Consider the following 71,096-nt stretch of genomic DNA (forward strand, 5'->3'; position numbering starts at 1 on the left):
ATCATTATTGTTCTACAGTGCGGCCAGAGAAAAGTTTCATGAATAGTGTAATATTTTTTGGTGCATTTTGGTCATGTTTTTTTGCATTACAACTGTATTCCATAGCTAATTTAATGTTTGCAGAAGTTGTATACGTTTTGGTTAAATTTTTAAGTACATTTTCTGCATTGTTCATTAACATTAGTCAGTTATTATTATGCATTAATGGTAATTGTGTACTTATTCTGTTTTGCAGCTTCCAAACATCCAAGGTTGGATATAGATCAGGCTGTGGATGATGTACTACCTTTATCAATAGCACAAAAGTTTAGGGAGAGACTTAAGTAACAACAGAGGGCAGAGGCTAGTACCTCAACTGACTCAACTGAAGAAGCGGATAAGAGGAAGACTCGAGGGAAAAAGGTTGACCATTTACACCAGGAGCACCACAAAATTTGTAAATTGTTTGAAAGGTCTGACCCCACGACAAAAGGAAGCAGTGGAAGAACTTGGATTTGGGGCCATGCTACACTACAACATCAGCGAGATCCCCGGGTACATCGCCTACTGGGTTCTCAACTCATTGGATCTTGCACGCTGCCAGATACCTTTGTGTGGGGGTGGAGGCTTGACGATCGATGAGGACGATGTCCATCTGACGCTAGGTTTTCCAAAAGGGCCAACACCAATCTCAAGGCCAGTTGATAAGCAAATCGAATTCCAGTTCAACGACTACGTTGCATAACGTTGTGGAAAGAGTCGTTACAAAATGACAGCGGGTGATGTTGCGAAAGTGATTAAGCAGGAGGTGAACGGTGGTCCTGATTTCAGACGGATGTTCATGTTCATGCTCGAAAATGCAGTAATTGAGACGCCGGCAGACGGTAATTTGAAGCCGAAGATTCTATATTTCATCGACGACGTTGATGAGATTAGGAATCTCAACTGGTGCGGCTACGTCTTATCAGTATTGGAGGCCACCTATCCTACATGGAAGAGAGGTGAAATTGTATATTTCACCGGGCCTATGCACTTTTTATTGGTAAGTGAAACTCTTTCTGCATTAAAAGTGAATTTTGGTCATATTGAAGCATATTTCATATTTTGTTTTACTTATGCATTACTGTCCCTCATTTCTTGCATTAAAAATAATGTATTCATGCATTAAGCGTACAAAAAAATGGATTATTGACCTTCAGTAACTCTGTGTTTATCAGTTGGCGTATGTGGACCACGTGGTTCACACCCGGAGGCGAGTCAGCCGGGCCTTGCCAACAGTAAAAGGCTGGACGATGGAAAACTTAAAACAAAGAGAGGAGGCTGAGCGCGACCAGTTCGGTACTGGGAGATTGGAGGACCGGATAGACAAAGATAAGTATTTGGTGGAAGAGGAAGCAAGTAGATTGGAAGATGTGAACAGAGGAGGTGGTGCAGGACCCAGCAGGAATAGAGCTAACCGTATAAGAGATAAGTTTATCAAGTCAAGCACTCTCTTGGGCTACGCGATTTCGACGTGGGTAGATGATTTCAAAATGATTCCTATTGAAATGATGGAGGATGACTGAGTAAGAGTCGGCAGTCAAATTGGGAAGATGTTGTTGGGGTTGGAGGATGAACATGTGGTTGAGCAAGAAGAGATCGTTACACGTTTGACTCAAGCGAGGGAGGATGAAGAGGATTACAGTCATTTCAAACTAAATAATGTAAGCCAAGTGGCCTTTAATGTACATGTATAATACTAAATGATGTACTGATAAGGCTAATTTCATGCATCGGTTATATGGTGAAAAGCGTTACATTTTGCTGGGTCTAACACGGTTTCTAAGCCAGGTGTGTGACAAAATCGCTAGATCAAGGAGATGCTGAAGGAAACAGTCTAGCGAAGGAATGAAGTAAAAATGAGCAGAATCTAAGGGAAAAGAAGGCTTGAAGAAGGGAGTCAGTAGCTGAGGGCAACAAAGTCCATCTATACCTCGCTGGGCCCCACTCCAACGCCTATAAATAGAAGAGCATGCAACACACAAGGGGACTCTTTTTTTCGCTCACTCTTAGCTCACACACAACACACACTTGGGAATGGAAGATCTGGGGTAGTTTCGGTTCCGAAGGGGTTTTATTCTTCAGAAATTTCAGTCGTAACACCGTCCACGTGAGGGCAAAGATACAATCTCTTTATTTTCAGTTTGTTTTTGCACTTTTACGGTCGAACTTCACTTTTGGGAGTCGATTTAGTTGTTGATGTTACTGATTGTCTATTCACTTCTGTTAGTTTGCGATTATCTGTGATATTTCAAGTTGATTCACGTAGCTCCTGCTGTTGAGAGTTTATTCTAACGAGTTATATGTCGATCTCTGTTTTTGCTGCTATGGTGCTCGATCTGGGAATTTTGTGATAGATCTGTGGTTTGTTGATTGATTGGAGGTTGTTGTTTAAATCTGAAGTTATGAAATGTTTCTTTTGGCTGGAGTTTGTGTCGGATGCTTGGATCCGGAGTGGATTTAGCGTCTGAGGTTGGATCTGAAGGGAGGAGGTCGAGTTGTGCATGGATTTTGAGTTTTCCGCTTGCTTTCTGTTTTACTTCGTCTAGCATCTGTAGATCTGTTTAGTTCTTTATTGTTACTCATCAAAATGGTTTAGATTCAGTCTGCTCTGTTCCGATTTCGCTCATGCTGTTTTTCTTCTGAGTTTTTACGCAAATTGGTAGAAGAAGACGATGTCACTGTTAGTTAGTACCAGAGTTAGTTGTTTTTCCAGCTTTTCGTCCGTACTCTGCCTTTTCAGTTATGGTCCCCATAGTCAGTTTGTTACCCAGATCTAGGTGATTAGAGTAGTTTCTTAGATCTAGTGATTGTTCGGTTTAATTTTCGTGAATGCTTTTGCTGTTTTGCCTAGGTCTAGCTGTTAGCGTAGCATTTTAAATTCCCAAGTTAAGTTTATTTTCCTCAACCCGAAAAATGCGTGGCAGCAGCCAACCCCAAAAACAAGTCCAAATCCTTGAACATGATTGTTACGCATCCATCTCCGTGGGATCGATCCATACTTCCCTATGCTAGGTTTAGTAAAGTGGTTGAGGGTTTTTGAAAGAGTGCTCTGTGTGTCCGACGACTAGGATTTTATCGACGACCAACGAGTTCCTAGACCGCGTGATCTAGTGGATTTGCTGGACCAAGGAACCCTGTTATATTCTTTCTGTGCACACAGCGTGTTAACCAACATACCGGTCATTTCAATGAACATGTGGTTGAGCAAGAAGAGATCGTTACACGTTTGACTCAAGCGAGGGAGGATGAAGAGGAGTACAGTCAAGAGTGGATTGATGAGATGGAAAAAATGATGGCGGCATACGACAAGAAGAAGACGATTGCAAGAGGCTTCGATAGGCCATCTTTTGTGCTGGACGGATTTGAATGTCCTGACCCGTTTGCTACACAGCAAACCCAGACGACAGACGGGGCTGGTGGTTCAGGGACAAAAACCACTGATGATACTGCACAAGATGAGCCGGGTGGCGCTGCTGACCAGGGTGGGGACACAGCAGGAAAAGATGGTGGTGGCCAGCATGAGAAAACTTCTAGTGTAGCAGCGACTGAGGTATGTTCTAAGAAACTAAATGATTAAGTGTTATTAATTAGTACAATATTACAGCTTTCCATTTGTGTTCGTTTGTTTGTAGGTGCCTAGAAGTAGTGGTGACAATGATGTGAAGGATAGGGTGGATGCAGCGGCAAAGAGTAAAGCCGAGAAAAATAAAGACAAAACAAAGAGTGCAGCCGTAGGGGACACCGTCAAGGTAAAAATAATCATAACTTGCATTGTGTAATAATATAATCTCAAGCATAACTTGCATTATTTACAGTACTTCTGTACATTATATGTATATATGTATGCATTATTCAGTGCATTTTGATTAATTATTTTTGAAAAAAACCCAGACAACTAAAGGGAAACGCGCTGAGGTTCCGGCAGCAAAGAGAAAACAGCCAGCTAGGGATGGACCTTCAAAGGCAGCAATGGGCAAACAGATGGACATTCGGCAGGAGGTTGAGTATATAAAGGAAGCCTTCATTTTCTGCATTATTAGTTTGATGGCATGCATTATTGAATTGTTATATTATTTCTTGTTTAACGATACAGGCTGCTGCACCCCGTAAGGGCGTAGTGATTGGTGTTGTGCGAACAAGTGAGCCACCGCAACTTGTAGATCCAAAACATGGAGGTGGAAAGGTTGGTGATCAAAAAAAAGGCAAGAGTGAAACAGATCACACAGGAGTCGGATGCGGATGAGGTATCGAATAGTGAAGTTAATACAAGGACTAAAGTAATAGATCTACTAAATGATTGTTATGTGTCTTTAATTTTTTGCAGAAAGCAACCGGACGAATGAAGAAGCCAAGTCTGGCTACCCGGTCTCCATTCCACAAGAGAGCAGTTAGACTGACCGCAAAGCCACACACAGTGGACAAGCAGCTCTATTACTGGGTTCTATGCACGGCGGAAAAGAACAGGTAAAATTTATACTTTAGATATTCTTACTTTTGGGACAACTGGAAGAGTACTGTGCAGATCGAGATGCAGTCATTAGCGCCATTCAAGCCTGTGAGCCCCGATGTTATCGACACATGGAGCTCTTACCTGAATACAATGGAAAAGAACAAGGCGCCGGAGACAGTTTCCAGACTTTTCTTCTCAACAAGACCATGCGTGAGTGAACACCATTCTCTCCATGTTTCTGTCTCGTTACTATAATTATCTAAAGTTTGTAACGGCTAACACAAACAAACTACAGATTCAGTCAATGGTGGACGCACAACCCAAATGGACGGAAGAATTCCAGTTCGATACATTCTGGACCAGGGTGTTGGAGGAAACAATTGGAACGGGCAGCTATCAGTGGGACAAGTATGAAATGGTGAGTTGTAGTTAAATAATGTACTCCCTCCGTCCGCGAATAGAAGTCCCGGTTGGCCATTTTCAACCGTCCGCCATTAGGAGTCCCGGTTAGACATTTTATCTTGGGAGTATAAAAAATGACCTCATTGTTCCCTTAATTTAGAAGCTGCAATAATTTTAATCCACTTTGATTGCATTTCTCACTCTCTCTCTTAATGTTAGATTTCATTATTCCAAAGAATAAAGCAAATAATAATATAAATGGGTCTCACATTCCACTATCACACACTTTAATTATTACACTCAAACTTTTCTTAAAACCCGCACCCAACTCAACTGGGACTCCTATTCGCGGACGGAGGGAGTAGTCGTTTCTTAGATGTACTGGAGAGAATAGTGTGTGGTAATGCTGCTTCCGTTGTGCAGTTTTTCTTCCCAGTTTGGGGGACGTCCCATCAGTATGTGGTCTGTTTTGATCTTGGTGATTCCAAGATGAACATCATTGATCACACATTGGCTGAGACACACGGGACATTTGGAGAGAAAACTGGGGACACGCCCTCTGTTCTGGTAATATACATTACACTACATATTTTGTGCATTATACATCACAAATTGTACATTATGTTCAATTGGTTTTGGTGTGTAGAAAAAATTCTTTGCAGCAGCACTTACGAAGTCCAAGGTTTCAAAAATGGCGGCACAAGTAAAAAAATGTAGTGCGCATGTCGTGACAATGCTGTGGAGGAACAACAGTGGCACCGTGGACACGAGGGTGTATGTGATGAGGCATATGGAGACGTACTTTGGAGAGTAGGAGAAGGATTGAGACTGCGGTCTAACTGCAAAAGGAACGAAGAGCCTGGAATTGTTGCGCATGAAGTTTGCGACGGCGCTGCTAACTTCTCCACACCACTCGAAGACTGAGACCAACCAAACACAGGCCACGAAGCATTGGATGGATAGGCCGCCTAAATTCAACTTTGAAAAGTGGGTCGAGAATTATGGGCTCGAGTGAACTAGATGGTTTTTTATTTGGATATGAACTAGATGTTTTTTTTATGATGGGAAGGGTGAACATCGAATTTGTGGGTTCGAATGCTTTGGATATCTTGAAATGTTTTCGATTTCTTGGTACTAAATGTTTTGGATACTCCTGAACTAGGTGATTTAGAATGTTTTGGATATGTAGGTACTAAATGTTTGCTCCACAAAACTGGTAATTGCTTCAGATAACTTAATAATTACAAAATATTGCCTAATAATGTACAATATACAGGGAATAATGTATAACATAACTATCGAACATATTAATGTTATACATTGTGCAAACTACAATGCATATAACTATACAAATAATGTAAATAAATTGATTTATAATGCAATTTTCCGTGATGTTAATGAAGTGACATACCAGTGCATATAACAAATAATGTAACACTTATACATGCATAATGTATGTAAATATGCATGTAATGCAAGGTTATTCAAATTATAGAAAATACTGTTTCTCCAAACGACCGGCTCCTGTAATAATTCTGAAAACGAAACAAGTACTCAATTCAATTAATGTAACAAATAGATAACAATAATGCTCAAAAAAACTTTTATAATGAATAATCATTTAAACAATCTAGTTCAAAGTGGGAAGAAATAGACTTAAACACTGAGCATAAAACGCAAAACAAAGAACAATAATGTTGTTATAATGAAAATTAATCAAGATTTCCTCTTTCCCTTAGGCAGCTCATTCTCCGTTTCAAGCTCTTTAAGCATATGACAATTTCTAGAGTCGTGATGGCACAACTCATCGCACGCGTTACACCGTCTAAGGGGCCTAGTAGCATCCTTGATAGCCTTTTCTCTCTTCGAAATCAGACGACTAGCGGAGCTGCTCGCGTGCCCCTTCGTCTTTACCACATTCGGAGGGTGGACCTTGACGACTTCCGGCCTTTCCATTCCATAAAACTGTTCGATCATTCGCCTCTTCTCAGAAGCGGATGGCAAAGGAGTTCCAGCTTGAAGTGAATTACCAAGTTCCTCCAATCCACCTACGAAGAAAACCATAGAACAGTGAGATCCCTTGCTTTGAAACGTTTTTTCTTTCATCAACAACGGACTGTGTAGGTAAATTCTCATCAACATGTCCATGGACAGCCTTAACCAACGGAGTCTTCATCCATCTACTTGCACAGTAGTTATCCAGAATCTTTTTTACTTCATTGTTCTGGAACAAAAAGAAGACATGGTTGCACAGATAGCCCTGCCTACTGAATAGTTTGCAATCACAAGAATATGAGTCGTCAGTCCTATCATGTCTCACAAAGTAGGAATGGCGAAGGCTGTCTCCAAGTTTGTAGGTGTCAACAGAGTCTGCAGATGAGAACCCCAAAACGCGACACCTGTCATTTCCCTCAACAATCTCCTCTTGTATTTTCTTGAACATACTATCTGTGTACAGAGTAGAAGCATGTTTCTCGAAAGGCAGAGTAGTGGCCAATATAGGCAGGGCAGTCGCGTCTTGGTAGTCCAGCTTTGTTCCACTATTCCGCTGAAAATCCACAGCTTGATTGAAATTCAAGTAGAATTCGGCAATGTTGTTGCGTGGCTTGAGAAATTTTTTATAGAAGTTGTTCTCTGACTCATAAATAGAGGTGGTCCTAATCATCGAGCCCATCGGGAAATCTCTAAAGTATGCAGGTATCCATAATTGCCTGTAGTCGTACAATGTCTTCAACCAACCATGGTCTTCCAGGTCGTAACGTTCAAGTACTCCATTCCACTCTTCTTCGAACTTGTCGGGTTCAAGCAGATTCGACCAGACGCAGGCATTGAACTCTTTCTTGAAATCTTCGTCCCGCAACAACCGACCAGGAACTTTATTGGCCAACTTATGCATGATATGCCACATACACCATCTGTGGCGAGTCCCGACAAGAATCTCTTCAATAGCCGATCTCATCCCCAAATCTTGATCTGTAACAATCATCTTCGGAGCAACCCCCATACATTGGACAAAATGTCTAAACAGCCATGCAAAAGCGCCTGTCTTCTTGTTGCTTACCAAACCAGCAGCGAAAGTCACTGGTCGTCCATGATTGTCCTTTCCTGTGAATGGCGCGAAGATCATACAATACCTGCGTAACATAAGCCAACATAATTCAAGAAAAGTACATATGTAATGCATGCAAAATACATTGTAATGCATACAATAATATACATATTCAAATGTTATAATGCACGACAGGTATACCTATTGGTGTTGTAGGTGGTGTCAAAAGCCACAATATCACCGAACATGTGGTAATTCATCTTCATCAAACCATCACACCAGAACAAAGCAACAAGCTGGTTGCTAGCATTAACCTCGTACTCATATGTGAATGCTTCGTACATCTCCTTCTTCCTAGCCATATCATCCAAAACCATTTGTACGTCAAAACCATGAGCGTATACTTTGATGTCTCGTGAAGCATTCCTTATATCCCCAACATTGCAGCCAACGAGCTGAAAACCACCCAGAATTTCCTTCAGCACATTAAACGTGAGCGTGGGACCTATGTTAGCCTTTGAACAATCAAGGATAAATTGGTGATGTACGTCGTCCAACTTTCGATTGATTGACATAAACTACTGATGCTCTGTCCCAACCATGTAATGGTTATGAACTTCGTTAAACTCCTCGACAGTATAACCTGAAACTCCTCCATCGGAGAAGAACTTGAATGAGATACTGGCTTTACAACCACAACGCTTGGATAAACGTCGACGTTTTAACGAAAAACCAGACCGTACATTTGCTTGGTCATCCTCGCTCGACTTCTTGATGCCTTCCCTGTTGCATACCACGTTATACCAAGTAATTATACCATCAGTTTTCCTCATTTGTGATTTGTGAGTATCAAAACCAACAGCCCGGGCATACACATCGTAGAACGCGAAACAAAAATCCAGTGATTTGAACTTCTGGCCAACCACAGGCTTCAACTCTTTCGAACACTCGGGTACAACAACCACTGCACACAATCACAAAAAACAAAACTCAGCTAACATAAACATTATGAACCATAAAACTTGCATTATCTATCTAATAATTTACATTATCCAGAACTAAATCTACATTATATGTATCTAATAACACAACACCCTAGTTTAATTAACGTGTCTAAACCATAACAAAGGCAACATAAAACGTGCATTATCTATCTAATAATGTACATTATATAGTATTAAATCTACATTATTTGTAGCTAGTAACACAACACCCTAGATTAATCAACGTTTCTAAACCATAAACAAGACAAACTAATACTTGGATTATTTATTCACAATTTTACATTATCCAGTAATGAATGAACATTAAGATTAACAAATAATACAACATCCAAGCCGCCCGTCCCTAAACCCTAGCCCATGCAAACTCAATTCTAAACCCTAGGCGACCCCCTTAAGCAAACTCATGCTCCTTGTTAGCGTCAGTTATGGAACTAGATTTAATTAACAGATACAGAATGTCGAAGAAGTTTGCGTTAATATGTGTGATTTGGAAATTAATGAAACGTGGATACAAAAAAATATGACTTCTCGAAAAAAATCACCTTCGTCCATGTTTGAATCATAAGCTTCGTCCATTGTTGAAGAACCACCTTCTTCCATTGTATTAACGATAATGTTCCAGGAACACTCCCAAAAATAACGCATAAATGCACAAACTGCATACGATAATTACAACCAAGGCAAGTTTCGCACAAACGCATGATTTGATTTTTAACAAAGAACTAACGTTGAAAGATGAAAGAGAAGAAAGGTTAATTTCACGATGAAAGAGAAGAAAAAATTCTGGGAGAAGAAGAAAAAAACCGACGCAATATTCTGTGAGGAGAAAATCATGGACTTTCCATAACCACCAACACTGTCATTCCCTTAAAAGCCCTTTTCCATTTTTTTAATTAATAAAAAATGCATGATCAGGCCTTAATTTCGACCATTAGATGATAAGAATGAATGGTTGGGATTAAAAAGGAAAAAAGCATATAATATAGGGGTGCATTAGGGTGCCACCATGTTTAGAGTGACAACATACCACTAATACTAGCCCTTAGATCAATAAGACGGACGTCTAAGATTGAATATATATGAAATAGAGTTCGGATTGCAGTCTTATGTATTGGATATTGCAGTCGTGGGTATTTTAGTCATTTCATAATATTTTGAAATCAAAATTGGGGATATCCCCCAAAAATAGCATCACTCTCCAAATCCTTCTCTCTCTCTCTCTCTCCGACTCTTCTCTGTCTCTCTACCTGACTCTCCGATAGCGATTACTCTCATTCCGCCGCCTCTGTCTCTAAATCCCGCCGTCTCTGCCTCCGCCTCTGAATCCATCTCTCTCTCTTCCCCCCTCTCTCTACCGCCGATTTACTACGAGAAACCCTAAATTCACAAGTTCACGCCGCCTCCGCCGCCGCCTCTACACCGTGAGTCGGCGAGTAACCCTCACTTCGACGGTGATTAAGACTCGCTTCGACGGTGAACTGAAGCAACGTTTCCGGCGGCAAACTCGATTTCCGATGGCGGTATGGTTTTTTTATTTCTGGATATCGATTTTGAGAGATGCAGTGGTGATATGAAAGTTTTTTATAGTCGTGAGTTCAGTTTTAATCGGCGTTTTTGGTGATTTTCGCAATTATATAGCTATTTGCTCCATCTATTGGTGATTTTTGCAATTATATATTGTCACCGAAAGACCTCATCAGCTATCACCACTATACCGAGCCTCTTCACCACTATGTGATTCGGTATTCCTTTATTTCACCCAAGTGAACCTTGAGTGATCATCCACCAACACCATAACATAGCGATGACTGCTGCAGCTTGGTGTTCTAGTCGGTCCCATCAAATCTGTGTGAACTAACTCGAACAACGTGGATCTACAATTCAAAGACTTTTTAAAAGGGAGTCTATGTGATTTACCATATTGACAACCTTGACAAATCACATCTTCGCACACATTCACCAGAGTAGGCATACCAGCGACCAGCTTTTTAGACGACATTTGCTGCAGTAGCTGATGGCCTACATGCCCTAACCGAGCATGCCAGATCGATGTATTGTCGGTTTGACTAGTTTTCTTGACATAAGCTTCACCTGCTGACATAACAAACAAAGAACCATTCTTCTCTCCAATATACGTTACATCAGCAGAAATATTCTTCACATTATCAAGCACCTTCAAATCATTAGGACCAAACAATACATACTTTCCAGATTCTGTAATTTGAGTGACCGAAACTAGATTTCGTTTCAAACCTGGAACATGGTAAACATCATGCAGCTTGACACTTTTGGCTGATCGATTTCCGACAACATCAATGGTCACGTCACCTTCTTTGGCTACTGGATGAGTTGAGTTGTCTGCAATGACAACAACTTTCTCTCCATGGTGATCACGCATCTCCGAGAACAAAGTGTCATTTTCGGTTGCATGATGAGAGCAACCTGAATCGGTGATCTATTCCTCCATGTCGTTGATGTAGTTGACATGGACATCACCTGCCTTTCCTTTGCTTGCTTCAACAGTGAAGCACTGGTCCCATTCAATTTTATCATCTCCATCATTTGTGCAAGCAACGTTAGCTTTAGTAAGCTTAACACAACAATTCTTCTTAATATGCCCAAGTTTCCACACCTGAAACACGTGATAGGTTTCTTACTTGGAGATTTGCCTTTGTCTACACTCGTGTCTTCATCCTTGCCCTTGTTCGAAGTCAAAGCATTCTTCTTGTTTGATTTCCCCTTTGAGAAAAGAACAGCATCTGAATCAAGATTTTTCGCCATTTGTTTCGCCAAGGCTTCTTGATTACAAAGAAGATTCTCTAGCTCCTCTACTGAAGGCTGATTTGACCACCCTTGGATCGAGGTGACGAAGGGCCCATACTCCTTCCTCAGACCACGAATAAGATAGCGACGCAGACGTGCTTCACTGATCTTTTCGTTCGTGTCTATCTCTGATATTTCAGCACAACAACTTTTAATCCGTAAAAAGTATTCGGAAACTGACATACCTCCTTGAGTTAACATTGTTAACTCATTCTCCAAAAGTTGCAGCCTTGCGGTGTTTTTCTTGGTACAAACACTTTCAAGTGTTTGCCAAACTACTTTTGGAGAGCTCACGTCACAAACATGATCAATGAAATTCTTGCTGATTGATGTCCTCAACGCAAAGAGCGCTTTACCACACTTGATCTTCCACTTTCTTCGTGATTTGGCATTTTCAGGGACATCTCTAGGAACCTTCGTTTCAACACCAGCGATCAGCTCCCATAGATCCTGACCTTGAAGATATACCTCCATACATATCCTCCAGAACTTGTAGTTGTTATGGCCAACAAGTTTCTCCATCCCGAACTGATTATTTCCACCATTTGAGGCTTCCATTATAGTGACGACAAGAGCTTTCCCTAGAGTACAACTTGACTCTGGTACCATATAACAAATGAAAGGAAAGCAGAAAAAAAAGCTATACGATGACAGAAAATCAGTGTATTAAATTCCTCCAGATACAACTCATTTATAGGCAAGCTGCTCAACAAATTCCTAAAAACTCTCTAGCACTATCTGCCACTAACAAAACAGAATAACTTAATTAAATTGACTACTAAATCACTCTACATGATGAGTGAGTCCTAAAACAAACTAAATAGAATCAGCCACTTAACAAATCTATTAGTGGTTCCTAAAGTTTAGCACTAATTTTAACAATTTATCTGTAGTAATTTTCTGACTACCTATGTATTAGTGTTTCCTTAATGGAATTATGCAATGTAAATACATTCAAAACTCAATTAGGAGCCAAAATATCGTCCAATTAAAAGCAAAACTACTCATGTTGGATGATTGGCCCTAATCACCTTTTGACGAACTCCATCAAGAGTTAGTCTCTTAATCTAATTTTGATGGTGCATATTGACATATTCATCAAATTACAACATACTTTATGTAAGAGGCTAAATATGATGGGAACAAAAACATTCATTCATATTATTCAACGAAGGATCTCAGCCTCATAAAAAGAGCATCAAAATAAGGCAAATTCATGTTTATAAAGGAAAGAGGGGAAGGAAGAACTGCTCATCTTAACGTTCAATTTTTTGTTACTTCTTATGAGTTAATTTTTACCTTGTTTATGAATACTAGCAAAATATATGAAAATGTTATTTTATCAATAAATTTTGTGTACTGTAAGTTGTATTCTGCTCCATTTTATGTATATAGTATCATATTTCAGTATTTCAAGTAATGATAAAGTAGGTGTGTAAATTTAACCCGAAACTCGTGGATTGCCCCGAATAACCCAATACAATTAGTAGGTTAGAGCTCTAATTTTACAACCCGAATACAAAACATGTTAAACGGGTTAGCCCATTAGGTTTGGCGGGTTGCGGGTTGGTCCGGCAGGTTGTAATTTCCGATTAAAATACTAAAATTTTAGAGTATTTCTTATATTTTTGGATTTCATGTGCTACATTTCACTAGTCTTCTCAATCTTCACGCAACACCTTTCTAAATGGTTCCACACTACTGAAAACTCATCTCTCCTCACTGCTCAGTTCACAAGTAAATTCAAAATACGCAAGCACACAACCTGATCAAGTTAGACTGGGACCTGTTCAAGTTGGGCGACTACTACGATCGTTGTGTGTGAACAAAGACGAAGAGAATGTTTAAAACCTAAACTCCATTACACTATTAAGCTAGCACAGGGAAGTAAGGGTCGAATCCCTCAGAGATGGATGCGGTTGGAGTTGAGAATGAGACATTTGGAAGGGTGAACAGATCAACTAACTAGAGTGAACTGATCAACTAAATGGACTCGACTGGATCAGCTAAACTAAAAGCGGCAATAATAAAAAGTACGCGGGACCACTGACACATATGCGCGTACTCGAAAAAGTTGACAATAAAGAAAAAGGTGACGACGACGGTGGTTTCTAACTAACTACCTTCTACTTCTAATCTTAGGTACCAAAAGGAAAGTATAAACGTAGATTAAAACAGAGCATCAACATAAAACAAGAGAACAAAGCATAATGAAACAGATCCATGAAATTACACTTAAATGAAGGCGAATCTAAGCTAAAGAAAGTAAATTATGCAAGTTGAAGAACGGAAATGTAAATCTACCTACGGGAAAGCAGTAAGAGAGTAGATCCAAAGCAAACAAAAGCAATCCAACACTGAAAACACTAGATCGAACCAGCTTGCATCAAAAACTCCATTTCATTCAAGATCTTCGGTAAAAACAAAAGGAATATAATTCTTGCGCAATTTTAAAAGTGATATGAAATAAACTAAGTAGCGACTACGAGAAAAACATGTTTAAACTTTAGAACTAAGAAAGCGAAGAAAATAACATAAGGTAAATTGTTCAAAATCCTCAAAAGGCTACACAGATGATGAGCTACTAGGTGAGTGATGAGCTAAAACTAAGCTACTAAATTACTCCATAATTAAGCTAAAACTTGAGTTAGTGAAGTTGGTGAGTGATGAGCGATAATGGAATTCATGCAATCTCTCCATATTTATAGAGCGCATGTTGGGCTCAAATCCCTAGGTTAAGCCCATTTTGCTTTTGACATTTCTGCCCCTTCTAAAATGGTCTTTGCTATTTCTCTCTCTTGTGACTCATCATTGCAAATGCATGATTCCACTGGATCAGTTCAGCAACTTCAGTGGTTCAACTCGGCACTTCTTCATGTTGTTTTCACTCCTTTCTTGAGTTGATCCGGCTGACCATGCATTTTCTATTTCTTCATTTTCTGACATCTGCACACTCAAATTTACCACTCTTTTTTGCACATTATTAACCATGTTAGTACAATAAACCCAATAAAATCATGCATGTATTGAGCCGATCAACTACCTACTTCTAAGTTCCACCACTACCCATTCTTCTGTCATCCCGTCATTCGTCATCACTGGCTTACCATCTCCAAAGCCAATTAAGACAAAATTGAGAATTAACTCATCAAAATTCTAATATATTTATCGTTATAATTAATTATTATGAACAAAGCCAAATAATGACACGATTGCTCTAATTTTAATTTATCTTTGTTTATATCATCTCCAACTATTATTGATGAAAGTCATAAGAATTTGAAGGTATTATATGATTCTAAACCTAAGAATTGAAAAATATCAGAGGAAATTTTTGATTACATAAGTTTGTCTTTGAAAGCTTTTTGGCCCGAATAACTTGATGGGTTAGTCCGAAATCCGGTGGATTAGGGCTACGGTTTAAAATTTATAACCCGAATAGCCCACGCTCAAATAGCCTGACAACCGAGTGGGTTGGCCCGAATCCGAACGGGCTAGCCCGATTGACATTCTTATGACAAAGTAGGTTTAAATCGAATGTCTTTTAACTGAAATTTATTTTTATGTTAGGGGTAAATTTGAAATTCTACTTTTTTTTTTTTTTTTTTTTTCTTTCATGCATACAGATTATTTAACTAAACAGTAAACACACTATAGCCCACTTTCAATTGCCCAAGACTGTGACAAAAAAATGAAAAAAACTCTACCCATTATCTCTAAATTCATGAAACACCTATTATCATATAAACTAAGTTTTGGGCTACCAAAACAACCAAACACATCCTAGGGGTAAAATGTGCCTCTAAAATATGCGTTATATAGATTTTTTGTATTCAACTCTATATCCGTTATAGACAAATTTTAATTATATATTTGTGATTTGACATTTAGATAGAATCATATAAATTTGAAACCAAACTGTTGAAACGAAATAAACAATTTTTAGGCGTTTGAACGATTACAACTAAAATTAATAAGTTCAACATTGGCTCAATTTTTCATCTTAATTATTTAAATTGGAAATCGTGTATTGATAAATAAAAAATTTAAGAAAATCAATACCAATAACTAGGCCTGCTTATTCGGCTGGTTCCGGTTCTAACCGGACCGGTTGACCGGTTAACCGGTTTTAAATTTTCATAAATCCTAGAACCGGAACCGGAACCGGAACCGATCCGGCCGGTTAAGAACCGGTCGATTCCGGTTCCGAACCGGAACCGATGTGTAAGTTTAATTCGAATTTATTTATAATTTTAAATAGTTCAATACTAAAAAAATAATAAGCCAACATCTAGAAATATAACAAATAATACCTAAAAAATCAAGTAAATACACAAAAGTACAAACCAACAATACAATAATATTCATATATGGATAAGAGTGATGTCAAGTGTAGTAGGTCGGACTAGTTTATGTTAGCAATTTTTTAATAAAAAAATAGGAGTTCTAAACTTTAGCAATTTTTTAAAAAAATAAGTTTTAAAATTGAATTTCAATTCCCCTTTTTGGCTAAACAAATATTCAATGGAATTTCTAATATTACTAATTGATCTTGTTGTGACTTTTTGGTTTATAATGCAACTGTTAATAAATTATTCACAGACATGTTAAAAGTGTATGTTAAATGAATTGTTACATATATTTGTTATAAAGTTAAATTTCTATCATATGAAATGATATTGTAATTGACTAATTGTATAAGTTCTTTTGGAAATTAAAAACAAACTTATGATGTCCTACTCATTGTAGTTAGTTCATCAAAAATTGATTGGGGAAATAATTGTAGATTCAAAGTATCACGGTTTAAACATTTTAAATACTTCAGAAACAGAGCTCGCAAATCTAACACTTTTTAAATCTAAAAATCACTCGATGTTTCAAATTATTTTATTTTAATTCAAAATTAATTCAATTAAATTAGATTTATTAGTATATTAAATTATAAAAAAATAAAATTGAATTATAATCCGGTTCCCGGTTAGGAACCGGAACCGACCGGTTCCGAACCGAAACCGGTTTTATTTAAAAAGTTGGAACCGGTACCGGAACCGGAATCGGAAAATTCGGTTCCGGTTCCTTAATTAACCGGTCGGTTCCGGTTCCAATTCCGGTTAACCGAGAACTGGAGAACCGTTTAAGCACCCCTACCAATAACTAGAAATCATGTACCGATTACCAACAAAATGTAACACTAAAATTTGATTAAAATTTGACTCAGCAATGGTGCGCCATGTGCATCGCGAAGGGAATTTTGCGGCGGACTTCTTATCGCACCATGCCTATAGCTTTGCTCGTGGGGTGCATGTTTTGGATCAACCACCATCAGGTCTTAATATTTGGCTCCTTCATGATAGGTTAGACATTTCTTATTGTCGTTAGTTTCCTTTCTCCTCAAGCTTAGCCTGCTTTCTTTACCAAAAAAAAATTGATTAAAAATGATTTACTATTAAGTTCTCCTCCTCCTATCTTAAAATGTTAAGTTCCCTCACATAAGAGACGCCATTTGATTTGACCTAACTAGTCAAATATAGAAAGTTGACCATCCAGATTGATCTAACGGCAAAACCTGCACCCTTACCGTAGTCCCGGTCATAGCTGAATATTACCGTAAGAGAGCAAAAATAAGTGTGCTTCGGAATAATATCGCATTCTTCCACCACAGACAAATGAAATACGTATAAAACCCTAAAAAAAATTTACTTAAAATTAATTATAATCGTCGCCGGAAAAGTTCACCCGAGTCCTTCAAAACAGACTGTAATTTCAGGTTCACTCTGTCGCTTTTTAATTTTTTTGAATTTTGTATTTGACGATCCTAGGATTTTGAGTTGAATCTGAAAATTCCGATTCCATGACAGAATTCCAGTTTTGTTTTTATCATTTGATACATTATTGATACTTTGAATTCAATTTTTCCAGTTGCAGTGACTTAACGATTAGCCAAGTTGAAGCGATCAAATGGTAGGGTTTCCTTCTTTTTTGTTTAGGAGTTTTTGGTGATGATTGAACTTTCTAGATATATCTGACTAATGGGCGTTCTTTTTCATAGTATTAATTATTGTTTGTTGCTGAGAGTTTGGAGGTATTGGGAGTTGGATTGCTGCATAGTATGCTTACATGATACACACTTAAGTGAAAATGTTAAAACAATTAATACATTAAGATTAGCCATTAAAAAAAAAATGATCTTAACCCATTACTGAGTTCAACATTGTGAAGCTTTATTGTTGAGAGATGATATGGTGCCCTTCTTAGTGAACATGTCTGTTTTCAACTAGAAGGCATGTCCACCCTCCTACCAATTCAATAGTAGGTTTAATGTCATCAGATTCTCTATGGTTGTAAGTGCAAGCTTCAGTTGAAGTTTTAAAAATGGAAAACATTGAATGATTAGTTGATTACAACATTTCACCGTATTTACATGATGAGGATGTTTGCCTCCCTGAGCTTGATTCATGGTATCCTAGTGTGGTGTAATCGTCTGATGTGAATGTGATGATTAAGATGTACTTCTCAACAATGTTTGTTGTCTATCCAGGACAAAGGTTTTTGGATGCCCAAGGGGGGTGCTCATGTAACAAATGGAGATGCAGTTTTTGATAACTCGTCTAGACTGGAGTCTAAGCGTGCCCGCCAATGGTTCTTGGATTTTGCTGAGCCGGATTTATTTCCTAGTAAAAAGCAGGCTGTTGAAGGTTCAAGTGGCAAGTTGGAATCTTCAATTCCGAGCTCTCTTGCATGGGAAGGTTCATCTGGATTTCAGTCGGTGCCGTCAGTGCCAAGCCAATTTATGGATCGACTATTTGGATCTGAAACACCCACGCCCGAAAATCTTGGTGACAGAAACATGCCCATTTCTGGGATAGATGACTCAAATGTAAGGAAAAAGATCGATGGTGAACAGTTTGAGGATGATCCATCAGTTGGCTTATCGATGTCTTATGCTATGGAGGATCCAGAAACGGGAATAAGTTATGGTGGACTTAGAAAAGTCAAAGTTAATCAGGTTAAGGATCCTGATAATGGGTTGCATACGTCTATTGAACATGGCATAGGGATGATGGAGCAAACGTACCACAGTGGAAATGAAAACACCTTCATGTCCATGGGACAACCTTATGGTAAGGAGGGTGGAAGTGTCACATTGATGGGCCATTCGTATGATATTGGGGAAGCAAATGATAGATCTATGGAATTGGCTTTTGGGAAAGGTCTTGATAGTACTATTTCGATGACTCACACATACAATAAAGCAGAAAATAACAGTATATCCTTTGGCGGCTTTCAAGATGAACATGTCATGGAAGCTTCTACTAGGCCGCTCAGCAACTATAGCTTATTGTACGAACAATCTTCAGCTCAAATTCCTGAGCCTCCTAGCAAAAAGGAGGTGGATGTGCTAAATGGCAATGTCGATCTTAGAACCACTCAAACACCTAAAACCAAGGTTGATTCTGCACCTAAGAGTAAATCGGAGTCGAAACCTGCTAGGAAAGAGGCTCCAAACAGCTTCCCGTCCAATGTGAGGAGTTTGATAGCAACTGGCATGCTTGATGGGGTGCCAGTGAGATACGTTTCGGTCTCAAGAGAGGTACTTTCTTTCCAATTCACTAATACCCGTTGGCTCTTTTTAGTGGCTTATCAGAAGTATTCTGCATGTAAATAAGGAGCTTCGTGGAATCATCAAAGGCTCTGGCTATCTTTGTGGCTGTCAGTCCTGCAACTACTCTAAGGTGTGTGTGTGTGTGTGTGTGTGTGGTTCTGTCATTGCAATGTCAAAATGATTATTAATTTTAATCCTCACAAGGCACTTAATGCATATGAGTTTGAGCGGCACGCTGAATGCAAGACGAAGCACCCAAACAACCACATATACTTCGAGAATGGCAAGACCATCTATCAGATAGTTCAGGAGTTGAGAAGCACCCCTGAGAGTATGCTATTCGATGCAATCCAGACTGTGACTGGCTCTCCTATAAATCAGAAGGCCTTCCGCACTTGGAAAGGTATTGAACCTATCACATCTATTGAAAGTTTTGTGGCTGCTCATTGGCTTTGTGTTTTCATTGTAATAGAATCATTCCAAGCAGCAACCCGCGAGCTTCAGCGTATATATGGGAAAGAAGAGCTAAACCTCTGACTATGAGAGTACTTTTGAGAGGCAGCCTGGTCTTGAAAGTATCCTGGTATAGCGATTTATTTTATGTGGAGGAGGGCGAGTACTATATTCGGGTAAGCTGCAATATTGTATTTGTACATGCATTTCCAAAGTTGAGATTTATATATATTCAAGCCACAGATATTGGAGAGGCCCAGATTGCTGAATTTTAGTTCATACTCGATATGTTTTTGTTATCAAAACTCAATAATGCGCTCCCAAATTTGATATTGTATACAGGAAATAAAACAATGGTTCAAAGCACAACACATTTCGGGTGGATTCTGTACCACAATGATGCAACTTGAGCACCAACATAATATTCTTCAAAATGAAAATTGAAAATGTTTTGTAAGAACATTTTGTTCGGCTTGGAGACAGATTGAACTAAAATTGATGCAACTCTGGTTCATTTACTTGGCCTTTGAGTTGTAGAAATCATGCCAGCTTTATATGTTTGAACAAATCCTATTAGTAAAATTGTGAAGGATGTAAGAATATATTATTATGGAGATGCAAATAGGTGGATAAATTAAACGATTATTACCCGTTACAAGTCACAAACACCAAATTTTGAACAAGTACTTTCAGTAAAAAAAGTCTGCACATCGCACATAAAAATATGCATGGACATTTGAATGTAGAGTACGTGCATTAATCTTAGTGAGGAACACTCAAACTCCTATGTCTCAAATAAACAAGAACCTATATCATTACCACACTAGAGACCCATTTCTGGTGGCGAAAATTCCACAAGTATTCACCACAATAGCCTTTCATTTTTTCACCCTTTTTTATCTTCCCGGCGTGACACTTGTAAGTGCCCATTGCACTTGACTTTTCTGCTCATTCAAGAGCCACAGCACGCCGACTTCTGTGCAAGTTGCCCGCCTCCAGCAGATCCATCGGGTTGATTGATTTTGATGGTAGTAGGCTACAATCAATAAAATGATGTGAAAAAACACGACCCACTCAGGTTGACAAAGACACAGACGATGAGATGTGCTTACCTCTGCTTTTGTGTCAGTATCGGATAACCTTTGCTTTATATCCCTGGCTATTGAGAAGAAGACTTCTTCCACATTGAGATTCGTTTTTGCACTCTGCAGCAAATGGTATTTCCTTAAGATGAGATCGAAGTTTGTTTCTCTCTCCTTGTAGAAAATAGACAGGTACTTACGGTTTCGAAGAATTTGATTCCATACTCATCAGCAAGTGCTTGGCCCTTGGAGGTTGGAACAGCCTAATACATTGGACTGCAGAAAGTCAATTACTAGGAAATAAAAAAATCATATCTACAGTCACATAGAAAACAAACCAGTCGATTTAATAATGCATGAATTATTTTAAAATTCAAGTTCTAGAGTCAAATCTCTTCTCTACCAATCCACACTTCTCTTTTTCCAAATACTCCTAGGCTCGAATGGTCTAGCAGTAACACAAAAAATAATTTGCGTGAAGGAAAATTACCCTTTTGCTTTCATCCATATCAGCTTTGTTTCCTACCAATATCTTGTTGACATTGTCAGAAGCATGTTGTTCAATGTTTCTAATCCAGTTCCTAATATCTGTAAGACAAGCCAGATCTTAATAGCAGTACAGAAATTATGAAAAGGGAATGATGGAAAGAAAGAAACCTTACTGTTAAAAGAAGATTCATCTGTAACATCATAAACCAGCAATATTCCCATGGCACCACGATAATAAGCTGGGAAGTGGGGAGCAGAAAAAATCTGAGCATGATGATTATAAATATGCAAATACATATGTGATTGATGAAGAGATCACTATACAATTGTAGATCGAGAGGTCCCATACAAAAGTACACATCTTGTTTGGATCCTAAATATTACCCCAACCCAAACTCTCGTACATTATGCAAAGTACAAAGTATCCGTTCCCACTGGTTCATGTTAAAGTGTAAAAGAGGAATGCAAGCAAACAGAAGTACATCTGTTAGCTCAACTTGTCTTTCATATCTTAATATCAAGAATATTGAGATATAAATTGTGGAGCATACTCATAAAAGAAAACATGAAATTGACAATAAATTTAGATAGGGAGGCCAATCATTTTTCATAGCCTCCACAGTTTCTCATGATATCACCTCAAATACTAGACCACTGTAAACCCCTCCAATGTTATAAGGAAATATATAAATATATTAAACTGTTCTTTGAGGAGAATAAAAAAGAAATGAGCTAGCTTGAGGTGAATATAATCCGATTGCACCTGTGGTGATAGTGCGGAATCGCTCTTGTCCGGCTGTATCCCAAATTTGAAGCTTGATCCGCTTCCCATCAAGCTCAACAGTTCTTATCTTAAAATCAATTCTACAAAATATGGCCACGCATTTGGTCAAGAGGAAAATTCATTCATCCATACCTATGTTTCATTAAAAAATCTTACCCAATGGTGGTGATGAAACTAGTTGTGAAGGAACCATCAGAGAATCGCAAAAGTAGACAACTCTTACCCACACCTGCGGTTCAGCAAACAGAAAGGTAATTTGCAAAAAAACAAGGAAACAGAAGGTTAGAATGAAAACTAGTATAATTTCATTAGTAATATTATAACATGTTTCATATACTTTTCCTGTTTCAGAGTAAACAACACCAGAAGTATAATTTATTTCTGAAACAACTGAAGTTACAAGTTCTGTTTAGCAGTTATGAATAAGCCAATCAGGCAGAGAACCAACCATTTTACACCAAACTCAAACCTATTTTTCATTATATATCTCACCAAAAAGTAGTTATACTCCAACCATTGACACCAATTCAAATTTTACACCATTTTTGAGTATGTCCCACAAAATTTTTGCATTATCACCATATTTGGTGTTGTTCCATAGAAAAACCCAAAAATGGGTTTGGGTTTGGGTTTGGTGTATGGTTGGAGAATTTTTCTACACCAAAACTCATTTTTGGTGTATGGTTGGAGATGGCAACACATGCCTAGAGGAAACATGCAAGACCATCTCCAACCATACTCCAAAAATGAGTTTTGGTGTAGAAATCTTCTCCAATCATACACCAAACTCAAACTCATTTTTGGTGTTTTTGGTGAAACAACACCAAATATGGTGTTACTGCAAAAATTTTGTGAGACAAAAACTCAAAAATGGTGTAAATTTTGAATTTGGTGTAAATGGTTGGAGTAAAACTATTTTTTTGCGTGACGTATACTCAAAATGGGTTTGAGTTTAGTGTAAATGGTTGGAGATGGTCTACCATCTCCAACCATACACCAAAACTCATTTTTGGTGTAGACAAATTCTTCAACCATACACCAAAACTCATTTTTGGCGTTTTCAATGGAATATCACCAAATATGGTGTTTACTGCAAAATTTTGATAGACACATACTCAAAAATGGTGTAAACTTAAATATGGTGTAAATGGTTGGAGATAAACTACTTTTTGGTGTGACATATTCTCAAAAATGGGTTTGAGTTTGGTGTAAATGGTTGGAGATGGCCTAAAGTAAGATTAATTAGTACTCCTACTACATTTTTTAGGATGATTGAAAATAACAGAGCATGCAACCATCTAATACTAACTGCTTTAAAGAGAGCCACCGATCAAAATTCCACACTTTTTTCCGATTTCCATACAGTGGCATAGGCAGACTTCTTATGAAGTTGTACTGTACAAAGGCAACACACCTACATAGTACATACGGAACATTGCATCATATTTTACCTGTAAGAACGATCATACTACCTATCGGCTCACATGCATAGGATTGGGCAAAGAAATAATAGTGCCCCAAACAAAACTGGTTTACTTCTTAGACAAAATTTAGTGAATGAAAAATTCAAAGTTTCATTTAGCAACTTATCTCAACATTAGCCAGAACAAAGCTGTATTTAACACTCTGTTTAAACAGTTACTACTCTTTGAGAAGGCAAAAATGAAACAATGTCCCCACAAAAGCACCTTCAGTTAATTCCATCTAAACCAAATATGGTAGCACCAAAAACAGTTCGAAGGCCACCAGCATCGAATCACAGTGTTAAACTCAAAATGGCATGTACATATTTAACAATTATAGAAAGTTTTAAGGCCTCGGCATACAAACAATTTATTCAGGAAAATACTTATAAAACGAAAAAAACTTTCAACAGCGTAACTTAGAAATCAAGAGGCCAAAAGTCAAAATTCATTTCAAAGAAAAACATCATCCATCCCAGATCCGCACCAAAAGAGGACGAATTTTCCAAAACAAACATTTTAATCAAAGCACTAATACTCAAAAGTATAAAAAACTCCAAAAATCAAAGACGAGCAAACTCACCGCTGTCGCCGATGAGGAGAAGCTTGATGAGGTAATCATAATCCGCCCTTGCCCTCGCCGGTGGTGCGGCCATTGACTAATCGGTTGGAAAGCTCAGGAGTGGCGCAAAATCAGGTTCTCTGTGGTCCGTCTCAGGTCTGAAGTAGGTTGTGATCACAAATGAGTGGCAGATCTGGATGAAATTAGATCTTGAGACGGAGAGAGAGAGAAACGAAGGAGATAGAGAGGGGAAGAAGAATACTTGCGAATACGTATTGTATACAAAACCAAAATGAATACAATAGGTCAATATTGTAGAGACGGGACAGATCGACAGCTTTTGTGATTAATAATTCGCAGATGGGATACAGTAGTTGACAGCTTCACCATCCGATGGTTGCTAACTCTCCCTTCTATTTAGTTTTATTACTAAGTAAAATTAGTTAAGGAAATTTGAATTTATTATTCAAAATAATTAAACTAAAATAAATTAAATTTGAGAGCATTTCAAAATAGATAAATAAAACTCATTCGGGATGGAGTTAACAATATCTATATTAATTATAATTATATTTTCCATCTAAAATTTGGTACGAGATGTGATTAAATGAAAACTCTAAATATTGTACAAACTCAAAACTATGACCTGAACCATTGAAAAATGTCAACAGATCGCAAAAAACATCAACAAAAAAATGTCAACAGAATTTTAACGATAGTCAATGATTGATGTTGTGTTGATATTGTGTTGATACTGTATTGACATTAAATCTTGAAATTTCACAATGTGTTGATATTGTATTGAAACTGTGTTGAAGCTGTGTTGAGGAGTTTTGAGTTTGTACTATAAATTTGCATTTTATCACTACCCAATTTGGTACTCCATACATATAAATAAATACTTCCTTCGTCCCACAAAAGATGTTACATTTGTTGAATGACACGAGATTATGTCACACTAACACGAGATTTTATAAGATTTTGTTTTTTTTATTAACTGAAGAGAAAAAATATAATTTTTATATTCACGTGACAAATATTTTTTTTACTAAAATGAAACGTGATATTTTTAGATGATAAAGTAAAAAAAGAATGTGATAAATTTTATGTTGAACAGAAAGAATATCTTTAATTATTCTACCTCTTTATTTTATTAAGATGGAAAGATTAGAAATCAAATTTATATCAAAATTTTAATTACTCCGTCTATTAAGTAACAATAGAGATTTTAATGATTGACAAAAATTTTAATGTGAAAACAATAAAGTTTAACAAAGATAGAGAAAAAAAGTTAGTATTCTCTCCGTACGCGGCAGGAGTCCCGTTTTTTCATTTTATCCGTTGACAAATAGGGTCCCAGATCATTTTACTATAAATGATAATAGGGTCTCACATTCTACAAACTCATTTTACTCATATCTTATTTAAAATTAATATATCCAAGTGAGACCCATATTATACTAACTTTTTTCACTCACTTTTCTTAACATTTCTTAAAATCCATGCCGCCAAGAAATGTGACTTCTAATGCGGACGGATGGAGTATTAGATTTGTTAGTAGAAACATTGTACCAACTCCGTCCACAAAAAATAGACCAATTTTATTATTTTGGGCTGTTCGCCAAAATTAGGTCATCCGCATCCCTGTCTCTTATCCGTCTCTTAACCGTCCCATCTCTTCACTATTCATGGCTCTCACTGTACTTTTCACCCCATCTCTAAACTAAGAGACAACACCTGCATCCCTCCATCTCTTAACCATCTCATCTCTTAACTATTCATTCAATTTTATTTTTTATTTTTATTTCCAACAAATTCAATTAAGATTTCATTGAAATATTAAATTAATACTAATAATTCATTAAATCATTAAAAACCACAAAAATTACAACATCCGAAAATACGAAAAATACATAATTGAAATCCTATGGAGTATTTTTAATTTTAATTTTAATTTTTTTATTTTTGATTTTTATTACAATATTGAAAAATACAAAAATTAAAAATTATAATATTTTAATTTATTTTATTTTAGAATCTTCCTGATTTTTTATAAAAAAACAAAAAAAAACATTTTAAACGGATATAAACGATGCCCACTCGAGGGCCAGCGAGTGGACGTCATGCACGAACCGGAGCACGCCACGTCGTCAAGGCGCGTGTCTCGCCAGCTCGAGGCCGACCTCTTCGGGACGCGTCACTCATCGAGACGGCTCGTCTCTTCGGGACGAGATGCATGCCGCATCGCCGTCTCGATGTTGTCTCGTCTCGTCGAGACGAGATAGGGACCGCATCGAGACGCGGATGCCCTTAGACTAATTTCTTATGAAAAGTTTCAAACATTTAAATACTACGGAGTACTAGTAATGCAGACTCTAAAATCTATTAATACTATTTATCTTCAAAGTATTTTTTTCTTTCTTTTTTACTTTACTAATTGCACAATAAAACATGTGTGTTTATTTTTTATTAACATAGTAATACAGTAGTAATGTGTTGTAAAAGGCATTATACACGTCCCACAACCACCATATTATATACTAGTAATATTTTAATTGGATGATTTTAAAATTTAATGAATTTCATAGTTTAATTAATAAAAAATATTATTATTAAAAAAATAAAATAAAGTGATGGGTTGTTGTATTGGACTATTGGGATTTGGGGTCTGTTTTCCAATCAATATAAATAATCAATAATACTATAAAAAGTGCAATGAATAATTATGAATAGGGTCCATCCCATATTAATTTTATGAGGAACACATTAATAAATTTATGAGGAACACAATAAAAGAAAACTCCAGAAGCATACAGATTCCTTTACACCTCCCTCTCTCTTGCATTCAACAGAGAGAAACCTGTTTGATGATGGGTCGATGCGAGACTGAGACGTCCAGTGATGACGCTGTATCCATCGAGAAAGGGAAGAAACACGGTGATCCCTACATTATCACGGTTAACTGTCCCGACAAGACCGGCTTGAGCTGTGACATTTGCCATGCTATTCTCGAATTCGACCTCTTTATCACCAGAGGAGGTCACTTTCACATCTCCTTTCCTTTATTGCTTCTAAACTTCATCTCTTAATACTCACTTTGCGTTGCGCTCTCTAGATGTTTCCACTGATGGCATATGGTGCTACATAATATTATGGGTGACTCCTCATTCTAGATCACATGTTGTGAGGTGGGGCAATTTAAAGGAGCATCTTTTATCCATCTGTCCTCCCCTGCTACCATCACCCTACCTCTTCCACCCATTGCCACACACTTCCTCTTCTCCACTTTACTTGCTCAAGTTTTGCAGCCTTGACCGGAAGGGATTGCTTCATGGTAGTATAAACAATTTGTCTCATTCATAACTTAACTTTTTTATATTGGAGTAATTACTCTTGTGATATTTTTCTCAGATGTTACTCGTGTTCTCGATGAGCTCGACCATGCCATTCAGAAAGTGAAGGTTACTACAACTCCTGATGGATGCTCTCTTGACCTCTTCTTCATAAGAGATAACTTGTAAGGTTTCTGATTTTGTACAACGAAATGTATGGATTTATTAGATTGTAGCTTATAGAGTTATAGTCCGTCTTATCTCTTCTTGAATGCTCATCTAATGTTTCATTTATTTGTTGAACTACTATGCCACTTGAATGATGGTTTAACTCACTCACCATTTCATCTAGTACCCTAAACTTTAAACCTTACATTACAAAACACTGTGACTATGCATTTTATGCATTTTAAAATACCCAAATTTGAAAAATATAGATGATATTTCAGTTGATGAATACCTAGATTTGACCTCCTTCTTCTGTTCCATCTATTTATCTTCTGAACTTCACTTGGTTCTCCTTGTATTAGTTGATAAATTAAACCTAAGTCTTGCTTGATGCTATTTCATCTATTATTTTATGAATTGTAATATAATATTGCCTTTGTAATTTATTTGTTTGTCGATGTATATTCTTTTAGAAGTTATGAGGGGATTTTCTGATTTTGCAAGCTCAAGCTGTTAGAACAAAGTGAATAATGCTACTGCCACTTATGTAGCCTTCATATTTTATGCCTTCTGTTTCAGATGATATTGCTAACTTACTTAATTCGAAACAAACTAAGAAGGAATGTCACTTAAAATTCCATGTAAACAAGTCCTTTGGATTTTATTCCCATGAACTTTCTCTACTGAGTCAAAATCTAGGTATTGCAGGACCGTAGAAGCTCAAAATATTTGTTTCACTTACATTCCGAATTGCTCTATGGTTTCTAGTACTATTTTGATACTGTTGTCTATTCTACATTTGCTACTACTTCGACAGATAGTACCTCTGCCAGAAACATATGTGCTCCTTAGTTTTTAATCAGTTTTACTCTATCTGGTATTGATAGTAAATTACAGTTGTAACTTTCTGTGAGTGTTCAGGGGACTCTTGCATACTAAAGAGAGGCAAGACGAATTATGTGAGCAGTTGTACACTGTTCTCGGTGAATCTTGTATTAGTTGTGAACTTCAGTTAGCAGGATCTCAGTATGATAACCTTCAGCGTGTTTCTTCTCTGTCTCCACTTGTTGCTGAAGAACTGTTCAGATTCACACTATCTGACAATGAATCTCGTTCACAAGCTCTGAGCTCGGATATCACGGAACTGAAAAGGGCAAGCGTAAAAACTGACAATTCCTTGAGCCCTGCTCACACTCTACTTCAGATTAGCTGTGTGGATCACAAAGGTCTTCTTTATGATATTATGCGAACATTGAAAGATTACACCATTCAGGTTACTAGCTTTCCTGTGTACTGATCAATTTGTTTCCAATTGTTCACAAAGTCGTCTTTCAATTTCATTTGCTATATAGCTTAAGAGTTAAGTTAGTAATTTTGTAGTATAGAAATGGCAGAATAATACTGTCAGTCTAAGAATGATATTGATGTTATGTGTGATCACTCTAATTGACTTTTCTCATTTGGTTTGTGCCATGAGCTATAATTATAGCTAGTTAGTTATATGAGACATCTGCACTGCAGAAAAAGTGTAGTAAGGTTTGATTTTACTGACACTTGTTGGTACTTGCTTAGGTATCATATGGCCGATTTTTGCCTGCGAATAAAAGTTACCGTGAACTAGACCTATTTATTCAGCATAAAGATGGGAAAAAGATAGTGGATCCAGAAAAGCAAGAGGCGATCTGCTCTCGGTTAAAGCTGGAAATGCTTCACCCGCTGCGTGTTCTCATCACAAATCGGGGGCCAGATGCTGAACTTTTGGTAGCTAATCCAACAGAACTATCTGGAAGGGGAAGGCCAAGAGTTTTCTATGATGTCACTTCTGCCCTAAAGAGTCTTGGAATTTGCGTGTTTTTGGTAAGTGCTATTATTACTGAATGTTGTGTTATTACTTTGTCTAGGATGGATGGTAACAATTGTATACTCCAAGTCCAAGATGATGTATAGTTAAAGGATTCCATAAACATTATGTATTTGTGTTAATATGATATCAACAAGAACCTTCTCTGGCTTGATAGGCGGAAATTGGAAGGTATTCAGCTGCAGAACGTGAATGGGAGGTATATAGATTCCTTCTAGATGAAAATTGCAGTTTTCAGTTGTCAAGTAAGCAGGTAAGAAATCAGATTGTCGACAAGGTTAGGAGGACGCTGATGGGCTGGTGAGCTTCTTTCTATAATTACATCATCTTTAGCATTGGTGTGTCATCTCATTACCAATAAATAATCGTGCTATGGCATTTCGAGTGTTGCAAGGGAGATTAGGCAAGTTTTTCCCTCTTTCTGTGCGGGTGGAGGGAAGGCGTGCGGCGGGTAGGGGAAGATGATTTCTTGTACAGTTCTTTTTGGCTTCTCTTATGTATATGTAGATATAACTGGATCAGGCAGTGAGTGTATTTTACAATGGTCTCTTCTTATATATTAGTCAGGAGAAAATGTTGATTTCTTGCATCAAATGCTCAACTGTCACACACTTATTTCTTATGTACTCAACTGCTTACTGCAAACCAAATGCATTTGTGAATCAGTTTTGGATGCTTAAACCCTGTTATGCTAAGGCTTTCTTTGTTTCAACTAAATAGCAGTACTATGATTTGGTTATATTATGAGGATAATCTTGTTCAACAATCCTAGAAATCAATTGTTCTCGCTAATCAAGATTGATCCACCGGGTTGCGCTAGCGCGCTAACTAATTTACAGTGATTACTAATAACTTTCAATTTTGTATATTAAAATTATCAACATAAAGACATAATTATACCAATACAATATGTAAATTTAAATATCAACACAAAGACATAAGTTTATCAACACAAGAACATTGATAAATTATGTCTTTGTGTTGATATTTTTAACATACAAAATTGATATTACCTCCGTCCCCCAAAATTTGCTACACTTTGACCCGACACGGGTTTTAAGAAATGTAATAGAAAGTGAGTTGAAAAAGTTGGTGGGATGTGTGTCCTACTTTTAAAGTATTAGTTTTATAATAAAATGTGAGTAGGAATGAGTTAGTGGAGTATGTGGTCCACTATAAAAAATGGTAAAAGTAAAGTGTATCAAATTTTCAGGGACGGACCAAAATGGTAAACTGTATCAAATTTTCAAGGACAGAGGTAGTATTAGTCTAGTATTTGATCATACACCTTGATCTCCACATGTATATTTGTTGCAATTCCATTTTTTGTATTTGAGTCTTGAGAAGGCTAAATAAACTATACTTACATTTGTTCTCAGAGTAAAAGCTAAAATTGGTCCTGAACATATGATAATTTTACGTTTTTGGTCCTAAACATTATCTTTTGGATTTTCTGGTCCTGAACATATGGAAATTTGATCATTTTGGTCCTCCGTCAATTATTCCGTTAAAAACTAACGGTCAAGGTATTTAATTCCGATTTTGACCAAATTAAACTTTTAATTCTAATTTTTTATTCCCTAATTAATTCCTTAATTATTTTTATAAATATTATTTTAAAATTAGAATTAAATAATATCATCATCTTCCATCTCTCTTCCGCCGCTGTCAATGGAGGCTACTGGTTCCAGAGAGGGAGGCTTGGCCGCCTCAGACATAGACTCCACTCTCTTCACACACCTCTTCTGCGCATTCGCCGACCTCAACCCCTCCACCAATCAACTCACCGTCTCCCCCGCAAACACCGCCCTCTTCTCCCAATTCACTGCAACCGTACTATCCAAAAATCCAAACGTCAAAACCCTCCTCTCCATCGGCGGTGGGAGCGGCGGCGAGGCTTCCTTCTCCGCCATGGCGAGCCAGCCCGCCTCCCGGCGCTCCTTCATCGACTCCTCGATCAGGCTGGCCCGCTCCTACGGCTTCTCGGGGCTCGATCTGGACTGGGAGTATCCGCGCACGGCCGCCGACATGGCCAATCTCGGAGTATCATCTTCCACCTCCTTAATTATTTAATTCTAATTTTCAAATAATATTTATAAAAATAATTAGGGAATTAATTAGGGAGTAAAAATCAGAATTAATAGTTTAATTTGGTCAACATTGGGATGAAACTTATTGACCGTTAGTTTTTAACGGATGACCAATTATGATCCGATTTTTAATGTGTAGGACCAATTGTGATCCGAATTGAAATGTATAGGACCAAAAAATCAAAAAGATAAAATTTAGGACTAAAAACATAAAATGATCATATGCTCAGGACTAATTTTGGCCTTTACTCTTGTTTTTATTTATAGCATGAATTTTCAGCATTTTTACATTTATAGCGCAAGTTTGATTGTTAATTTATAGCCTAAAAGAAAAGAAGTTGAAAGTTCAGGCCTAATAAATCAAACTTCAGGTTTTAAATTGAATGAAGTTAAAAGATTCAATTACATGATAACAAATCAAAATTAAGGGGATTTAAAAAAAAATCTGAATGCAAGTTATAATTAACCTACCCTTTTAATTTACGTACATTTATCTTTATTCACAAATAGGCTTAATCCCTAAAGATTTTCTGACATATAAATTTCACATGTAAACATCATTTAATTCGATCATATTAAAATAACTAATTATATAAAGGATCTTTACAGGTGTTTGCATATGAATTAATCATTGCTGACTCATCAAAGCAAACTGTGTAGCAGTTTAAATTTTTGATATGATCGGCGACAATTCCGATAAAAATGTCGCCGCCGTTGACTCCTCGCGCAGCTGCTTACCTCGGTGCCGTCGCTCTCCAAATTCAGAAGAAACTCCAACGCGTATATAAACGACCTTCGCGCACACTACACCCACTGATTTTTTCCCTATCGCTTTTGGTTTTATTAATCCGCATTCCGCAGTATGTTCAGTAATCATGATGAAATGGTGCTTGTTTCTACAGGCTTTAGCTTCGCCATCGCAGAGCCGAAATTTGCTGCAAGAGTTGTTCGCGGACATAGCTTTGGAGGTAGATGATCGTGCTAAAGGTATATCCAGGAATTTGCATTTGTATTTCTCTAATTCAACCGCGTAATTTGCATTTTTTGAGTAAAGGTGGGAACATAACGGATTGATCTTCAATCATAGCTTTATGCATTGCTTGTGAAAGCTAGAGTAATTTGGAGTACAGCTTATGATCTAGGGAAATTTTAATGCTCTTCGTTGGGAAATATTATACATTGGTAGTATTAGCTATGCATATAATACAATTTCAAAGTACATTTCGCCCTATTTTATATGGATGTCTTTACAGATTCCTCTGGTTTAAGAAGATTTTTCTTAGTTGATTTTGCTTATAATACTTAAAATGCCCAGTGTTTGATTATGTTTCTTATTTGCTGTTGGTTGGAACAGATATTATTTTTGATGAGGAAGATGTAGTTTATGTTGCAGAAGATGGATATGGTTGCGCATACTGCTTTTACGACGTCCTCGCTGATTATTTTGTATGCATACCGCAGAGTGGAGATTTGATAATCGATCTAATAGTACAGCTCTGGAGCCAGTCATTTGCATCTAATATATTTTGTCTTTTGTTCTACAAGCGGGTATGTATTTATTTCCTGCTTGGTCTTTCCCTTTTGTATTATTTAAATGTATTGGGGTGTATGAGTATCCGTGTTAGTGTTAGTTCTCCGATAATCCGGCAATTGGGGTTTTCCAGCGAGTCCGGGCCCTGGGGTGAGGTTTTGTATTTATCAGAAGTTCATTTGTAAGTGAGTGAAAATCAGAGATGAACTTGGATAGAGGAAGTGTCTATTCATGTGGTACTTATCTTTCAAAATTGCTAGATTATGTCCGTACTCAATTTTTGTGTTTCATCATCACCTTCCACTCTTCCAGTAATTAGTATCTTCGTAACTCTTAATTATTTTATTGAATCTTGCTTTGTCAAACATCTCTATTGTTCAATTCACTGATCCTTTTAGATTTGGAGCTCATTTGCAGATGTTTGAGGTTCGGTTTGATAATCTTGATGTCATACTTCGTTATTCATCTGCTCTAGTCCAAGGTGCTAAAAATGTCTTCTGGTACAAATCTTGCTCTTTCCCATGTATGAGATATAATTTCCAACTTAAGCTTTTATGCAGAGAAAAGTGGGTTGGGTGATTACCAAAAACTGATACTAATATTAAGTATCATTTTTGTGTGTGCATTAAGCAGTTAGTAAGCTGTTTTTGTATCAACACATCCTCGCTTTCTTTTTAGTTCAATCTCATTCAAAAGAAAGGAACATAATTATGTATCTGTTTGTATTTGCAGGACTGACATTCAAACAAATACAAGGCGCTTCTCAAGTCTCTTTATTGTGAGAGTTTTACCAAGACAGTTTCATTGGGTACCTAATACTTTAGTTTTGTGATCTAATGCACTTCCTGCTTTTGATGCTTGTAGTATTTTCTGGATGATGTTTCTCTCCGCTCAGAAAGGTTAAAGAAGATCTCCCCACAGGTCTATAAATTTTCCTCTCTGTTATGATGGAATTTCTTGTAATCTCAGACAATGATCCCATCTTGTGAACCATTGAGTTATAATGCTTCATGAATAACTTCTGCTGTTAAACGTACTTGACAGGCTCAGAGAGACCTATTTCTTCTTCTCTCAAGATTCCTATTTTTCTACGACACAGGTAAATCCGTTACTTAATTATTCTGTTAAAATGGATACCAGTCTTCCGTTTCGATCGTACTTCTAAGAAGAACTGCTTCTTTGCAGATGATCGGCTTGAAATATTTTTGAAGCAATTCCCAGATTTTCCAAATGCTTTTTTGATTGGTGGTGCAGCAGACATATTTGTCGGTGAACTAGCGGGTCAGGTGTGTGATAAGATCATGAGATACCAGGGTCTGATTATTTCACTCTTATGGGTCGTCTTCATTATCATCCAAAAGAATTTCCCATTTTCAAACCTGCTTTGTTACTTTCACAATATCTCAACTGTTATTGTTCATCCTGTTGCCAGCTCCAGGAATTGAAGGTAGAGCCGGTTCTTCTTCATTACTTATCTTATATAAAAGTTCTTCAAGGTACTGTCCGATCCACACACAGGCATACCCACATACACTTTGATTTTCGAAGTCTTACTAAAATCACTACAGGCCTAGAAATAAGAGTAGCAACAAGTACAAGATTAAAAACATGCTTATATAACTTCACATCTCCTGGTGGTCCCATGTACCCGACAAGAGATGTTCGTCATGCAGCGTGGGATGCATTAGACTTTCTTTTCCCTGTAAGGCACTATATTCACATATGATATCTACGGTACATGTGTTTCTTCTCCTAATTGCAGTTTTGAAAATAGCATGCTTTCTTCAAGACTTCAAGTACTTGAATATACTGTCACCATTTTAATGATTGAATTAAGTCATGGAAGTGAGGCTCTATGAGCAGAAAGTGTGAAAAAATGTACTTGAACTAGAGAAGGCAATTAAGTACTACTTTAGAACTGGAACTTATGAAAATGCTTGGTGATCTGTTGAACGTCTTCCCCAGAAAACTACTCTATTATCAAGACAGTATTAAGTTCTAGGAGAACAAACAAGTTTGGGGTCGTCTACATCCACTATGATCTCATGAAGTGAGAAATTATTTCTAAATATGTATATTGTGGGTGTTTTGCAGGTCGGGAGATATCCGAGACATGTAATCAGTCTCTTCTTTCGACTACTTTATCCATGGTACTGGCCCTCTTCTTGTTGGAACTTCGTATGTTCTTGTGTAAGAGCTATCCTATATTCTGTGTTGCTATTTTTATTTTCTACCTGGGAAAGACTGACAGAACCGAAAACATCGTAGATAGTGAAATTTAGTATGTTGTGTTGTGCAATGTGTAGTTGTGTATGTGGAAGGATAAATGTGACTCAAATTACGTCCCATATATCTTATTCCATTTTCTGGCAAATTGTTGGTAATATAAATAATTCACATATTCATGGAGCTCTATTGGCTTACTTGACTCTCTGATTAAAGCACAGTCTTGGCTGAACACTTTTTGGCGCCAACTGTTATGAAAAATTCTTGAGTATATTGTGTAATTCTTTCAGCATGCATTGCAATATTTGAATACAAGATTGAGACGATATATGGCATGATAGGGAGTTGTCAGATTAGTTAAAAATCATCCAAATTGTGTTGATCGCAAGGCTCAAAAAGTATAGACCAATGTTTTACTAGATTAACTAATACGCCATGGGCCCATAAGAGTATGCATTATTTTCTTTTTAGTTTTGTCTTATAAGAGAATTCTTATTTTCTGATGGGATGTAAACTCAAAGCTATCAATCTGAAACGGAAATGTCAGTCGTGTAATAACACTAAATCTGTGGGAGAATATTAAATCTGTTAGCTAACATCTTGGAGAGAAAATTCAAATTTCAGATCTTAGTAAAAAACGTGCATCAATGTCATAAAAGATCAATATCTGTCAACAAATACAGTTCCTAATAAATGGAGCAAATCGTATGCCAGAAGACTTTAGAGAGTCATGCAAATAGACTTACCTATGAACCAAAGATTATTGCCAAAACTAATTAGCAATAACTAAATAAATATTCATGTACACAAATAACGCAACTACTCCCCCCGTCCCAGAGTCATATTTTGCCATTTCGGTCCGCTTCATAATAAGAGTCATATTTCACTTTGCCACGTTCCACCAACTTATCTCGCTCACATTTTATTATAAAATTAATCCACTAACTTATTCAACCCACTTTTTCTATATTTCTTAAAACTCGTGTTATAACTAAATAAGACTCTTATTGCGGGACGGAGGGAGTAGCTTGGAAGTTTACCATCTTTGAATTTATCTTTATTGTGTCTGTTCATTAATGTGTATGGTATTTGTTATGCTTTTAGCATCTTAATCAGGTTTGGTTATCAACTTATTTTATGATTTGTTCATTTCTAAGTTATTACAAGCATATAAAATTCATATGGAGAGTAAATCATATTTCCTTTTCATTGTCGTCTTTTCCTGGCATACGATTTATCAACTCGTGAGAAACCTTACAACTCAAAGAGTAGGACCATAAGGTGCAGAAAGAATTAAAATGCTTAAAATGAAACTCAAACGCAAAAAATTATGTGCAGAGAAGAAACAGGCCAAAAAAATAAGCAAGAGAAGAAATGATGTTGCTTAGGTAATGTGTACAGTGACATGTGTATGTGTTTCATAATGATTTGTAAGTATTTTATTTAGTTAATGTTCTAAAAAATATATGCATAGAAAATAGATTTAATTATCAAGAAAATACTAGGTCCTTTGGTACAAGTTTCTTGACCTTCTCAAAAAGAACACTATTCCTACCTCCCCTTTCAAGAGGTTCAATCAGCATTGAAAAAGTGGTGGCGCAGAGTTTGAATTCCCTTGAATTCATCTCTTCCAAAATTGGAATTGCATCGTGCATCTCATTCCACTTGAGAAGACCGTGCAGGAAAACATTGTATGTCACGGAATCAGGCAAGCAACCATTGCTTACCATCTGTGTCATCAAATCCTTAGCCTCGTCAATTTTACCTTGTTTGCATAGTGCACCAATGAGAGTATTATACGATATAACATCAGGCTGCAAACCTTTGGATGGAAGTTCATCAAACACATCCTTTGCTTAGTGATATTTTATCATCATTGCACAGTCCATCAATGAGCATATTATACGTTACTATATTTGGAACTATGCATCTGTCTTCCATGGTTTGCAACATGGATAATGCTTCGGCAATACGATGAGCTCTACACAAACCATCCAACAAGAAATTGTAATTATATATACCAGGCGGCACTGGTTGTGACCTGCATAACTTTGAACAGATTCAAACCATCTTCGCGACGAAATAAGGTTTGGAGCATTATTCCATAAGAAACTGCATCGTGTTCCAACCCATTGTAACCAAACATGGCAAAAAGACGTGAAACTTCATCACATCGTCCCGTTTTGAAATATCCATTCATCAAATATTAGGCTTGATGCCGGATTTAGCTGCCAATTGAAAAATATTTTCAGCTTCTACCATGTTAACTACCATACAATAACCATTCATTAATGCACTATATGTGACAATGTTGGGTTGGATATCTGTTTGTTTCATAATCACCAAAATCTGCTCTGCTTCTTCCATTCTTCCCTCTTTGCACAATGCAACCACACTGATGTTATAGGTAATCACATTTGGAAAGACCTTATTAGCCAGCATCATATTTAGCAGGTCTAAAGCCTCACTATGTCTACTTAGATTGTATAACCCCTCAATTATCGAATTAAAGATATCCCGAGAGTGGACAAGAGGTGGAGAGCTTCGTCTACCTTTCCATCCTTGCATAGACCATCAATAACCACATTGTAATTATAAACATTAGGTTTGCATTTACCTCCTTCCAGTAGACTAAGCAATTGAAGCGCCTCGTGAGTACGACCTGCTTTGCATAACCCGTTGATCATAACATGATACGTTCGTTCATTGGGCTCGCAGAGTTGTTCTACCGACAACTTCCACAGCAATTTTGCTGCCTCCGGGATCTTTCCGATCAACATGATGAGATTGGTAAAGGTTACCGCATTAGGCTCGAGCCCGCGCTTGAAAAAACTGCCTACAACTGCAAACCCGAACTCGGGTCTTTTCAGCCGACAAAAGCAATCGATGGCAATAGTGAAGGGCAACGTGGTATTGCTGCATCTTCACCACAGCACTCGACAATTTGCTGAACTCAATCACAGAAGAGCGTGGCCGCGAAACAGAGTGACAGCATCATCGGGCGTGCGCAAAGATGCGAAATCGATTCTGGGATAAGCAGAAAAGAATGTCATTTGGCGGCTGAGATTATATACAGAAAACGAGTGAGAGGAATGGTATGAAGAATTCATAATGACTCTTCATGAGATTCCAGCTCATTCCCAAATCCCACTCATTGTTTTGTGTAACAAGTGTATTTCAGAGAATTTTGATGACGCTTTGAGCTTATGAAAACATGTACTTCCTCCGTCTTAACTTACTTGAGTCCTATTACATTTTGGATTGTCCCAAATTTTACTTGAGTCATTTCTCTCTTTGCCTAAAAACAAAACATCTAATCACACTTGCTTTATTCTTTCTTTTAGTTTACCCTCTCTCATCTCTCTTACTTTATTATCTCTTCTACTTTATTTAACTCAATAAACACAACTTTCTTAAATTTCGTGCCGAAAAGAAACGTCTCAAGTAACATGGGACGGAAGGAGTATTTACTAACTACTTTATACATTTATACTCCTTCCGTCCCGAGATAGTTGAGGCATTTGTTTGGGTACGAGATTTACGAAATTGATGCATTAAAAGTTAAAAGTGAAGAGAGTAAATAAGACGGACAAAGAAAATGTAAAGTACGAGAGAATATAAGGTTTTAGCTGACTCCAATCTGTATTAATAATTTAAAATGTTTTAGAAATAAATAATTACCCCCCCTTTATAATAGTGAAATCATCTTATTCTGTATTAGTAAAATCATTTTGACATTTTAATACATTCTAATGTTCTATAGACTATAGTAGTTGTAGTTGAGACATTTCTCTTTTCATTAATAGTAAACACATTTCTTTTCAATTACTTTACTCAATATAACTTTATTCTTTTTTAAATCTCAACCTTTTCCATTTCTACTTTATTCTTCATTTATTTAACTCACTTAACACAATGAATATTTTGCTTATACTAGTACAGATATAGAAAAAATTTTAAAATGATCAAGATAAGGTTGATCTGTAAAACAGACAAGCACCACAAACACGACCTCAGATAACAGAAAATCTGCATCTCAACATAAGAAAGCCTAAACAGACGTCAGATACTACTTCTCTAATGAAAATCGTCACTACCAGATTCAGAGTTCCTTGAGATGACACCCATGTTAAATCCACATAGAACACACCCACATCGACCTTTTTAACCGATACAATTGATGCAGCATAAAACATGCACCCTCAGAATTGCTCATCTTCCATGATCCCAAGCTGAATCTCCACCTTATGTCCTCATGAACACTACAAGCAGGCAGCACAACAACAGCAATGTATCCACACTGTTTTCCTTTTAGTTACGACAAGATACATAAAACCAAATTACACACTTATCTCTTTATCCAACCCAAAGATAAGATACAGTCGATCAAATAAAACAAGCCTCCTCGCTGCCCCTGTACTATAGATCTCTGCCTTCTTTAAAGGTGCTAATGTAGGCTGACATACAGACTTCGTTCAGCTTTGGGTACCAAACATGCAGGTGCAAGTAAAATCCAGCAATTGTGCTAAAGGAACAATTAGTTTGTCTGCATTGCATCTGCATGGTACTTCTCTAGATCAGCATCAAGATCTTCAGCAGATACCTTCTCACCACCACGGGCCCCCCTTCCTTGTCCACCTCCCTGTCCACGACCTCTTCCAAATCCACGACCTCTTCCGCCTCGTGGCCTTCCATAACCACCTCTTCCTTGTCCGCTGTACATGGAAATATCAAGAATATTAAGATACAAGATACAACAAAGTTATAATCGTGACTTATTCAATTAACAATATATGTTAGTATCTTACATCTCCCAAGGTTTGTTTCTAACCTTATGCACAATTACACAAATGATAAAACTAACTGAAATCTATCCCATTTTCCTTCACACATGTTTGCTTATTCAACAATCAACAGTTACTGAAACTTATCTACATACATCTGTGACTAAGCGTAGATTCCTAATAAAAACTTACTTTCAGAAGCATCATTTACTGTCAGTTCTTAATTATCTGAAAATAATAGAATACCTAGCACCCTATCAAAAGAAAGCAGCAACTCAATGAAATTACTTTTTTTTTTAACAAAGAAGCACAACTGGTGACCTCAAATGACAAGTGCCAGAGTGATTATCTAAACATCAGTTCTCTCAACTCATTCCTTTTTAGTTCAACATTCTAGCAATCCAACAGAACACTATTACGCAGGAAAAGGTCAACTCTAGTCAAAGTTGTAAAACGTGTTTCTTCATCAAAGTTAGGAGACTATAAACACATAAAACAGATAAGTAACACCCACTGATTCTGGAATATATGTTGATCTCAAAATTCAATTACTAGAAGGCAATTGCAAAGATTCTAAGAAAAGGAAGAATTTACAAATCAAAACTAACAGAAACACAAATAAAAGCAATGTGTTTCACTAGCAACAACTCACTAGAACCAAAATGTTGCATCAATTATTGCCCAAGAAGCTCAAAGGAGCAACTGAGACCCTTGCTAAAGAGAAACACTGGGAAACGCCAAAATACTATAAACATACGTCAAGTCAGGAGTAGATACACACCTTCGCGGAGCTACGTTTGGATCACCGAAAGAACCAGCAGAAGGAAACCCTCCAGCGCCAGCATCAGGTGCTGTAATGTTTGTTCCAACAAGTTCAAGTTTCATTGGTTTTCCATCAAGCTGAACATTATTATACCGTTTGATAGCAGCCATAGCATCTTGTCGTCTTGAGAAGACTACTTCAGCGGTACCCTGTAAAAAAGCATTTTTCCCTAAGCAATTGCAACACAAACTACAGAACAAGCAAGAAGAGCTAAAATTTAAATACCTTCGATCGCCCACTCCTATCATAGTGTACAACATATCTTTTCAGATCTCCAACCTCTGAAAACAGTTCCTATCATTGCATAAATTACCTTGTGAGTTAAAAGGTAAAGCAATTTTCGTCTCAGTATCTTAATCAGGTCAGGTTCCACAATGTTTGTCCAAAATGTCTGACTGAGTAACCTCATGATTAACAGTTTGATTAATCGAGAAACATGTGTAGAAAAAGGGGCTTTGCGAGAAACACCTTAATATCCTCATTCGAAACCCCATAATCCAAATTGGAAATATACAACTTGGTCCCTGTCTCTATACTGGAAGATCGACCGCCAGCTGGGAACATATCATGGCCCCAAGCCGTCTCAGGAGCCTACATCATCACAACCACGATTTATCAGTAAATTACTAGTACAGCACCACACTGCGAAGAAACGAATTGCAAAACTAACAAGCTACCCATCCCCTACTCTCTAAATCCTATCAAGTCAGCCACTTGCAACAGGCGAAAACAAAATCGAGCAAATTAAACATTAACTGAAGTAAATACTAAATCTGACCTTGGGAGCGGAATAGGGTGTCACGCGATTCGCGAAACGGTTCGCGGGGCGGCGAGTGGGGCCAGAACCGGCGGCGCGACCTCTGCCGCGGGCGCCGCCAGATTTCTTGTTGTTCTTAATTAGATCGTCGAGAGACATGTCGAGCGCAGCGCCTGACATCTTCGGGTTGGTAGAAAGATCTGAAGCAGGTGGCGATGAATTTTTAGGGTTCGGAGTTGAAAAAAGTGGAGATACCAGTCCAGATGTAGAGAGAGAAGATGACACGGATTTTAATTATTGTAGAATTTTAATTATTTCAAAAAAGACTTTCACCCGCCCAGATTTGATTTAACTCAAACTACATTTCGACAAATTTAACGTGAACTTTCATGTAATTATCAAGTAATTAAAAATTAAAAATTAAAAATTTTATAATCCATGTAATTAGGTGGAATTGACTAGGTTGATTATGAACTACTTGCTGCAGTAGAAAAAAAAATCCCTAGCCTAGACACACCAAATAATATAGTGAGTTGGTCTGTTCAACATATAATTATTCCAACTCTACATAACCACACATGAAAACTAATTAATCAATGTATATCTAGATTTAATTATAACTTTAAATTATGGAAATTTCTCCAAAAGATTTAGAACATTCCTTACGTACTCTCAAGTCTCAACTGTATCTAATGGGTAGTAATATATACGTACATTTATGATTTTTACATGTGATATAATAAAAAGTAAAAAATATTGAAAACATGTAAGAACTTCCTTTTATGCATTGTTTCATATCAATACACAAAATTTATCCTTGTGTTGTCACTAAATTGGAATTTCATGACATATAAGTGTAAATTATATACAGATAATGAAGTGTAGCTATTAACTTAAATTTTGTAACATATTTTAATTATTTATAAATTTTTATAGTAGTAATTTTTATAGCATGTAAAAGTTCGAGAAATTTAAAAACAAAAAAAATAGTAGCAAAGGCATGTATAATTGTATATGCATATATTACTCCCATTAGATTTAATACGCACTTGAGAGTATGTAAGGAAGATTCAAAATATTTTAGAGAAATTCCCATATTTAACAATAATGAATGAGTTTATTTATTTCACAATAATGAATGTGGCCAATATAATATTTGGGTTTTATTTATTTCCTAGTAGAATTAGTAGATGGAAAATATTAGGAGTAATTGTTTTTTCCTTCTACTAAATTAGATTTTCCTTTTTTACTTATTTTCCTTATAGTTATTTTTACTTATTTTAGTTATTTTTCTTTTCATAAGTTTAGAATTTATTTCCCTTTGCCTATATAAGTTGGAAGCTCACCATAAACCAAAATATCACTCTCACTCTCTTGATCTTCTCTCTCCATCTAGAAAAAACGTTTGTATCATGGAGAAACTCACAAAGCCGAGAGAAATCATACATGGCCTCCATTCCTCCAAAGCTCCATGAATTCATCAATAAAAATAAAGAAAATTGGAGAAGAAGAATCAAGAAGGATCACTCACTCCCCCAAAGTCGGGTTGGCTTTGACACTAGTCTCATTCCTCTACTACTTACGGCTAGTCTACGACGGCTTTGGATAAGCCGGGATGTGGGTAATCTTAACCATTGTTGTTTTCTTCGAATTCACTGGCGGTAAGTAAAATGTCAGCTTAATATTGATCATTTATTTTATATTAATAAAATATGAGTATAATGAGCTCATTAGTATCAAAAGTGAAATGCGACATTTAATAGTGGATATTTTAAAATTGCAACATGTAAGATTTTAACTTGATTTATAAATATTTCAAATTTGAAACAGGCGGGACCCTATCGAAAAGCATAAACAGAGGCTGCGCGATGCTGCTAGCCGGGGCATTGGGTGTCGGGGCCAAGGATTTGGCCGGTGTCTGAGGCGAGAAAGGTGAGCATGTTGTTCTTGGACTAATGGTTCTCTCTAGGTACAAATTGTTAAAGATAACTACTGGTGTGGAGTTTATAAACTAATTTAGTCTGTAACAAATTAATTAATCAACAAATATTTAAAACTAATTAATGCTAAAAGCCTAAAATGCAAATGCAGCTGCGGTTTCTACATTTACAATGTTTTTTCCAAATGTGAAGAGGAAGTATGGTTATGGGGTGTTGATATTCATACTGACATTCAGCCTTATGGCGGTGTCGGGTTACCAGATCGGGCAAATACTGAAGCTGGCCCATCAGAGGCTCTCGACTGTACCCATAGGCGGGGCGACTTTATTTGAGGAAAGAGGAAAGAGAAAAGATTAATTCATATCCTACGTGATAACTAAACTAAAACTACTATATAAAGTACAATGTGACATTCCTTCTCAAGTTCCCGATATGATCATACAAGTCGTCCCGCCTATGAGTATAGTCGAGAGCCTTTGGTGTGCCAGATTCAGTATCTGCCCGACCCGGTAACCCGACATCGCCACAAAGCTGAATGTCAGTATGAATATCAACACCCCATAATCATACTTCCTCTTCACATTTGGAAAAAACCTTATAAATGTAGAAACCGCAGCTGCATTTGCATTTTAGCATTAATTTGTTTTAAATATTTGTTGATTAATTAATTTGTCTATGACCAAATTAGTCTATAAACTCCACACTAATAGTTATCTTTAACAATTTGTACCTATAGAGAAAACCATTAGTCCAAGAAAAACAGGCTTGCCTTTCTCACCGCAAACACCGGCCAAATACTTGGCCCCGACAATGCCCCGACTAGCAGCGTCGCGCAGCCTCTGTTTATGCTTTTCGATAGGGTCCCGCCTGGTTCAAATTTGAAATATTTATAAATCAAGTTAAAATCTTAAATATTGCAATTTTAAAATATCCACTATTAAATGTCACATTTCACTTTTGATACTAATGAACTAATTATACTCATATTTTATTAGTATAAAATAAAGAGTATAGGACAAAATTGGTCCTGAACATAAGACCATTTTACGTTTTTGGTCCTAAACATTATCTTTTGGATTTTTTGGTCCCGAACATATTAAAATTTTATCATTTTGGTCCTCCGTCAACATTTCCATTAAAAACTAACGGTCAACGGGTTTAATCCCGATTTTGACCAAATTAAACTTTTGATTCTGATTTTTTATTCCCTAATTAATTTCCTAATTATTTTAACCCCGACGACCACCGCAAGCTGAGCACCAAATTCTCCGGCTAGATCATCCTCCGCAACAAGCAGCTCGGCCTCCACGAGTACAAATTCCTCCTCAAGACCATCGTCAGCTCCGGCATCGGTGAGGAGACCTACGCCCCCCCAGATGGTCTTCGACGGCCGCGAGTCCTCCCCCACCCTCTCCGGCGGCCTCCTCGAGATGGAAGAGTTCTTCCTCGACAGCATCCCCGCCCTCCTCTGCCGCACCGCCATCCCCCTTCCGCCATCGACCTCCTCGTCGTCAACATCTCCATACTCTTCTCCGCCCCCTCCCCCGCCGCCCGCATCATCAATTTATACAAACTGAGACACGACGTGAAGGTCTACAACCTCGCCGGGATGGGCTGCAGCGCCTCCACCATCGCCATCAACATCGTCGAAAACATCTTCAAACGCAACCAAATTCAACAGCAATGATCGTCACATCCAAATCCCTCGGCCCCAACTGATACATGGGAAATGACCGCTCTAAAATGCTCACAAACTGCCTCTTCTGCACCGGCGGATGCGCCCTCATCCTCACCAACAAGCCGACTCTATCGAAAAAGGCGATGTTCAAGCTGAGGACCCTCGTCCGGACCCAATCAGGCTTGAGCTCGACGGTCTTCTCGGCGTCGGAAAGAGCTTCGATGAATTGGTGGAGGGAAGCGTAGGCGGCGGAGAGGTTGGAGTAGAGGACGTGGTTGGAGGGGGAGAGGTTGCCGGCGGAGAAGGTGGCGTTGCTTTGGCTTCGTCGGCCATGATGATTTTAAATGAATATTTATTAAAATAATTAGGGAATAATTAGAGAATTAATTATGGAGTAAAAAATTAGAATCAAAAGTTTAATCTGGTCAAAATCGGGATTAAACCCGTTGAACGTTAGTTTTTAACGGAAATGTTGACGGAGGACCAAAATGATCAAATTTTCATATGTTCAGGACCAAAAAATCCAAACGATAATGTTTAGGACAAAAAAACGTAAATTGACAATATGTTCAGGACCAATTTTGGTCTTTACTCTAAAATAAATGATCAATATTAAGCTGACATTTTACTTATCGAAAGTGAATTCAAAGACAACAACAACGATTAAGATTGCTCACATCCCGGCTTGTCCAAAGCCGTCGTAGACTGGCCGTAAGCAGTAAAGGAATGAGACTAGTGTGAAAGCGAAACCGACTTTGGATCTTCTTCTCCAATTTTCTTTATTTTCTTGATGAATTCATGGAGCTTTGGAAAAATGGAGGCCATGTATGATTTCTCTCGGTTTAATTTGTGAGTTCATCTCCATGGTACAAACTTTTTTTTAGATGGAGAGAGAAGATCAAGAGAGTGATGGCGATATTTTGATTTATGGTGAGCTTCCAACTTATATAGGCAAAGGGAAATAAATTCTAAACTTATGGATAGAAAAATAACTAAAATAAGCAAAAATAACTATAAGGAAAATAAGCAAAAAAAGAAAAACAAATTTGGTAGAAGAAAAAAATAATTACTCTTAATATTTTCCATCTAATGATTCTACTAGAAAATAAATAAAACTCAAATATTATATTGGTCACATTCATTATTGTGAAATAAATAAACTCATTCATTATTGTGAAATATGGGAATTTCTCTAAAATATTTTGAATCTTCTTTATATACTCTCAAGTGCGTATTAAATCTAATGGGAGTAATATATGCATACAATTATACATGCCTTTGCTAATTTTTTTTTTGTTTTTAAATTTCTTGAACTTTTACATGCTATAAAAATTACTACTATAAAAAATTTGAAAATAAATAAAATATGTTACAAAATTTAATTTAATAGCTACACTTCATTATTTGTATATAATTTACACTTATATGTCATGAAATTCCAATTTAGTGACAACACAAGGATAAATTTTGTGTATTGATATGAAACAATGCATAAAAGGAATTCTTACATATACACGTGATATTATATATAAAACGTATATTCTACATAAATAATAAACTTTGATTATTAATTTAATTTTCTCAAAATATACTGTTTATTAATAGTTATAGGATTTTTTCGATGTTTATGACGTCGGAAGCTCGATTATTTGATATTTTCAATTTTTACATTATACTAGTATAATGGATGGAAATGATTTTTTATGATGTTTAAATGCCAACATAGAAAATACTCCGTATAATTTATAACAAATAGAATACAATAATTATTTTTGAATTCTTTTTATTACGATCATAATAATGGAAGAAAATAATTACAAAATGGCAAAGAATTAAAATTAGCATACTTAGTGGTATAAAAGAGAACAAATAGAAATTATGTTCCAAAAAATAGAAAGCAAAAAAAATAAAATATACACATTATACTGCATAAACAGGAAAAGAATATAAAAAGTTGCATAAATAGAAAGAAGAGGGAAAAAAATTGTATATACACAAAGTAGAGAAAATAAAAGAGGAAAACCATCAACAAAGGGAATCAAAACCGGGCCATTCATTCAGACAAAGGGCGCAGTTTTTTACCAACTAGGCTAATAAGTTCACACAGAACAATAGATCTACATACGCAATATATAGGTTAAACAAAAATTGATGGGGTATATATAGGTTAAACAGAAGTTGATGGGGACCAGGGTCCCCCTGGCCCCAACCTAGCTTTGCCACTGACAATTTCAACTATCTTTTCTCATTATCTATTACTTTAATAATTACACATTAAAACTTGTGTCAGCTCTAAATGGTCTATTTCTATGAGACACGGGGAATATGATGTTAAGGAGTTAAATGGCAAAATGGTGAAGAATAAATGGAGAAGGGCGGGCCTTAAACGTTAATACTGAATTTCTAGAGATTTATGATGATATTTTTTCAAAGTTCAGAATCTAAAACATGCTAATCTAGAGATCAATTTTGAATTTCACTATTTCTTAAAAATGACGACCTGTATTAATATCCTAACTATATAAAAACGAAAAAAGGAGTGCCACTATCGCCTGTTTATTTTTTATGAGGGCTCTTGAATATTAATTGTGTTTGGATTGAATTCATAATTTGGTCAAATTGTCGCGCTCTCTTGAAAAACTAAGAAAACAACAAGTGTGCTTTCTCAACACATGAACTAATAATATATTGAAAGTATAGTTTTATTGGTGATAATTTTATATACAAAAATTAACGATCTTAGATCGATTCCACATTCTACTAACAAACACAACCTTATTAGGAAAGCAATTTATATGGAAAGCCTGTATAGCTTCAATCCATTGGACATGAGGGCATGCTTTGAAGGCAAGGCAAGGTTCTATATATTGGCACTAATGCACTCATAATAAAAAAGGGATTTATAGATTTAAAATAAGATGTTGACATAATACTTTCAAAAAAAACATGGAACTTAGATTGGAAATAAGGTTTTATTTTTATTTTTTCCATATATTCAAATAATTAGATTTTTTCGATGATCTTTAAGAAAAAAATTATAATCCCTCCGTCCACAAAAAATAGACATAGTTGTAAACAGTACGAGTTTTAAATGCAATTGGTAAAGTAGATAGAAGGAGAGAAAATGTGGTGAAAGTAGTGTTAGCGGATTGTGGGGTGTACATGTAGAATGATGTGTGTAAGGTTAATATTGGTTTAGAACTTTTCATTTTTAGAATTAGTCTTATTTTGGTGGACGGCCAAAAATGACAATACTAGTTTATTTTTTGTGGACGGAGGGAGTATTCAAATAAAAGACATGATTTTAGTGCACAATTAATAAAGTATGAAAGAGAGAAGAAAAAAATTATTGAAATATTATTATTGAAAAATAGTAGTACCAAATTTTGATTTCATTGGACTGGCTAAAAATAATACTAGTATCTATTTTTATTATATGGGCTGAAATGACAAAATAAGTCTATTTTTATGGAAAAGAGATAAAGTGGTATTCAGCCCAGCCCAGCCCAGCCGTATACAGGCCTGTTCCGTCATAACTATTCTTAAGAAAATGCAATCGATGTATATATATATATATATATATATATATATATATATAGGGATGTGATCAGGTCCATAAGTGAAATTCTGTCAAAAATCAAAGCAAATCTCAACCATTGGATCCTGTAATGTAACCGTTAGATTAATGTCACGTGTCACCTAATAATGTAGATCGTGTAGTCTAATAATGTAGCTCGGCTAATAATGTAACACGCTGTAGTCTAATAATGTAGATTGTGCAGTCTAATAATGTAGCCTAGTTAATAATGTAACGCTTTTAGTGTAATAATGTATCTCGGGTATTATGATCACAACCATCTAATCTGAGGATCCAAGGGCTGAGATTTGCTTTGATTTTTGACAGAATTTGCCTTATGGACCATAGTGTCTATATATATATATATATATATATATAGGGGTGCATTATAATGATAACCCCAATTTGTGTAATAACCCTATAACTAAATCTCCACCACACATTTTTAAAATATGTGGTCTAGATTTAATCTAACAAAACTATCATTTTATCAAAAAAAAACTATCATTTTATCAAATATTAAGGGCAAAATTGTCATTTCGTTCTAAAATTTGGTGGGAAAGAAGGAAACTTGACGCTCCATGCAATTTCTCTAACATCAAACCCTCTGAATCGCGTTTCAAACCCTACGAATCGAAGGAAAAATCATCACAATTCTGGAATATGTCGAAGGAAAACGTTGAAGCTTCACCGAAGAAAGGTTGGATGAAGTTTATTACTTATTTCACTTTTGATTTTGCTCGATTTATCATTTTGCTGAAGATTTTCTCGATTTTTTTTAGATTCTGTAGTTTTTTAGTGTAGATATTTCTTACATTTATACAATATCGTTCATGCATAACAATATTGAGAACAATCAACATATTTAGATTTACATTTTACTGTGTATGCTGCTGGTGTGTGTTTTTCTGTGTTTGTGTGTGTGTTTTGCTTTGTTTACGTGTGTTTTGCTGTGTGTGTGTTGCTATGTGTTTGGTTGATCTGTTTAAACGTAGAAATTGTGATTTTGCTTGATAAAATGATACTTTGTGAATAGTGTTTTGTTTTACTTAAGTGACAAGTTATGCCCTCTCTGCTTTTTTGAACTCATTGAAATTCAGAAAATGATAGTTTCATATTATAAAATGATAGTTTCATGGGATATGGGATAAAATGATAGTTTCATGGGATAAAATGATACTTTATGTTTGTTTGTGTGTGTGTCCTGATGCTACTGCTGCTGTGTTTGTGTATGTGTTGTTGTGTGTGTCTCTGTGTTTTTGTATGTGTGTGTGTTGCTATGTGTTTGGTTGATCTGTTTAAATGTAGAAATTGTGCCTTTGCTTGATAAAATGATACTTTGGGTGCATAAAATGATAGTTTCTGAAAATGATAAAATGATACTTTGTGAATAGTGTTTTGTTCTACTTAAGTGACAAGTTATGCCCTCTCTGCTTTTTGAACTCATTGAAATTCAGAAAATGATAGTTTCAAAAGATAAAATGATAATTGCCCTTGATAAAATGATAGTTTCAGATTATAAAATGATAGTTTCATGGGATATGAGATAAAATGATAGTTTCATGGGATAAAATGATAGTTTACATTATAAAATGATAGTTTCATGGGATAAAATGATACTTTATGTTTGTTTGTGTGTGTGTCCTGATGCTACTGCTGCTGTGTTTGTGTGTGTGTTGTTGTGTGTGTCTCTGTGTTTTTGTATGTGTGTGTGTGTTGCTATGTGTTTGGTTGATCTGTTTAAATGTAGAAATTGTGTCTTTGCTTGATAAAATGATACTTTTGGTGCATAAAATGATAGTTTCTGAAAATGATAAAATGATACTTTGTGAATAGTGTTTTGTTCTACTTAAGTGACAAGTTATGCCCTCTCTGCTTTTTTGAACTCATTGAAATTTAGAAATTGATAGTTTCAGAAGATAAAATGATAATTGCCCTTGATAAAATGATAGTTTCATGGGATAAAATGATACTTTGACTTTATATAATGACATAAACTGTTTAACACACTGAAATCTTTTTTTTTATTAGGAAAGAACATTCGTGATGATGATGATTATGAACATAGAACATTAGGAGAAAAAGTAGAACATATAAGAAATAAGAAGAAAAGAAAGAATGATGATGCAACTGATGGTAAGACAGCATCAAAGAAGGGCAAGAAAAAAGTTGTTGAAGATATTACAGTCATTAAGATAGCAACTTTGGCAGGAAGAAGGAATACTGACTTCTTCGTTGACATGCTTGAATCTCTAAACGAGAATCAAAGAAGAGCTGTTAGAGAGATTGGGTTTGGTGCACTCCTAAACTTCAATATAAGAAGTTTCCCAAGAGCATTAGCGTATTATCTGATATACAACTTTAACCGTAAAAGTTCATCAACTGAGTTGAACAGTGGGGAATCACTGTTTTTAGATGATGAAGATGTTCACATAACTCTTGGGTTCCCGATTGGATCTTTACCTATCAATAAAAGCAAAATTCAAAAAAATACCCACATCAAAACTGAAATTGCTAAATTCTGTAAAGGTGGAGAGAAAAAAATGGTGCCAAAGTATGTTGTAGAGCAGATGGAGAGAGACAAAGAAGGTGGTGAGTTGTTTAAATGGACTTTTATGGTTCTCATGGAGTATGCCTTGATTAACACTCCTGCTGATGGAAATTTGAGGCCAAAAATTTTAGATTACATAGTTGATGTTGAGAAGATCAAAGAATACAATTGGTGTGGCTATGTCATATCTAGATTGCATGAAACACAAAAGAGGTGGAAAAAAACACAGCAAAGATATTTACCGGGCCAGTTATCTTTGTAGTGGTAAGAATATATTTGTTTTCCATTGTCTATGAATCTATTTACAGAAAAACTAATATTTAGTTTTTGTTTAATGTAGGCTTGTTACGTAGACATGATTCTTTTTGGAAAAAAAATGGTGCCAAGATGTTATCCAACAGTGAAAGGATGGACTGCCGAACTGTTGAAAGAAAGACAAAGAGCAGAAATGGAGAATTCAACATTTGGTGTGGGTCATATGTATGACAGATATAAAAAGCAACCACATGAAGAAAATGATGAAGATGACGAAGAAGAAGAATCTCAAGATGTAGAAGTTTTGAAGACAAATGATCATCATGATCATGATGAAGTGGGGACAACCAATGAATGGGAGAATTTCATACATGAATGGAAGGAAGCTGCCAAAAATGTTAAAGCGTCAATGGAGAAGATTGTTGATGTCCTTGAAGCAGCGCCGGAAAAACTCAGGAATCTAAATAGCTTTAAGATAATCTGTGATACAACGAGAAATGCAGTGGGATTGAGAGATGAAGGTGTGCAGCATGTTATAGAAAGTCAGAATACAATGACACAGGCTATAAACAATGATGAAACTGATGATCCTGAATGGATTGATATCATGATTGAGTTAACTAAAGCTGCTGAGAGGACATATATATTGAAAAATATGAATGAGTTCCCTACCTTCACTCTGATACCTGAATGTGACGACAGTCCTAATGAGAATCAAGAATTTAATCGGGAAAAGGATGTGGAGAAGGAAAAAGATGATGAGGTGGAAAACGAGCAAGAGAAACAGAATGAAAGCGAAAAGGAAATGGCTAATAAAGCAGCTGGAAAAGAAGAGGAAAAAGTTTCAGGGAAAGAAGTTCAGAATGAAGAATATGAGGTAACTTTCAAAAATGATAGTTGAAGTACATAAAATGATTTTTATATGGTTAAAATGATATAGGTTTGATGATGTTTTTTGGTGGTTCTGTTTTATTTGAAAACTGATACTTTTGCATCATAAAATGATAGTTTAAGCGGATAAAATGATACTTTTGCATGATAAAATGATAAAATGATAGTTTCGGAGAATAAAATGATAGGTTCTGTGAATAAAATGATACTTTTGTTTCATAATGATAGTTTTAGATTTTTGACTATGAGTATCATTTTATCAGCTATGAGTATCATTTTATCAGCCAAAAGTATCATTTTATTAGTAAGAAGTATCATTTTATCTACTGCAAGTATCATTTTGTCATTATATAATTCAGAAGTACCATTTTATAACATAAAAATGAATTATATTTTCATGCATATAGAAAAGTATCATTTTATCAGCTATAACTATCATTTTATCAGCCAAAAGTATCATTTTATTAGTAAGAAGTATCATTTTATCTACTGCAAGTATCATTTTGTCATTATATAATTCAGAAGTATCATTTTATAACATAAAAAGTATTATTTTATCAGCTATGACTATCATTTTATCAGCAAAAAGTATCATTTTATCAACTGAAATATAATTTAATCAGCAAAAAGTATCATTTTATGTCTATTAGCAACAAAAGTAATATACCTGTTAGTGTTGTATGTTGAATCAAATGAAATTACATCTCCAAACATATGATAATTTCGTCTTGAAATAGCATCATCCCAGAACTGATACTTTTATTTGAAAACTGATACTTTTGCATCATAAAATGATAGTTTAAGCGGATAAAATGATACTTTTGCATGATAAAATGATAAAATGATAGTTTCGGGGAATAAAATGATAGGTTCTGTGAATAAAATGATACTTTTGTTTCATAATGATAGTTTTAGATTTTTGGCTGATAATGTGATAGTTCCTGTGGGTAAAATAGTATACCTTCTGTCAATAACAATTTATATATTTTTTTAATGAAAGCATGACAGAGTTGATACCATAATAACCACTTTCATGGAGGATATCCACAGAGATGATGAAGTTTTAAAACAGAGAGAAGAAAATTTGAATAAGGAGAAAGTGGTTTCTCAAGAAGATGATGAAGTTTTAAAACAAAGAGAAGAAAATTTGAATAAGGACAAAGGGAAGAAGATGGTTTCTCAAGATCCTCCAGTGGAAAAGGAGAAAGTGGTCACAACAACAAAGAAAATTGTTGAAGCAATGTGCTCTCCCTACAATGTCAGAGCAGTAAATCTGAAAGGAAAGCTGAATAAAGAAGAGAGAGAAATAATGTACTGGTTGATGAAAGATGAAGAAAGTGAATAGTAAGTTTTGAATTACATAATTATATTCTTATTCAGTTCTTTTAACTAACATTAAATATGAATTTGAAATCAGTTATGAGGTAGTTTATGAGAACGACAAGATCACAATGTTCAAGATTGACTTCCACAGCCTTGCTCCACGTACATACGCCAGGATCAACATCATAGATGCATGGGTTATGTTCCTCAACTACAATGAAAAATTCAAATCAAAGGCATCACCGAGTCGTCTTTTCATCAACACCACACCTATGGTACAGTAAACGAGTAAATAAATAATAGTATTACATTAAAAGTTAAAAATATTTACAAAAATGTAAACATGACAGCTTTACAACATTACTGCAAGGAGATCTGGTTGGACTGAAGCAGAGAGTCGAGAAAGATTTTGCTCAAACTTGAATGAATTTGTGTCAAAGATTGAAGATTTCAAATGGGAAAATTATGACCTGGTAAGTAATAATTAGATATACATTACAGAACATGGGTGCGTTATAATGATAACCCATATTTATGTGATAAGCTAATAACCCTATCATTTTATAGGTCAAAAATATCATTTTTACTAAAAATGATATTTATACATGATAAAATGATTTTTTCTTCCATAAAATGAGGGTTATTAGGTTATCACCATAAATATGAGTTATGATATGATCACATCCATTACAGAACAACATACCTATATTTTTGAAAATGACATTTATATATAATGTTTTGAAAATTAGATATTCTTTCCGATCTGGGCGTACGAACATTATTATATCATCTGCTTCAATCTCAAAATGCAAATGATGGATGTGATTGACAATTCTCTGGTTAGTGAAGATTTACTTCAGAAGAAATATGAAGATGCACCAAGTACTCTAGTATATTTAGTTAAATGCATTCAGTATTTATTAGTTAAAATGCATTGAATATAATTCAGTATGGAACATAATATAATTTTTAATCAACCTCATGTATGTTTTGTGTTATTTGAATAGAGAAATTTCTTCCGAACTTATCTTGGAAATGGAGTCAATCCATCAATGGGAAGAACTGTCAAACTGTCAAAAACCAGATACATGAATATGCCATGGCAGAACGATACAAATAAAGTTGACTGTGGAATTTATGTGATGCGCCATTTGGAGACTTACATGGGTGGTCCTGTTCGTAACTGGAATTCGGGTTTAACGAAGAAGGGAACAGAGTCTTTCATAAAACTCCGTGCCAGATATACTGAAGCATTGCTTATTGGAGATACTAACAAGAAGGCTTTTGAGACACTTACAATGATAAAGAAGAAATTTGAGAATGACAGCAAAAAAGGAGAAATTGATGTTGAAAAGATGATTAGAGAATTTAAACTCCCTGTATACTAACTTCTATGACTTGATAATAGCGTTTTGTAATAGTGGTTGCGAATATAATCACCCAAAATTATCATTTTATCTGCTGCAAGTATGATTTTGTCATTATATCGTTTTATCAGTCAGAAGTATCATTTTATCATTTTATCTGCTGAAAGTATCATTTTATCAACTGCGAGTATCATTTTATAATTTTATAAGTCAGAAGTATCATTTTATCAGCTTATATATCATTTTGTCATATTAAAATATCATTTTATCCATTGAGAGTATCATTTTATCAGCTTATATGTCATTTTTTCCAGCTTATACATCATTTTATAAGGTTATTGTCATTTTATTTGCTGCGAGTATCATTTTTTCAGATTAAAGTATCATTTTATCAGTTTATAAACAAAAGAATGATGTTATCAACCAAAATGTCATTTTATAAGCCCAAAGTATCATTTTATCTGCTGCAAGTATGATTTTGTCATTATATAAATAAGAAGTATCATTTTATCAGTCAGAAGTATCATTTTATCATTTTATCTGCTGAAAGTATCATTTTATCAACTGCGAGTATCATTTTATAATTTTATAAGTCAGAAGTATCATTTTATCAGCTTATATATCATTTTGTCAGATTAAAATATCATTTTATCCGTTGAGAGTATCATTTTATCAGCTTATATGTCATTTTTTCCAGCTTATACATCATTTTATAAGGTTATTGTCATTTTATTTGCTGCGAGTATCATTTTTTCAGGTTAAAGTATCATTTTATCAGTTTATAAACAAAAGAATGATGTTATCAGCCAAAATGTCATTTTATACACCAAAAATACCTAAACTATATCAAATGGCTTCAATCTGTCTTTTCATTGACTCTACCATAATTTCTTGAATCATGACGACCCATCTCATGACATTTACCACACCGTCGTAGAGGCTTATTTGCTTTCCTTATTGCACTCTGCCTCTTTGCTACTTTGCCACTAGCTGATCCTTTGGTACTAATAACGTCTGGAGGATGTACATCAATTACATCAGGTACTGCCATTCCATAAAAATCCTCAACCATCTTCTTCTTTTCAATGACTGAAGGTGCTGCACAATTTCCAAATATATGCTATTCCAAATCATCAAGACCAGCACTTAACAAAGACAAATGATCGATACTTCCTTCAGACTTTTGGACTAATCGATAAAAGTTGGAGAACAACTTTTTCTTAACTTCCTGCTTTTCATCCAAATCTGCAAGATAAAAGATAACATTATTACAATAAGTACTATCATTTCTCTGACTGAAAAATAGAATCTTTACAAATAAGGTTAAAAATGGAACACACGTTCAAATGGTTGTTGTTCCTCAGATGGTAGACCATGGGCTGCCTTTAGTAAAGAGCTCTTCAACCACCTTCGACCAAAATATTTCTCAGGAATGAGATTAACAGACTTATTCTTAACAAACAAAATATATGACAGTGATAAGGCTAATTTCATGCATCGGTATGTGCAAAGTAATTGATAAGGCTAATTTCATGCATTGGTTATGTAGTGAAAAACATCACATTTCTGCTGGATCTAACAAGTTTTGTTAAGCCAGGTGTGTGTGTAGCGCTAGATCCAGGAGATGCTGGAGGAGGATATCTAGCGAGGAGCAGGAACGGAATCACGAGGAAAAGCTAGAGGAAGGAAGCCAAAAGCTGAGGGCAATCAAGTCAATCAATACCTCGCTGGGCCCCACCTCGAAGCTTATAAATAAAGGAGTGCGCAACAAGAATAGCAGATCGGTTACACTCCACACACAGTCACGCTCTTAGCACACACACTAGGGAAATGGGAAATTTGGGGTGGTTTTCGTTTTCGTGAATTACGTATCAGTGCACCACCGTCCCTTGAGGGCGAAGAAACAATTGTTCTCTTAATTTCTGTTTACTACTCTGTTCCGTCTCGAACTTCACGTTTGGAAGTCGAGCTTGTTGTTTTGTTGCTGAATCAGTTTATCCGTACTGTTTACGTTTGATTTGCCTTGATGAAGTTGGATTTCGTGTTGATTATTATGACGCTTGCTATTTTGGTTTGTTTATTTGAGATGTTCTCTTGAATTTGTTGCTGAATATTTTAGGAGATTCGAGAATCGTGGTATTGAAGTTGTGTTCGGTTGGATTTTTGTTCGGATGCTTGGATCCGGAGTGGATTTAGCATCCGAAGTGTGGATCTGAACAGGGGAGGTGAAATTTGTGCATGAGATTATGGGGATTTTGTTCTGCTTGGTTTGCTTCGTCTAGTAGTGTGATTTCCGTCGTTGTTTCGTTTACCGTTAAAATTATGTTTCCAATCTACATCTGAGTTTGTTTTTCTCGATCTCTGCATTTATTTGTGTTCGTTGAAGAAGATGAAGTCATTTTCAGTTGATGCTTTAGTTAGTTAGGCTGCAGATTCGATTCTGTCCGTACTTACCTTTTTCAGAGTTTGGTCCCCACTTGTTTTAATCTCCTTGGTCTAGAGATGTTCGTAGAAGTCCCAGATCTAGTAGTTGATTTGATTTAGTTCTTATACATAATTCATTTTTTGCCTAGATCTAGCAGTTAGCATAGCATACTTTATTTCCAAATTCACTTAGTTAAATTCCTCAACCCAAAATATGCGTGGCAGCAGCCAACCCAAAAATAGTTTCCAATTCTCTACGCATGTATTTTACGAGTCCATCTCTGTGGGATCGATCCCTACTTCCCTGTGCTAGTTTAGTATCTGTGGTTGAGGGTTTTGAAGGTTTGCTTGCGTACCAACGACCAGACTTCCAGTCTTGTGAGTCTCTAGACCTTGTGATCTAGTTGATTTACTGGATCTAGGAAGTGTGTAATTAGAAATTGATAGGATACAGCAAGCAAAAAAAAAATCAACTCTTCAAATGGCGCCGTTGCCGGGGATGGATGGCGTAGTTTGTTTATGTGTTTAGAGATTTGGTGTAAATAGTTTTAATCTTTTGAATTTCGCTTTTGGCAGTTTATGAGCAAGGGCTCAAGGTCAGGAATCTGGAGCAACCCATCTTGGTCAAGGAACGTGCAGTTGAAGTGGCAAGTCAGGGAATCAACATCCGCCATAACTACCAGATCGGGGTTGTCAACTGTAGATCCATTTCCGTTTGAATCAGGGAGTGAAGAAGAGTGGAATTCATCGGGGAAAGAGGATTCACGGTCGTCGTCAGAAACTGAGCATTCGGAAAGGGAGGAAGAGGAGTCTGTAATGGCAAACTTAGTGGACCTAGACCCAGAGATTGGTTCGCTAACTGCACATCTCGACGGAGAGCCAGCTCATGCCATAGTGTCAAATCAACGTCAGCGGTCTATTGAGATCAAGACGAATGTGCTGGGCGTTTTACCTACATTCTCTGGACGGAGGAATGAGTGTCCTTATGAGTTTTTGAACGAGTTTAGTAAGCTATGTAGCATCCAGAAAAGGCCTAACGAAACTACCGAGGAGGACTATCGCCTGCGAGCGATTCCATTTGCATTGAAAGGAGAGGCAAACACTTGGTTGCTGAGGCTTCCACCTGACTCGATCACCACATGGAGGGATTTCAAATTGGAGTTCCTGGACTATTTCTTTCCGTCCAATAAGACAAACGCTTTGAAAAAAGAAATTCAAGAGTGTAAGCAGGACTACGATGAATCTTTAAGCCAATATTGGTCTCGGTTTAAAGGCCTGCTTGACGCTTGCCCAAATCACAGGATGACGGAGGCTGAAACATTTTATCTATTCTACGAAGGGGCAAATCCTGAGTCCAAGGACTTAATGAATTCCTCGAGCGGGGGGAATTTCACCAAGAATAAGGCAAGCGAGGCACGCGAGATTCTGGGAAGATTAATCGACGCGAAGAAGGCGTATGACTGCCCGCGTGCTATCATGAGGAGAAGCTCCGCGAACACAGTTAAGGAACGAGAAGGAGAAGAGGTTAGAGACAGAATAGATCGACTGGAGAAGGCACTGCTAAATGCCATTGAAAAGAAAAATACCCCTGGGTCGACTGATAAGGAAAAAAACCCAGGTCAAGAGGAACATCAGCTTCAATTTTACAATAATCCCTCACTCGATGGAGATTTCCAAGCTCAAGTGAATGCAATGGGGAATTGGAATCAAAGTAATCAAAATACCAACTGGAACCAGTGGAAGATTAGGGAGGCACCATGGAGGGACAATCCTTGTTTCAGATGGGCTGAAGGGAACCAACAACCACAGTCACAACACCCAGGTCCAGCGGAGAACCAGCAGACATGGCCCAGCCGGAATCAGGAAGGACCACAGCATAATTCTAACTGGGCAGGGAAGCAGCAAGAGGGGCTGAACAACTGGAATTTCCGTAACCAAGGGGATCAGCATAACTGGAACAACAGGAACCAGAGCAACCAAGGGAATTCTTATGTGCCACCGCATCAGAGGAACAATTCAGGAAACAATCAAAATTTCCAACAGAGTCACCCAGGTCCAGCAACCCAGTACAACAATAATCAAGGAGGTCAGGGAAATTTTCGCCAGAACCAGGTGGTTGGAACCAATCAAAATCAAGGATTTAATCCCAGTTCAATTCAAGGTTTCCGACCACAGCGGAATCTTGATGACATGGTGCATGACCTGGTAAATTTCCAACAACACATGCAGAATAACATGCAGGCTAACAATGACGTGGTGCACAAAATTCAAGATGCCCAGCAGGAGCAGAAGTCTGCCATGGACATGTTGGCAAAGCAGATGTCCCAGTTGGCCACGTCGCTGAACGAAATGCGGGGAAATGAAGGGAAATTGCCTGCCACTGTCAAACCACCAGACCGAGCAAATATTAGTCAAATTACCTTGAGATCGGGGAAAGGCTATGAAGGACCGAAGCAAGTGATAAACGAGGAGACACCCTCACAGATGAACGGAGAAAAGGGGAATCAGAAGTCTCGAGGAGATGATCCTGGACTCAGAGAAATTCCTATACAGGATGACCTCCAGGAGGGAGATTTAAGGGGATCTATGCCTCGACTAAGTGACCCATTTTTCCTTGATCCAGAACCTGAGTTGGAACTTAAAGAGGGAAGCAGGGAGACAGGTGCAGCCCCAGCAGGGAGTTCCACGAATGCAGTAAAGCGACCCAAACCATTCCCATATCGAGGAGAAGCCAAGAAAAAGAAAGATGATACTGAGGACCTTGTGGAAATATTTAGTAAGCTGGAGATTAACCTACCCTTTTTGCAGGCTCTGAAAATACCCACCTTCAGCAAGTTCATCAAGGAATTCATAGCAGGAAAAACCAAACCTGATGGGAAGATTGTTATAGGAGAAAATGTATCCGCCGTGATACAAAAGAGGAGGATGCCGTCAAAGTGTACAGATCCAGGTATGTTCACTCTTCCTATTTCTATAGGTGATATTAAAATTGAGCATGCCATGTGTGATCTAGGTGCTTCGATAAATGTCCTACCGCTGTCAATATATAAAAAATTGGTGGGAGTCAGTTTGGTCGATACTAAAGTAGTGATTCAGTTGGCCGATAGAACATGCATATCGCCTGAGGGAGTATTGGAAAATGTCATAGTCAGAGTGCATGATTTCCTATACCCAGCTGATTTTCATGTGATAAAAATGAGGGGTAATGAATCTGCTGAGTCTAGTGGGGTGTTACTGGGGAGACCTTTCCTTCGCACCGCGAAGACTGTTATTGATGTGTTTGATGGAACCATATGCCTGGACTATCATGGGGAGAAATACACCTTCAACATTGAAGAAGCTATGAAAAAACCGCTTGATGTTGAAAACTTGCATGTTGTAGATGTAATTAACCCCCTAGTCCAAGAATATCTTGAGACTGAACTAATGCAGGAACAGTTTGACAATTCGGAGCTGAGCCAGACTGTAGAAAAGGAGGTGACAGGATGGTGTGAAACTTTTTTCACACAGGACTTGACAGATGATCAGATCAATGAAGCGATCATGGCATTCTGCCACCAGCCACTATCATTCCAATCAGCCAGATCTGTTCAGGAGAAGAGCCCAGACGAGGGAGCGAATCTAGAGGAAATGGCGCCAAGAAGTAAGGCGGAGAACCCTTTACCTCAGGAAGCCATCACACCGAAGAAGGAGTTGAAAACTTTGCCTGAAAATTTAAAGTATGCATACCTGGAGGAAGGAGAAACTTGTCCAGTGATAATTAACAGCCGCTTGACTGAAGACCAAGAGAGTGCGCTGCTGGAAGTAATAAGGAGGAACAAGAAGGCCATAGGGTGGACACTTTCTGACCTAGTTGGAATTAGCCCTGATCTTTGCATGCACCACATCAGACTAGAGGAAGGGGCAAAGGCTCGGCGTGATCCACAAAGGAAACTGAATCCAAACATGAGGGAGGAAGTGCTCAAGGAAGTTCTGAAACTACTGTCCCTTGGAATCATATACTCTATTCCAGATAGCGAGTGGGTCAGTCCGGTTCACATGGTACCGAAGAAATCTGGAATACAAGTGGTGAAGAATGACAAGAATGAGTTGGTGCCTACTCGACTGGTCACTGGATGGAGGATGTGCATCGACTATAGGAAACTAAATGAAGCCACCAAAAAGGATCATTTTCCTTTACCATTCATTGACCAGATGCTAGAGAGGCTGGCTGGCAAACAGTATTTCTGTTTCCTCGACGGATATAGCGGTTATTTCCAGATTTTCGTGAACCCAGAGGACCAGGAAAAGACCACATTTACATGCCCTTTTGGAACTTATGCCTACCGAAGGATGCCATTTGGTCTATGTAATGCACCAGGTACATTCCAACGTTGTATGATGAGTATTTTTTCGGATCTACTAGAGGTATGCATCGAGATATTCATGGATGATTTCACTGTATATGGAGGCTCATTTGATACTTGTTTAGCCAGCCTTGACCTAGTGCTGCAAAGATGTCAAGAGAAACATCTAGTCCTGAATTTTGAAAAATGTCACTTCATGGTAACTGAGGGGATTGTTTTAGGTCATGTGGTCTCTGAAAGAGGAATACAAGTGGACAAGGCAAAGGTGGAAGTGATTGCAAAGCTACCTTACCCTACAAATCAAAAGGAAGTTAGAGGATTCCTCGGTCACGCAGGGTTTTATCGAAGGTTTATCAAGGACTTTGCAAAAATTGCGCAACCACTCACTCATTTGCTGCACAACGATGTGGAGTTCGAGTTTGATGAGGGATGCAAGAGGGCATTTCAATTGCTCAAGGAGAGACTAGTGTCCGCACCAATTATCAGGGCACCGGACTGGAATCACCCTTTTGAGATAATGTGCGACGCGAGCGATTTCGCTGTGGGAGCCGTCCTAGGGCAGAAGATAGATGGGAAAAACTACGTAATTTTCTATGCGTCCAAGACACTAAATCAAGCTCAGAAGAATTACGATACTACGGAGAAGGAAATGTTGGCTGTCGTCTACTCGTTCGAAAAATTCCGCCCTTATCTTCTTGGGTCAAAGGTTATTGTTTTCACTGATCATGCAGCAATAAAGTACTTGCTAGCTAAGAAAGAATCAAAGCCAAGGCTAATTCGATGGGTCCTACTTCTACAGGAGTTTGATTGGGAAGTAAGAGACAAAAGAGGAACAGAGAATCGAGTGGCTGACCACTTGAGTAGAATTCATCAAGGAGATACGGACGAGGCTATTCCCGATGTTTTTCCCGAAGAACATTTGTACTATATGGACGAACCACCTAGACCGATAAGCTGGGAATCTGTCTTAGTTTTAACAGGTCCAGGAGAATCTGATCGAGGAAAGCGCGTACGTAACGCAGAACCATGGTACGCAGACCTGGCAAATTACTTGGTCACGGGAGAGGTGCCAAGTTCAGGGGAAGCCTCCCGGGCCCAGAAGATGAAGCTTAAAAGCGAAGCCAAATATTACTTCTGGGATGATCCTTATCTTTGGAAGATGTGTGCAGATCAGATAATTCGACGTTGCATTCCTGAATGGGAACAAAGAGATGTACTCCATCATTGTCACTCCTTGGCGTGTGGAGGGCATTTCGGACCAAGGAGAACCGCAAGGAAAGTTCTAGACAGTGGATTCTACTGGCCTACATTGAACAAGGATGCCTTTGAATACTGTCAATGCTGCGAAAGGTGTCAACAGACAGGGGGAATCTCGAGACGAGATGAGATGCCCCAAGTGCCCATAGTGATCTGCGAAATTTTCGATGTTTGGGGGATGGATTTTATGGGCCCATTTCCGTCGTCGTACGGAAATGCTTACATATTGGTCGCTGTAGACTACGTTTCCAAATGGATAGAGGCGAAGGCTACGCCCACTTGTGAGTCTAAAGAGGTGGCCAAGTTTCTGAAGTCAAACATTTTCAGCAGATATGGAGTTCCTAGAGCGATTATCTCAGATCAAGGAACACACTTCTGCAACCGCACTATAGAAGCGCTCATGAGGAAATACGGCGTGCATCATAGATTGTCTACACCATATCACCCCCAATCGAATGGGCAAGCTGAAGTCTCTAATAGGGAGATAAAGAGTATTTTGGAAAAATCAGTTAACACCACAAGGAAGGATTGGAGTAAACGCCTTGACGATGCTTTGTGGGCGTATAGAACTGCTTACAAGACACCAATCGGGATGTCACCTTATAGGTTGGTGTTTGGGAAAATGTGTCACTTACCCGTGGAAGTGGAGCACAAGGCATACTGGGCCATTAAGGAAATGAATATGAAGTCTGTGGCATGTGAAGAAGAAAGGAAGCTGCAATTACAGGAGCCGGAGGAAGCTGAGGAGGCCATGCCAAGTGAAGAGGTGGAAGAGCTTAGGAAGGAGGTGCAGGACATGAAAAAGGAAATGCAACTGATGAAAAAGGAGATGATGAAGGAACTCGGGGGAATACGGAAGGAACTCAATGGGAGTCGGGAAGAAGTAAAAGTTCTGAGCAGCAACGTAGCAGATTTGGCCACGAAATGTGCCAAACAAAGTGAAAGAGTGGCGGAAGCTGTGGAGATATCTACGCGGATGTTGAAATGGCTGCATCAGACGCTTCCCTTGACCCAGTCGAAGTCGACTCCTGGGTCAAGTGGCGAGGCACAGAAGATCATCCACAGCAGTCCCTCGATCAAGCCATTCCAGCAGTTGACCACCCCGACTATTCCCGAGAAAGTTCCAAATCCACCGAGGACGAAAATGCTAATGAGGAAACCAGGACTCGATCAAGCTGCAGAAGGAAAGGAAGAGCTGGAGCAACCAGCGAAGAAGAAAGTGAAAACAAACCGCCCCAGTGTTCCACCACCGTCTGGCTCTCGCGGGAGCCAGCCCCAGAAATGAGCAATTTCCCCAGACCAAGTAAATTTTAGTTTTTGTGTTTCTTTTTCTGTGTTTTATTTCCATGCGTTGCTGTGTTTTATGCTATCTTCTCCCACTTAGCCCAATGCTTGGTCTAAGTGTGAGAAGTTCTATGTTTTCTGTTGGTTTATTCTTCTCCCACTTAGCCCGTTGCTCGGTCTAAGTGTGAGAAGTGAAATTGTTGTTTAATTCTGCATTGAATTCTCTGTTTTCCCCCCTTCACGACGATGGCTTGAGGACAAGCTTGAGTGAAGTGGGAGGGGGAGAGGAATCAATGCAGTGTTATTATGCTTTGAGGAGTTGTAGGTCTAGGATTGTATCGCATGAACTAGTGGATATAATACGGCAGATTCCCTTAGGGAGAGTAATTGAAAATAGGAGGTATTCCAACTTAGAAGCCTGATTCTTTAGTAAGCCGAACCAATCTGAATGAAGCAAGAACGATAGTAAATGCCTTTACTTGCCTAGTTGTGAAGCCCTACTCTAGAGGTGAGTTATAAGCCTGTGATAACACTTAGAGCTAACACATGTCAAAAGTCTGCCACTGAATGCTGAAGGAAAAGAGAAAAGAAAAAAATAATAAAAAAAAGGGAAAGGAGAAAATATATAATCGCAAAAATTTGGAGGTATAAGCTGGACGAAGTCCAGGAAATCAAGGAGGTATAAGCTGGACGAAGTCCAGGAAATCAAGGAGGTATAAGCTGGACGAAGTCCAGAAAGAAAAAAAAAAAAAAAAAAAGAAAAAAAGGGGGATAGTGACGGAGGATAGAAGGAGGAATTCTCATAACCCGAGGTTTCAGTGGTTTGGCAATAACTTAAGAGAGAATCGGTCCTAACATCCCTGGTAAGGAATGAGCGATCGAGTGAATCTAACAATTGGGGAAGTAAAAGGCTATCTTGACGAGCTGACAGATTGGCTAGGTAGAGGGGAGAAAAGGGCCTATTTGGAGGAGTGCAGCCTGTTGGATTGATCTTAATCTTGTGGGGACGGTTGCCTAAAAGTTGAAACCAGTTCATGCATATGTGTTTATATGTTTTCATCCTATGTGATTATGTACTCTTTGTTTTAGTGTCTAGCTTTGCCTCAGTTGTGTCTAGGTGTAGGAGTTTTGTCTAGAGTCTGTAGAGTCGGTCAAGGGGATAACCATGCTTGAAATTCGCCTTATTCTTCTTTTCTTCTTGTCTTTATACTTGAGGACAAGTATGGTTTAAGTGTGAGCAGTTTGATAAGGCTAATTTCATGCATTGGTTATGTAGTGAAAAACATCACATTTCTGCTGGATCTAACAAGTTTTGTTAAGCCAGGTGTGTGTGTAGCGCTAGATCCAGGAGATGCTGGAGGAGGATATCTAGCGAGGAGCAGGAACGGAATCACGAGGAAAAGCTAGAGGAAGGAAGCCAAAAGCTGAGGGCAATCAAGTCAATCAATACCTCGCTGGGCCCCACCTCGAAGCTTATAAATAAAGGAGTGCGCAACAAGAATAGCAGATCGGTTACACTCCACACACAGTCACGCTCTTAGCACACACACTAGGGAAATGGGAAATTTGGGGTGGTTTTCGTTTTCGTGAATTACGTATCAGTGCACCACCGTCCCTTGAGGGCGAAGAAACAATTGTTCTCTTAATTTCTGTTTACTACTCTGTTCCGTCTCGAACTTCACGTTTGGAAGTCGAGCTTGTTGTTTTGTTGCTGAATCAGTTTATCCGTACTGTTTACGTTTGATTTGCCTTGATGAAGTTGGATTTCGTGTTGATTATTATGACGCTTGCTATTTTGGTTTGTTTATTTGAGATGTTCTCTTGAATTTGTTGCTGAATATTTTAGGAGATTCGAGAATCGTGGTATTGAAGTTGTGTTCGGTTGGATTTTTGTTCGGATGCTTGGATCCGGAGTGGATTTAGCATCCGAAGTGTGGATCTGAACAGGGGAGGTGAAATTTGTGCATGAGATTATGGGGATTTTGTTCTGCTTGGTTTGCTTCGTCTAGTAGTGTGATTTCCGTCGTTGTTTCGTTTACCGTTAAAATTATGTTTCCAATCTACATCTGAGTTTGTTTTTCTCGATCTCTGCATTTATTTGTGTTCGTTGAAGAAGATGAAGTCATTTTCAGTTGATGCTTTAGTTAGTTAGGCTGCAGATTCGATTCTGTCCGTACTTACCTTTTTCAGAGTTTGGTCCCCACTTGTTTTAATCTCCTTGGTCTAGAGATGTTCGTAGAAGTCCCAGATCTAGTAGTTGATTTGATTTAGTTCTTATACATAATTCATTTTTTGCCTAGATCTAGCAGTTAGCATAGCATACTTTATTTCCAAATTCACTTAGTTAAATTCCTCAACCCAAAATATGCGTGGCAGCAGCCAACCCAAAAATAGTTTCCAATTCTCTACGCATGTATTTTACGAGTCCATCTCTGTGGGATCGATCCCTACTTCCCTGTGCTAGTTTAGTATCTGTGGTTGAGGGTTTTGAAGGTTTGCTTGCGTACCAACGACCAGACTTCCAGTCTTGTGAGTCTCTAGACCTTGTGATCTAGTTGATTTACTGGATCTAGGAAGTGTGTAATTAGAAATTGATAGGATACAGCAAGCAAGAAAATCAACTCTTCAGTAATGTTATAATTTGTTGGGTCTAACACGTTTCCTAAGCCAGGTGTGTGAAGAAAATGGCTAGATCGAGGAAGTTAGGGAGGAGATGGTCTAGCAGGAGAATGGAATGAAATGAGCAGGAATTACGAGGAAATTGGCGTGATAAAGGGAGTCTACAGCTGAGGGCAACAAAGTCATTATCAATACCTCGCTGGACCCACTAAAACGCCTATAAATAGAGAGGAGCATGCAGCGCAACAAAAGATAGTTTTTACTCTTCTTAGCTCATACATTTACACACACACTTGGGAAAAATTCTGGGGATAATCGTGATAGGGGGGGTACTTTCTAAAGATCTCGAGTTTGGTAACACCGTCCTAGTGAGGGCGAAGATACAATTGTTTTAATTTCAGCTGTTTTTGCTAGTTTCCACCGTCGAACTTCACTTTTGGGAGTCGACTTTGATGTTGATGATGTTTAACTGCTTATCGCTCATGGATCTGAGTTTAGCTGTTTAATTTCAAGTTATTTTGCTTAGATCTCTCTGCTGTTAGCGTAATTCTTAAATTGCTATGTCGATCTCTGCTTATTTCGTTATTGAGGTGTTTGATGTGGAATTTGGTGACAGATCTGTGGTTGATTGAGTGTTCGGAGCTTAAATTTGTAAATCTGACGTGATGGAGAATTTCTTCTGTTTGGAGTCCGTGTCAGACGCTTGGATCCGGAGTGGATTTAGCGTCTGAAGTTGGTTTTGGCGTGTGAAAGAAACAGTAGTTGATAGACTTGTTTTATTTCCTTTGTTTTCTATTTCACTTCGTCTAGGTATGCAGATCTGTTAAGTTCTTCGTTATTTATGCATAGATTTGATTTCAAGTTAGTAGCCCTGTTTTTGATTTGCTTATGTGTTTTCTCAAGAAGTTTTATGCGAATTTGGTTGTAGAAGACGATGCCACTGTCAGTTAGTACGAGAGTTAGTTATTCTGCCACTTTCCAGTCGTACTCTGCTTTTTCTTAGATGTGGTCCCACTGTAGAATTATCTCCTAGGTCTAGCTGTTAGGTTAAGTTTCTTTCTAATATTCCCAAGTTAAGTTAATTTTAATTTTCCTCAACCCAAGAAAATGCGTGGCAGCAGCCAACACCAAAAATACTCTCAAATCCTTGATTACGAGTCTTACGCATCCTTCTCTGTGGGATTGATCCCTACTTCCCTATACTAGGTTTAGTAAAGTGGTTGAGGGTTTTTGAAGCGGGGAAGTACTTGTGTGTCCGACGACCGGGATTCCGCACAACCTACGAGTTCCTAGACCAAGTGATCTAGTGGACTTGCTGGATCTGGGGAACCTGCCTTATTTGAATATCGCAACACTGCACACACACTACACTTGTACTGTCACATCCCCAGCAGCTTCAAGTGGCGCCGTTGCCGGGGATGGATGGCGTTTGCTGTTATTAAGGATTTGGTGTAAATATTCTAATTTTTGTTATTTTCTTTCTCCCTGACAGTTTATGAAAGCGGGCTTCCAATCTGGAAGTTGGGCAAGTTCATCTGGATCAGGGAGTGGCCAGTACGAGTGGCGAATCAAGGAATCTACATCTACCATCACTACTAGATCAGGATTGAGAACGGAAGATCCATTCCCGTTCGAGTCAGAAAGTGAAAAGGAGTGGAATTCATCGACAGAGGAGAATCCAGGGACATCAACCGAACCAGAGCATTCCGAGACCGAGGAGGAGAAGGACCCAGATATGGCTCATCTACTAGACCCCGATCCGGAAATAGGGTCGCTCACCGCACATCTTGACGGTGAACCCGCTCATGCTATAGTCTCGAATCCACGACGGAGTTCGATCGACATCAAGACAAATGTGCTTGGAGTTCTACCTACTTTCTCTGGGCGTAGGAATGAATGCCCTTATGAATTTCTGAACGAGTTCAGTAAACTATGCAGCATTCAGAAGCGACCCAACGAGGCAACAGAAGAGGACTACCGTCTTCGAGCAATTCCGTTTGCTCTCAAAGGGGAGGCGAACACTTGGCTGCTGAGGCTTCCACCGGACTCGATCAACACGTGGAAGGATTTTAAACTGGAATTTTTGGATTAATTTTTTCCATCTAATAAGACGAATGCCTTGAAGAAGGAGATTCAGGAGTGCAAACAAGAATACGATGAGTCCCTAAGTTCTTATTGGTCCCGCTTCAAGGGGCTGCTGGATGCTTGTCCAAACCACAGGATGATAGAAGCGGAGACTTACTATTTGTTCTATGAAGGTGCAAACCCTGAATCAAAGGACTTGATGAACTCCTCGAGCGGGAGAAATTTTACTAAGAACAAAGCAAGTGAAGCCAGGGAAACGCTGGGGAGATTGATTGAGGCAAAGAAGGCCTATGATAACCCGCGAAGCATATTGAGGAGAGGATCAGCTAATGCAGTGATGGATCAAGAAAACAAGAAGGTGGAAGATAGGATCGATAAACTGGAAAAGGCCTTGCTAAGTGCGATCGAGAAATGCAATCCGCATGCTCCAATGGAAAATGAGAAATCCTTTGGTCAAGAGGAAAAACAACTGCAACCATACTACAGTCAACCCTACGAAGGAGAGTGCCACGCTCAAGCAAGTTCGATGGGAAGTTGGAATCCCGATGGAAGTTGGAATCAAGGGAGACAGAGGGACGCTCCATGGAGGACTCACCCAAACTTTAGATGGGCTGACCATGATCAAAGCCAGCCACCTCCCTTGCAGCTCACGAATTTTGCACACCCTCCGGAGAGGCAGTCCAATTGGCCAGGGAAGGGACAAGAAGGACAATTGCAGCTGGGATACAGGAATCAAGATCAAGCAAATTGGGGAAACAAAAATCAAAACAACCCAGGAAACTCCTATGTGCCACCTCACCAAAGGAATAACCAAGGTAATTTTCAGAATTCCCAACAGAACCATCAAGGGAATCAAGGGTCTGGTGGCCAGTACAACAATCAAGAGTCGAGTAACCAATACAACAATCATCAAGGAAATTTTCGACAGAACCAAGGACAAGGACAAAATTTTGGTCAATTCAACTTCAGACCACAACGGAGTTTGGATGACATGGTCCATGATTTGGTAAATTCACAGCAGTTCATGCAAGGTAACCTACATTCCAACAATGACATGGTGCACAAGTTACAAGATGCTCAGTCAGAGCAAAAAGCCGCCATGGACATGATGGCAAAACAACTTTCCCAGATCGCAGTATCTTTGAACGAGATGCGAGGGAATGAAGGTAAACTTCCTGCTACCGTCAAACCGCCAGACCGGGCAAATATTAGTCAAATCACTTTGAGATCTGGGCGGGGTTACGAAGGGCCAACGTTGGGAGCTGATGAGGAAGCGCCTATGCAAGCCAAAGAAGGGAAACAGAGTCAGAAACAGCAAGAAGGAGGCGCTGAACCAAGGGAGATCATTGTTCAGAGAGACCTTCAGAAGGAAGATTTAGGGGGATCTCTACCTCGACCAAGGGACCCGTTCTTCCTAGACCCCGAACCTGAGGAAGTAAGCAGGGAAGGAAACAAAGCAGTTGATGAAACCCAGGCTGGTACTTCCACAAATGCAGTAAAGCGAGCAAAACCATTTCCATATCGAGGGGAGGCGAAGAAGAAAAAGGATGACACAGAGGATCTCAAGGAGATTTTCAGCAAGTTGGAAATCAACTTGCCATTTTTGCAAGCCTTGAAAATGCCCACCTTCAGTAAGTTCATCAAGGAGTTTATTGCAGGGAAAACCAAACTAGATGGGAAGATTGTGATTGGAGAAACTGTGTCTGCTGTGATACAAAAAAGAAAGATGCCCTCAAAATGCA

At 37.6% G+C, this 71,096-nt stretch overlaps 6 protein-coding genes and 1 pseudogene across 11 annotated transcripts; 3 read left to right on the top strand and 4 right to left on the bottom strand.

Annotated features, from left to right (window-relative positions):
- Positions 1-6,589: 6,589 nt before the first annotated feature.
- Positions 6,590-11,324, bottom strand: LOC125209530 (protein FAR1-RELATED SEQUENCE 5-like). Its single transcript, XM_089059659.1, has 7 exons — positions 10,901-11,324; positions 9,469-9,582; positions 8,796-8,886; positions 8,522-8,705; positions 8,124-8,437; positions 7,058-8,007; positions 6,590-6,921 (listed from the first exon to the last, which is right to left on the bottom strand). The coding sequence occupies exons 1-7, from the start codon at positions 11,322-11,324 to the stop codon at positions 6,590-6,592; spliced, it is 2,409 nt and encodes an 802-aa protein (XP_088915785.1).
- Positions 11,325-17,390: 6,066 nt separating this feature from the next.
- On the top strand, positions 17,391-20,348 carry LOC125219534 (DNA-binding protein). 2 transcript variants are annotated; one of them, XR_007176155.2, is made up of 7 exons: positions 17,391-17,516; positions 17,669-17,710; positions 18,288-19,340; positions 19,417-19,482; positions 19,557-19,755; positions 19,825-19,981; positions 20,148-20,348. XR_007176155.2 is itself a non-coding variant. In XM_048121543.2 (6 exons), exons 2-6 carry the CDS (start codon positions 17,708-17,710, stop codon positions 19,887-19,889), a joined length of 1,386 nt encoding a protein of 461 aa, XP_047977500.1. In that variant the 5' UTR covers positions 17,391-17,516; positions 17,669-17,707; the 3' UTR covers positions 19,890-20,064. The 2 variants fall into 2 exon arrangements, 1 of the variants encoding a protein (XP_047977500.1); XM_048121543.2 differs by lacking the exon at positions 20,148-20,348 and having other exon boundaries at positions 19,825-20,064.
- Positions 20,349-20,469: 121 nt separating this feature from the next.
- Positions 20,470-24,510, bottom strand: LOC125219535 (ras-related protein RABE1c). Its single transcript, XM_048121544.2, has 8 exons — positions 24,207-24,510; positions 22,317-22,389; positions 22,140-22,240; positions 21,550-21,615; positions 21,378-21,475; positions 21,088-21,150; positions 20,918-21,010; positions 20,470-20,841 (listed from the first exon to the last, which is right to left on the bottom strand). Exons 1-8 carry the CDS (start codon positions 24,277-24,279, stop codon positions 20,758-20,760), a joined length of 651 nt encoding a protein of 216 aa, XP_047977501.1. The 5' UTR covers positions 24,280-24,510; the 3' UTR covers positions 20,470-20,757.
- A 2,456-nt stretch (positions 24,511-26,966) lies between these two features.
- On the top strand, positions 26,967-30,140 carry ACR9 (ACT domain-containing protein). The gene is made up of 6 exons (XM_048121166.2): positions 26,967-27,224; positions 27,301-27,519; positions 27,597-27,702; positions 28,607-28,958; positions 29,258-29,542; positions 29,704-30,140. The coding sequence occupies exons 1-6, from the start codon at positions 27,053-27,055 to the stop codon at positions 29,848-29,850; spliced, it is 1,281 nt and encodes a 426-aa protein (XP_047977123.1). The 5' UTR covers positions 26,967-27,052; the 3' UTR covers positions 29,851-30,140.
- Positions 30,141-31,451: 1,311 nt separating this feature from the next.
- LOC125218523 (uncharacterized) lies at positions 31,452-35,582 on the top strand. 5 transcript variants are annotated; one of them, XM_048120205.2, is made up of 12 exons: positions 31,452-31,589; positions 32,246-32,416; positions 32,539-32,623; positions 32,991-33,184; positions 33,585-33,667; positions 33,900-33,945; positions 34,032-34,088; positions 34,212-34,266; positions 34,353-34,453; positions 34,600-34,663; positions 34,736-34,869; positions 35,262-35,582. In XM_048120205.2, exons 2-12 carry the CDS (start codon positions 32,339-32,341, stop codon positions 35,433-35,435), a joined length of 1,071 nt encoding a protein of 356 aa, XP_047976162.1. In that variant the 5' UTR covers positions 31,452-31,589; positions 32,246-32,338; the 3' UTR covers positions 35,436-35,582. The 5 variants fall into 5 exon arrangements, with proteins under 5 accessions (XP_047976162.1, XP_088914984.1, XP_088915023.1 ...); XM_089058858.1 differs by having other exon boundaries at positions 34,600-34,869; XM_089058897.1 differs by having other exon boundaries at positions 34,600-34,901; positions 35,262-35,466.
- A 1,301-nt stretch (positions 35,583-36,883) lies between these two features.
- LOC125224575 (uncharacterized) lies at positions 36,884-38,533 on the bottom strand (annotated as a pseudogene).
- Positions 38,534-39,336: 803 nt separating this feature from the next.
- On the bottom strand, positions 39,337-42,035 carry LOC148933228 (THO complex subunit 4A-like). Its single transcript, XM_089062829.1, has 5 exons — positions 41,779-42,035; positions 41,469-41,591; positions 41,226-41,294; positions 40,959-41,149; positions 39,337-40,108 (listed from the first exon to the last, which is right to left on the bottom strand). Exons 1-5 carry the CDS (start codon positions 41,935-41,937, stop codon positions 39,931-39,933), a joined length of 720 nt encoding a protein of 239 aa, XP_088918955.1. The 5' UTR covers positions 41,938-42,035; the 3' UTR covers positions 39,337-39,930.
- Positions 42,036-71,096: the final 29,061 nt, after the last annotated feature.

This window comes from Salvia hispanica, chromosome 1 (genome assembly GCF_029641045.1).
Source record: "Salvia hispanica isolate PSC_SH4W2 chromosome 1, Shi_PSC_v1, whole genome shotgun sequence".
Classification (NCBI taxonomy): Eukaryota; Viridiplantae; Streptophyta; class Magnoliopsida; order Lamiales; family Lamiaceae; genus Salvia; species Salvia hispanica.

Coding starts and splice junctions, on each gene's coding strand:
- LOC125219534 (XM_048121543.2), top strand. Junction 19,483..19,556: donor AGTCCTGCAACTACTCTAAG/GTGTGTGTGTGT, acceptor AATCCTCACAAG/GCACTTAATGCATATGAGTT. Junction 19,756..19,824: donor GGCCTTCCGCACTTGGAAAG/GTATTGAACCTA, acceptor TCATTGTAATAG/AATCATTCCAAGCAGCAACC.
- ACR9 (XM_048121166.2), top strand. CDS start 27,053: ATGATGGGTCGATGCGAGACTGAGACGTCCAGTGATGACGCTGTATCC. Junction 27,225..27,300: donor CCTCTTTATCACCAGAGGAG/GTCACTTTCACA, acceptor TGCGCTCTCTAG/ATGTTTCCACTGATGGCATA. Junction 27,520..27,596: donor CCGGAAGGGATTGCTTCATG/GTAGTATAAACA, acceptor TATTTTTCTCAG/ATGTTACTCGTGTTCTCGAT.
- LOC125218523 (XM_089058858.1), top strand. CDS start 32,339: ATGTCGCCGCCGTTGACTCCTCGCGCAGCTGCTTACCTCGGTGCCGTC. Junction 32,624..32,990: donor GGTAGATGATCGTGCTAAAG/GTATATCCAGGA, acceptor TGGTTGGAACAG/ATATTATTTTTGATGAGGAA. Junction 34,267..34,352: donor CCTATTTTTCTACGACACAG/GTAAATCCGTTA, acceptor GCTTCTTTGCAG/ATGATCGGCTTGAAATATTT.
- LOC148933228 (XM_089062829.1), bottom strand. CDS start 41,937: ATGTCAGGCGCTGCGCTCGACATGTCTCTCGACGATCTAATTAAGAAC. Junction 41,295..41,468: donor TTTCGAATGAGGATATTAAG/GTGTTTCTCGCA, acceptor ATGCAATGATAG/GAACTGTTTTCAGAGGTTGG. Junction 40,109..40,958: donor CCAAACGTAGCTCCGCGAAG/GTGTGTATCTAC, acceptor TTCCATGTACAG/CGGACAAGGAAGAGGTGGTT.
- LOC125219535 (XM_048121544.2), bottom strand. CDS start 24,279: ATGGCCGCACCACCGGCGAGGGCAAGGGCGGATTATGATTACCTCATC. Junction 22,390..24,206: donor TCTCCTCATCGGCGACAGCG/GTGAGTTTGCTC, acceptor GCTGAACCGCAG/GTGTGGGTAAGAGTTGTCTA. Junction 21,616..22,139: donor ATTCCGCACTATCACCACAG/GTGCAATCGGAT, acceptor CCCACTTCCCAG/CTTATTATCGTGGTGCCATG.
- LOC125209530 (XM_089059659.1), bottom strand. CDS start 11,324: ATGCGTGATCACCATGGAGAGAAAGTTGTTGTCATTGCAGACAACTCA. Junction 8,887..9,468: donor TGATTCAAACATGGACGAAG/GTGATTTTTTTC, acceptor GATTGTGTGCAG/TGGTTGTTGTACCCGAGTGT. Junction 8,438..8,521: donor AAGTTCATAACCATTACATG/GTTGGGACAGAG, acceptor GATTGTTCAAAG/GCTAACATAGGTCCCACGCT.